The sequence below is a fragment of the Manihot esculenta genome, chromosome 18, assembly GCF_001659605.2.
Source record: "Manihot esculenta cultivar AM560-2 chromosome 18, M.esculenta_v8, whole genome shotgun sequence".
NCBI lineage: Eukaryota > Viridiplantae > Streptophyta > Magnoliopsida > Malpighiales > Euphorbiaceae > Manihot > Manihot esculenta.
In genome coordinates, this window is record NC_035178.2 from 6,903,165 (window position 1) to 6,967,270 (window position 64,106).

The 64,106-nt window shown below is 33.7% G+C and overlaps 9 protein-coding genes across 14 annotated transcripts; 6 read left to right on the forward strand and 3 right to left on the reverse strand.

The window, feature by feature from the left end:
* Positions 1 to 613: 613 nt before the first annotated feature.
* On the forward strand, positions 614 to 3,728 carry LOC110605842 (transmembrane emp24 domain-containing protein p24delta5). Its single transcript, XM_021744503.2, is given in 5 exon segments — positions 614 to 906; positions 908 to 1,027; positions 2,972 to 3,184; positions 3,328 to 3,404; positions 3,489 to 3,728. Coding segments are annotated over 5 exon segments (669 nt in total). The 5' UTR covers positions 614 to 792; the 3' UTR covers positions 3,634 to 3,728.
* A 531-nt stretch (positions 3,729 to 4,259) lies between these two features.
* Positions 4,260 to 8,445, forward strand: LOC110606060. 5 transcript variants are annotated; one of them, XR_006349456.1, is made up of 5 exons: positions 4,260 to 4,604; positions 4,676 to 4,765; positions 7,754 to 7,848; positions 7,952 to 8,045; positions 8,221 to 8,445. XR_006349456.1 is itself a non-coding variant. In XM_043953425.1 (3 exons), exons 1-3 carry the CDS (start codon positions 4,350 to 4,352, stop codon positions 7,781 to 7,783), a joined length of 375 nt encoding a protein of 124 aa, XP_043809360.1. In that variant the 5' UTR covers positions 4,260 to 4,349; the 3' UTR covers positions 7,784 to 7,893. The 5 variants fall into 5 exon arrangements, 3 of the variants coding, with proteins under 3 accessions (XP_043809360.1, XP_021600487.1, XP_021600486.1); XR_006349457.1 differs by lacking the exon at positions 7,754 to 7,848 and having other exon boundaries at positions 4,261 to 4,604; XM_043953425.1 differs by lacking the exons at positions 7,952 to 8,045; positions 8,221 to 8,445 and having other exon boundaries at positions 7,754 to 7,893.
* Positions 8,446 to 14,454: 6,009 nt separating this feature from the next.
* LOC110607065 (WAT1-related protein At4g08290) lies at positions 14,455 to 16,417 on the forward strand. The gene is made up of 7 exons (XM_021746122.2): positions 14,455 to 14,716; positions 14,824 to 14,886; positions 15,018 to 15,134; positions 15,268 to 15,502; positions 15,598 to 15,756; positions 15,832 to 15,983; positions 16,069 to 16,417. Exons 1-7 carry the CDS (start codon positions 14,520 to 14,522, stop codon positions 16,247 to 16,249), a joined length of 1,104 nt encoding a protein of 367 aa, XP_021601814.2. The 5' UTR covers positions 14,455 to 14,519; the 3' UTR covers positions 16,250 to 16,417.
* Positions 16,418 to 30,534: 14,117 nt separating this feature from the next.
* On the forward strand, positions 30,535 to 32,687 carry LOC110606346 (WAT1-related protein At4g08300). The gene is made up of 7 exons (XM_021745106.2): positions 30,535 to 30,812; positions 30,901 to 30,963; positions 31,172 to 31,288; positions 31,511 to 31,751; positions 31,854 to 32,012; positions 32,093 to 32,244; positions 32,332 to 32,687. The coding sequence occupies exons 1-7, from the start codon at positions 30,601 to 30,603 to the stop codon at positions 32,537 to 32,539; spliced, it is 1,152 nt and encodes a 383-aa protein (XP_021600798.2). The 5' UTR covers positions 30,535 to 30,600; the 3' UTR covers positions 32,540 to 32,687.
* Positions 32,688 to 33,680: 993 nt separating this feature from the next.
* LOC110606600 (gamma-glutamylcyclotransferase 2-3) lies at positions 33,681 to 36,226 on the forward strand. The gene is made up of 8 exons (XM_021745477.2): positions 33,681 to 33,879; positions 34,010 to 34,086; positions 34,654 to 34,707; positions 35,002 to 35,058; positions 35,127 to 35,167; positions 35,260 to 35,331; positions 35,819 to 35,898; positions 35,979 to 36,226. Exons 1-8 carry the CDS (start codon positions 33,777 to 33,779, stop codon positions 36,062 to 36,064), a joined length of 570 nt encoding a protein of 189 aa, XP_021601169.1. The 5' UTR covers positions 33,681 to 33,776; the 3' UTR covers positions 36,065 to 36,226.
* Positions 36,224 to 42,489, reverse strand: LOC110606599 (glutamic acid-rich protein). 2 transcript variants are annotated; one of them, XR_006349444.1, is made up of 9 exons: positions 42,153 to 42,489; positions 41,834 to 41,939; positions 39,433 to 39,746; positions 39,147 to 39,252; positions 38,711 to 39,064; positions 38,520 to 38,596; positions 38,312 to 38,436; positions 36,889 to 37,261; positions 36,224 to 36,546 (listed from the first exon to the last, which is right to left on the reverse strand). XR_006349444.1 is itself a non-coding variant. In XM_021745476.2 (9 exons), the coding sequence occupies exons 1-9, from the start codon at positions 42,278 to 42,280 to the stop codon at positions 36,524 to 36,526; spliced, it is 1,497 nt and encodes a 498-aa protein (XP_021601168.2). In that variant the 5' UTR covers positions 42,281 to 42,487; the 3' UTR covers positions 36,224 to 36,523. The 2 variants fall into 2 exon arrangements, 1 of the variants encoding a protein (XP_021601168.2); XM_021745476.2 differs by having other exon boundaries at positions 36,998 to 37,261; positions 42,153 to 42,487.
* A 2,640-nt stretch (positions 42,490 to 45,129) lies between these two features.
* Positions 45,130 to 47,754, reverse strand: LOC110606089 (lysM domain-containing GPI-anchored protein 1). Its single transcript, XM_021744839.2, has 5 exons — positions 46,781 to 47,754; positions 46,240 to 46,357; positions 45,951 to 46,112; positions 45,806 to 45,837; positions 45,130 to 45,663 (listed from the first exon to the last, which is right to left on the reverse strand). The coding sequence occupies exons 1-5, from the start codon at positions 47,430 to 47,432 to the stop codon at positions 45,380 to 45,382; spliced, it is 1,248 nt and encodes a 415-aa protein (XP_021600531.2). The 5' UTR covers positions 47,433 to 47,754; the 3' UTR covers positions 45,130 to 45,379.
* Positions 47,755 to 53,105: 5,351 nt separating this feature from the next.
* Positions 53,106 to 54,807, forward strand: LOC110606395. Its single transcript, XM_021745182.2, has 3 exons — positions 53,106 to 53,812; positions 54,255 to 54,376; positions 54,491 to 54,807. Exons 1-3 carry the CDS (start codon positions 53,420 to 53,422, stop codon positions 54,639 to 54,641), a joined length of 666 nt encoding a protein of 221 aa, XP_021600874.1. The 5' UTR covers positions 53,106 to 53,419; the 3' UTR covers positions 54,642 to 54,807.
* A 582-nt stretch (positions 54,808 to 55,389) lies between these two features.
* On the reverse strand, positions 55,390 to 59,986 carry LOC110605870 (GDP-mannose transporter GONST5). The gene is made up of 5 exons (XM_021744539.2): positions 59,371 to 59,986; positions 57,503 to 57,752; positions 57,192 to 57,399; positions 56,121 to 56,352; positions 55,390 to 55,751 (listed from the first exon to the last, which is right to left on the reverse strand). Exons 1-5 carry the CDS (start codon positions 59,479 to 59,481, stop codon positions 55,533 to 55,535), a joined length of 1,020 nt encoding a protein of 339 aa, XP_021600231.1. The 5' UTR covers positions 59,482 to 59,986; the 3' UTR covers positions 55,390 to 55,532.
* Between the last annotated feature and the right edge of the window lie 4,120 nt (positions 59,987 to 64,106).

The following is a 64,106-nucleotide window of genomic DNA, read 5'->3' on the forward strand; positions in this document are numbered from 1 at the left end:
TTGTAAGAGGTAGCTTTTAATCAAAATTTCAGAATTCTTTTCATGCCTTTGGCGTGTATTGCTTTGAGTGAGGGTGAGGATTTGCTTTCATCAATTGCACTAGGAATCTTAGCTTACTTATCAACTATTCGTTGTGGCGTTTGTCAGATTCTCATCTAAATCCTTCGATCATTGGTGTTTCAGCTTTTCTAAGTTTGGGGTGCCATAGAAGGTGGGTTTATCAAATCTTTAAATTTCATATCTACTTGAGCGTGTGGGTTTGAAGTTTGTGCCATAGAGTTCCACGTGACATTTATGCAAACAAGGGGTCCGCGTGACATCTATGCAAATAAACTGCAATTTGCAAATTCTACTTAAGACATAAATAGATAAACTTATTCCAATGGCCTCAGTCCTAGAATGATGTCAATAAATTTTAATACTTGAACACAATCATCTACTATACCATTACCACACGTCTTGTTGCGTATAGCAGCTGCTGGCACTTTGGGATAATTTTTCAAATCAATGACAATGAAATAGATTTTTTAAACATCAAGCATGGAATGAGTGTAGCTTGGTTTAGTCCTTGCATAAAAGCACAAAACTTATCATTTTATTATATCAGATGTAGTAAAAAATATCAACCGAACGAATTATATATGCCTAACTTTTCAACGACTTGAAATTCTTAGTTAATTTAACCCCTACCGGCCATAACATGACTTCAAAATCCAAATTGTCCAAAGCCCAAAATCTAGCTTGAGACCTAACTCGTTCGACCCATTTCTGCAAATTTTTTTGGGTTCTTTCATGGCGGAAAAATCGCACTCTCCCGATACAGTGGCAGTTTTGTCTCTCTTCCTGTTATGTTCAATCTTTTGTAATATTAATCTAATACCTGTAGCAGAAGCTATATGGTTATCGCTTGCCTAGTTCGGGAACCAAGTGTGTTTCGGAGGAGATCCAAAACAGCGTTGTTGTTCTAGCCGATTACTTCGTTATTAACGAGAATCGGCCGGAACACATCCCAACTGTCTCTGCTCGGGTATGTGTATGATTAATTTTTCTCTTATGAAATACCCATCTGGGTATGGGTCTGCTTGTAATTTATGGTGATTAATTTGGTAATTATGCTGAGATTTAACTCAATGGTTTAAGGGTTTCAAATTAATGATCATTTGATTGAGGGGCTTCTTTCGTCTTCTATTCATGTGCAATTGCTTAAATTAAGTTATTAGAAAGCTTAGGTTTTTACAGTAATGACAGCTCAAGCTTTTTATTTCTGATATCATGTTCCGGATCATTGAATCCAACTCAAGCTTTTAGATAAGGATTCAAGAGTTTATTATTATTATTTGCCTTGTTGATTAAGTGATTTGATTTTCGTATTAGCCAAGATTAGTTGCTAACTGGTCATGCTTTTCTTAATCTCCTCATACGTTTGGAAAATTGCTTCAATTGAAGAAACATGTGATAGGTCTAGTCTGCAATTTAAATTTAGTATCAATTGCCAATGAAATTGGTAAGTGATATTTGTTGTTTCCTTGTTTGACTTAGATGATTATACCAGTTATGAAATAGAATTAACTAGTAGCATTTTATCTTCATTTGGAAAAAATCTTTGCAAGATAAGAATTCAATTGACTTCTCGCACAATTATATGTGATTTCTATTTTTTATGAATTTTTAAGTTAAAAAGAATTGAACTTTTCATTTCAGACTTACGAATTGATTAAAAAAAATTAATTGAATTGAATTCTTATAGAATTCTAGTTTCCAAACATGCTGAAAGGTGTTAGATTTTGCACTTCGAATTTCTTCAAGGGAAGTATAGATTCAGAGCTTAAGGTGTAGAAAGTCAAACGGATATCCTTCTGTGAATGCAGTAGAATATGCTTGTAGCAATGAGAAGGCATTGCTAGTTCTATTACAGGCTTCTCATGAATTGGCCAGGCCAGGACATTACTTGTACATAAAAAGGGGCTCTAGCTCATTGCCTAAATTCCAAATGCAAACCTTGGCATGAGAACATTTCTGGCCTATCTTGACATTACTAGTTTTAGTATATCACAGTTCTTTGGAAAACCATAGGATAGCCCTTTGTAGGCATAACTATGATTAATAGTGGATTACTAATTTTGTAGTGTATCTGTATGAATATTGTATTAGTGAAAGGCTGCATAAGATAGACAATCCTTCCTTGACCCTTTATTTAGGGCTGTAAACTAGTGAAACATCTTTGCTTTCATGATTGGATGCGTGCATGGTTAAGTTCTATCTGCAGATAAAGTAATCATCACTTATGGTTTTATTAGTGCATGTGAAACTTGTTTTATACTCGCACATATTAAGAAAGATAATTTTTTTCTATTAATTTTTTAATTATACTCATCTTAAAAATATTAAATTTTATTTAATACTAAGAGATGTTTTGAGAGGTTCTTTGGAAATAAGGTAAAATTAAATAGGATTATAATAGTCAATTTATATGTTATTATAGTGTAAAAAAGTAAAGTGAACAATAATTTTGAGACATCTAAAATAGAAAAGGTGGACAAAAATTATGGAACAGAGGGAGAAATATTTATGTTCTAATAACTAACTGCAAAAATTGTACTTTCTGTAACAGCTTACATGCGACTATTTTTAGTGTCAAATTATGACTTATGGAATCTTTCAACTGTTATAGCAAGATTTTATTCTTGCCAAATACTGATCCATCAAAGTGGTGTTGGACAGGGCATATTTTGCTACTAAAAAGAAATAAACAGAAATCAATAAGAAATTTGTTTCTGGAATGTAATGTGTCCCATGATGCAAATTTGTCCCCCAAAGCTAGTGGTGTTCCATGGGTGGTGTGAGCCTAACTTTAATCTGTCTTTCTTCTTCACCATTATAGACAAAGCTAGCCTTTGCAACATGAATATGTTGCAACACAGTTGGCATGTACTAGTTTCATTAGTAGCTTATGGACTTTATGCCTTCTTAGGTGACATCTCCGTATGGAAACAATCTTTACCACAATGAAAATGCAAGTCATGGTCAGTTTGCATTTACAACATCAGAAGCAGGTAACTACATGGCATGTTTCTGGCTGGATAGCCATCAGCCACAATCTGGAACCACAACTTTGAGCCTGGACTGGAAAATTGGAATTGCTGCAAAGGATTGGGATTCAGTAGCAAGGAAGGAAAAGATCGAGGCAATTTCCTTCAATTTCTTCGCCTTCCCTGAAGTCTTTTTCTTATAACTAACCTACAACCTTAGATGTGATATATTTTTTTAAGAATTTCCTCTTTTACATTATATAATCTGATTATAGAGATGCCATATAACCATGTGCAGGGTGTTGAACTTGACCTAATGAGACTTGAAGGAGTAGTTCAATCCGTTCACAATAATGTAATCTACCTCAGGGAAAAGTAAAACTCTCACAACCTTTATAGTATATTATCTAGAAATTTTGGGCATGCATCTTACTTCGTCGTACTCATACTGACTTGCAGGGAAGCAGAGATGAGGGAAGTGAGTGAAAGAACTAATGCCAGAGTTGCGTGGTTTAGTATCATGTCTCTGGGTGTCAGCATCGCAGTTTCAGTTCTCCAGCTATGGCATTTGAAGCGTTACTTCCAGAAGAAAAAGCTTATATAGATCTTATTCTGTGCTTGTCATTTGTAGATAACTGTGTATTTTGGTAGTCAGAAAAGAGGAAAAAAGGATAAAAGACTAAAAAGAGAGTTAAAATACTGACTTGATACCATTTCCAGAAAACAATACCCATGACTATGAGATTGGCTTTTTGAAAAAAAAAAAAAAGACTATGAGATTGGCTTGAGAAACTGATTCCCATGAACTAGGTGTTTTCATTTGGTAATATTTCTGTAAGTTCTTATACTGCCATATACTGCCACCAATTGAAAATATTTCTTCTCCACTTGTATGAAAGCTGTGGAGTTACCATTGGATTTTATAAAATATGCAATTTGCAAAACAATGCCAATACTGAATCTTTGATACATCTAAATTGAGCTAATGCAAATTTTAATTCATCTTTTGCGTTTATATATTTATATATCCACTTTCAAATAGCTCCAGAAACATACATGGTTCTTGAAAAAAAATGATTATTTTCTATTTTTTTACTTGAAAGATTGTTTTCTATTTTTTAAGTGTTTCGTAAAAATTTAATTTAATTTAATAAAATTTTAATAATGAGCTGTGGGCCGGATTGGTTTTGATTAGCATGTTTTACAAGAGAGTCCAAAAATTGCATAACGGGCTTGATCACAGAAATATCTAATGGCCTAAGACTCTCCAAACTCAAAAGCGGAACTCTGAAGAATTTATCGAACAAGATTTGAAGGATTATGGCCTTTGCATCGATGGCCGCAGTGGCAGCAACAGCGACTGCAAGGCCATCCTCAATTACGCTATTAACAAGAAGAAGACCCAGATCGATTTTTGTTCCGCTGGCTTTTTCTTCTTTTTCTTCTTCGCTGAAAACGAGGAAGTTGGTTCTGTACTCGAAGCCCGGATGCTGTTTGTGTGATGGTCTCAAAGAGAAGCTTCAGGCTGCCTTCTTGCTTTCTGGTCCACATTCTCTTCACGACGTCGATTTGCAGGTGAGCCAATTAACCATTCTCTTCGTCTTCCTCTTTACGTATTGATATTTGTCCCATTGTGAACTTGTTAGGTGAGGGATATTACAAGCAATCCTGAGTGGGAAAGAGCTTATCAGTACGAGATACCTGTGTTGGCTAAAGTACTCTCTGATGGCACTGAGGTTAGTTTTTCTTTTCCTTAACTTTCATTTTAGCTTTACTCTTACTTCAGTGTTAGTTTTGCAATGATAATGTAGTTACCATCAGTAATGATGCTTAATATTTTCTCCCCCCAAAAAATTGATGCTTAATGAATATGAGGATCCAATAATATCCGATATATACTTTTAGAATAGAATAAAAACGAAAGCTTATATTGTCAACTGTTCAGATGCTTTTGGACATTTGTTTTTATGATTGGTTTTTCAAATGAATTCTTGGTAACTGTTTGTATCAGTAAAATGTGCAAATATCAAGAGTCATGTTGGTTTTTAGGTACCAATTTTTTTAAGGGCCTTGGGGCAGTGGCAGAGCCAGAAACTTAAGTTAGTGAAGTCAATTTCATTTAAACATAAATACATATATAACCATAAAAAGAAATTACAATTGTTCTCAACGAGTTTTCATATTTTAGACTGTTGAACAATTGCTTCATTATCGACACTATCGAATGCATCCTTTTCAATGTAAGTAACTAATCAATCATGTATCAATTGATCACTTATTTGGTTGCATAACCAACTCTTCACAGTCTTCATTGAAGAAAATGTCTTTTCATACAGGTAAATGCAATTGGCAAAGTCAATGCTAATTTTACAAGCAAGTCAACTAAAGGATAAATAAGATTTTTTTTTTGGTCTCGACTACTTAGCAAGATCACCAATTCTTTTAGCATTTATCACATCATCACTGGATCGCATATCAATGATTCAAGTTTCAAGTTGAGTATCAAGAGTCTAAGTTCAGTGATAGAAAATTCCAATAAATAAACGGCTTCTTGAAGACTTCTTTTGTTTTGAAAATTTTATTCTCTTTCACAGTTTTACTTGCAACCACTTTGTGGGGTCAAAATAGGTGAATAGTATGTGTGTCTGTATATATTTATATGATATATATATATATATGCAAAAAGAAAAAAATTTAGTGGGTCATTTGACCTCACTACCTTGCATGTGGCACTGGCACTGCCTTGGGGCATCAAATGTTAGTAGAATTTTAAGGGGCTTATGAAACATTGGTTTCCCTCTTTGCTTCTCTCTTTTCCCACATACCAAAATCAAATGAAACAACAAAACCCTCCTAGTTAAACAGAATATATTGAGGCTGGCTTAGTTGGGAACTTGGGATACCTAGAGTGTAAATGTGTTCAAAGTTAAGGAAAGTACTGATTAGGGACTTGCATTTATTGCTAATATCAAGCTGGACACAATCATTATATTATGTGATCGATTATGTTCATAACATTATTCAAATTTTAAGTAATAGATTTTATGTTTGGTGAAAGAGTGGAAGCTGGAGCAGATGATCCTTAGTTAATCTCATGCAGCTTAATTCATTGTCTTGATTGGTTCTTGATTCATTAAGGCCTGTTTGGAATTGTAACAATTTGTCTATCTGAAAAAGCTGGCCAATCTGCAATAGGAAAAACAAAAATAATACACCCAAATATAGAGTATAAATGAGAAGCTTGAAATAGATGATTGGTACCTTCATCCTTTTCTATTTGTTTTCTAGCCATGTGGTTATTTCTTTTTCACCTCCTAGATATGTTGTTCTTAATAGGAAATGTAACTTTTGAACTCCTTAATGTGTCATGTACCTTGTTGCAGAGTCATGCATCAACTGTAGTATTTTTGGCCATTTTATCTATCACTATAGCAAGGGTGAGAATGTCATGGAGGTGGTCTGACTATTACTGAATAAGAAGTATAATCTTTTAAACCATTAATGTAGTAGTTAATACATTTACAGGCAATATATGGCATTTTAAGTGTTTCTATCAGTAATAGGAGATTGAAAATGCCATGGACATGGTTTGATTGTTACTGAATTCAGTGGAAGAACAATTATTCATGTCCTTCATTTAGGGCTACAATTAGAAAAATTGAGGGGTTGAAATTGAGTTATAGTATATAATTCCTGTTTGCTCATTTGGGTTACTCTTATAGTCCAAGTGTTTCAATGATACTTTAGAGGAAGGCTGTGTTAAAGGAATCAATCTTGGTTGTAGATGAAGAATGGACAGTATTTACCAACTGTGTGAACTTGCCTTTTTTGCATGGGTTTTGTAATCCCCCTGCTTGTGGGACGTTACAATCTCTCACCAAATTTTGTAATGTCCTCATTGCAACTCGCTGTGTTATATTAGGTATAATTGTTAAGCCAGGAGTGAGTCCTCCGGTATAGTGGTTTCCTATTACTTCAGGTTGTTCCACCTCATTTCATGGGTGGCCCTTCCTTGGAAACCCACCAACTTTCCACAAATATTTGACATAGGTTGGATCTAATATTAATCATAATAGCGCAACTCCAACTGGTTCAAATAATGAGACCCTTTTTCTACTAGACCCAAAATGAGTAACCCAAGTTAATTTTGATAATTGGGCTTGGACTAAGAATGCCCTTACTCTTTCTATTTCTCTACTGATGTGGCATTTTGTAATCCTTTTGCTTGTGGGATGTTACAATATATTATGGTATCCCAAATGCAGTATGAATTTAAGATAAGCTATCATGTGTAAAAGGCTCATCATCTTGCTTGAGTTTCAAGGGGCCATTTTTGGTGGTTCTTTAGGATTATGGTTTAGATGTTTCTTAGTTTCTATCAGATTTTGGAGTCTTGTTATTGTGTAGGTAATTTAGAGATCTTAGTTTCTATCCATAATGCTCTCTTCCCCTTTAAAATTTTCCAATGTGCAATTTTTTTTAAAATTTATTTATTTACTTATTGTTATCTTTGCTGATAATGCTTTAGTTGAATTGTTTGCAATAGGCTTTTTAATGGATTGAGCTACGCTGATTGTGCGTTCACTAGAGCTAGAGTTGAGGAAATTGGATTTCATATTATTTAGAGATGTACTAGCATATAAAGCTGCTGTAAATAGTAACTGTATGTTGAGATTATTTTTGGTTTACATCTCCGTTTTTGTTGTTGGTCTCTTGTTTCTTAGGCTTGCTCTATTTCCTCTTCCCATCAATAGGACATGCACATACATATACTCATGTCTGTCTGATCCTGATTCAAGTGCCATTTGACAAAACAAAGGTTCCCTTCACAAATTATATCCCAACCTTGTGATCTTTTTTTTCTTTGAGAGTTCTACTACTTTTCATGAATGTACCTTAGGCTTTTAAACTTGTTTTGGCAGGCTGGGTTCTCGCAAGCCAAATAATTTGCACTTCATTATTGCAATCAAATCAAACCCAATTGTTGGACACCTAACTAGAACATATACGTAGTAGGTAATGTCTATAATACTGAAGCTATAGTACAAGACTAATTCACTATTGTCACGAAGATGCGTGATTAATAAGTAGGAAGACCCTCCATAACACAGTCCTGAACAATTGTGGAGTAGGATATGCATTTAAACATCTCATTTTTTTGTGGTGATACCTTACAGACATTCTCTTACAGGAAACGCTTCCTAGACTATCACCTCGACTTGGAGTGGAGCTCATCCATAAAAAGATAGTTGCTGCTTTGTCACAATAAGGGTCTCTGTTGCTATGATCCTAGCATAAGTTGTGCAACTTGTAATTTGAAGAACTCCATTGAAAAGGATGCTACATATGAATTACAGTTAATCTCGAAGTGAATTCTGGGAATGAAAATATTTATGAATGAACTTAAAAAAACTAATCTGCTTCGTCGTTCTGCAGCATTACATTTTGTTCATGTACAACAAAAGTCTAGCTTAGGATTTGGATCAACAAGTATAACTTTATTATCCTTGACAAACACCTCTCTCTCTCTATATATATATATATATTCTCACTGACTGGGACAAGCCCTCACAAAGGCCGTGCCACATAGAAACAAGACCAAGAACCTTGTCAAGCTTAATGTGAAAATGCTCTCCCTTTTTGGGATAAGCTAGGTTGAAATATGTATAGGATTTTGCTACCCTGACTAGTACTTTTATGGATTCATTGGAAACTCCTGGTTCCTTGTGCTCGTGCAGTTAGGCCCTTTAAAGGCAAATCTTCAATATAAAAAATAACATCAAGTTTTCTTTTGCGCGCACAGAGAGAGAGGAGATAGATAGTATTATCATTGAAAAATTATTTTTCCACTAGAGAATGTGATATCATAAAGGTGTAATAATTGCTGTCTTGACCCTGTTTTGCTTGATTATTTAAATTGCGGGAATAGTTTCTATGATTGACGAGAATAGTTAAAGGAGATACGAATGTGATGTATTTTTTTAGATGGTGTTGGCACTATAAATTGCTGCTGGAGTGCTTGCCATGCATAGTCCAAGTTCATATGTTATCTTTTCCCAAGTGGTCAATGCTTTGTTTGTTGCCTTGTCTTTTGTCTTCTCTGATCCTGTTGCATCAACCTAAGAATTACTGGTCCTGAATTGACTAATATCTTCCCAATTGGAATATCAGCTTTTGAAGAGTGAGACCTTGCAGGGTTTTCTTCTGTCTTTCTTGATTAGGCAAAATCATCTTTTACTAATGAAATTGGACAAGGCAGGTAAATAATTTTCCAGAAACAATAGGTCCCGATGAAAGCAAGCAACAAACACCTTCCAATTGTTTAGCACTTTCCCTTTCCCATGCTACAAAGAGTTGTACTTTATAGGAACATCATCTCTTTATGTGACAGTAATCTAGCCAGAAAGTTAGAAGCCTGCATGAATCTTTGTAACTCATTGAAACACAGATGGGTTAACTTTTGGGGATTCCATTAATCATGCTTAGACTAATTTTTGGTTGCTGTTTAACTTGTCAGATTTCTATGTCAAAAAGCACTTACAAAAGCTACTCGTAGTTTTCTATAAGCTCAAATGAAGTGGATGATGGTAGAATCAATTATTATCCTTCAATTATTATCATCTTTGCTTAGATTGATGACTATATATACACATCCTTTACAGAAATTGAAATGGCAAAAAATCTAATATAGAATTCCTTACAATGTGGTAGTGCTCTCTTTTTCATTTAATTAGGAAGGAAAAGCAAAGATAGCCCTTCAGATTGTGTTTGCTTTGGTATGATCCACCAGAATCCCTCATTTTCAATCATCCTGAAAAGTTTTGTAGTTTTATATTTCATTAGCAATGGAAAGCAAAGAAAGAAGGAAAGAAACAAAGACTTGCTCTTTAGACTGCCTTTGTGTTGTGGTTTTGTAGAAGAAGACAGATATTCTTCATGATAAGAGTAGTGCACATAATAAGATTAGATGTTTCTTTGTTTGTAGTTGGTGAATTATTCATTTTTAGGTGTTTATGCTCCAATTATGTGCTAATATTTAATTAATTGTTTCAATCAATAGAAGTTTAATTAAGATTAGTGCTGCATGAAAAAGATTTTTCTTTTATTATATACATTAATGACTTGATAATTAGCCTACTACAAGCTTTATAGTGCATATTGGTGCTGGCAATAATGGGTTCATTAAGATAAATAGTTTTGCTACGCCAAACATGATAAATTAAATAAAATTGAAACTGATGAAATATTTAAATTGAATAACTGAATTTCATCCAAGTTGGATATATTTGTAATTTAGACATTTGTGAGGTTATTTTATTTCATTTTATCTTATTTAGGTTATTTTATTTCATTTTCTCAAACTTAACCATTATAAATTCTATTTTCTAAATCTTAGAACATCAAAATGAATTGAATTTTTATAATTCTTATTTTCATGATAATTATTGATTAGTTGTTGGAGGTTTATGATTAGAAGATGAGGAGCTACACCCTGAATTTCCACTATTCTTAACTAAAGGAAAGATAATGGTAAGTTGTGTGGACTAATCTACTTTTAAATATCACATCCAAACTTTATCATTCTTTATCTCCAAATTAGAAAGTTTAAGTAATTGAAGACTTTGCTTTATATATACAACTACATCATTGTTTTGGATAATCTTTTGCATTTATTAAAAGGTAAATTATTTAAAATGGTGTTTAAAAATAGATTTTTTTTTTTAAATTTAGATATTTAAAAATAATATTTTTAAAAAATTTAAATATTTATTAAGTTATAATTAAAATTAATATATTTAATAAATAAAATATTAAAATAAAAATAGCTTTTTTCTAAATTCATTAAATTAGTAATTGTACTGTCATTGAAATGTACTGATGCAATGTAATCAACAATCAGCGACAGATTCAAATTTAATTGGGTATTTGTATGATTTTTATTAATTAAAAAATTATTATTCACCCTCTAAATTTTTAAAAAATTTATTAATTTATTTTATTTAAAAATTATTCAATTAAAATATTTTTGTATTTTATAAAATAAATTTTTGATCTTTAAAAATTCATTAATATATCTTAATATTTATATTATTTAGTTTATATAATTTTAACTTTTTTAAAAGCATATATAATTTTAATTATATATATCATTTAATATCTATACATTTAAATATTTATATTATTTTACTTTAAAATATTTATATTATTTATTCTCTTTTATCAAATATAAAATAAGTTGATTATTAATTATTTTAACAAATAAATTAAACAATTTAATTTTATAAAATACATCAACCTTTTAATTGAATAATTTTTATAAAAATTAATAAAATTTTTAAAAATTTAATAATAATTTTCTTATAAATAAAATCCAATACCAATACAATTTTAAAGAAACCATTTTAATCTAATCTCTTTCCTTATTTTTTTCGATTAAAAAATTTACATTTAATTTTTGAGATTTTAACCTCGCTAATTAATTTTTTTTATTTTTAAAATATTTATAAGATAAATTATTCATTAATTATTAAATTTATTGACTTAATATATATGTAATCTCTTTTAAAAGATAATAATTTAGACAACTCATATTAAAAAAATTTTAAAAATTTATATTTAATATTTAATATGTGTAAATTAATTTAATTTTTAAAATTTATACGTAAAATTTTTTTTTCTATTTAAAATTAAATTTTACTTTAATAATTTTATGTATATAAATAAATATTTTTTATAAATTAAATAAAATTAAAATTATTACTGAAAAAATAAAATTAAACCTTAATTTAAATTTCTGCATCTGTCCTTATATGTAATTTTAATTTTTGTTTTAACACTACGAAAGTAAACGTGGCAACTAATACTGATATAAGTAATAATAAATAAAATAATAATAATAATCACAATAATAAATAATATAAAAATTTTAAATAATATTTAAATTAAAATTTTTTATTTTATGCATTTGTCCATTCAAGTATATATTTAAATTGGGTTGGTTTGTAAAGAATTTTACAATTTATTTAAATTAGTCTTCGACTTTTAAAATATAGAAATGAGGTATTCACTAATTTAATCTGATGATAAATATATTTAAATAAATTTGGGAGATTTCAGATTCTAATCTTTTAATTTTCATTTCAAACAAAAAAATATACAAATTAGAGAAGTTTGGAGAGTAAATTTCCATCTATCTATTTTAATATTATTTACTTTCATAAATAAGCAATTTGCTCCTTTAGAATCCAAATCACGAATATATGTCAATGCATTTTTCAACCCTGATTTGATACTATATGTAGTATAAAGTGGTTGAATTTTTTATTCTCTCTTCAACTTTTTATTTATATTTTACAATTATTTTAATCCATCAAGTTTAAGTAAATATTTTTTATTATTAATATTTTTTTTAAGTGTTTTCTTTTTACTCGTATAAAATTTATATAAATTAAACTTAATTAAGATCGTAAATAAGTTAGTATTTAATGCAGTAACAAAAGCTTTACGCTATAATCTAGGAGTATAAGGCCACTGGAACGGCACAAATTTCTAAAATCTTAGTTTTTCTTAGGTTTATTTGATTCAAAATGTCATATTTTCTGAAAAAAAGTGAACTTTTAGAAAATTTATTTATTAAAAATTATAATTATGTTTAGTATATAAATTAATTTTTTAAAAAGTAAAATTATTTTAAATGGTCTATAATATAATTTTAAAAAGTAAAATATTTTAAATGGTCTATAATATAATTTTAAATATAATAAATTAAGATAACAATTAGTAAATTGAATATAAATTAATTAGAAAAGTTCAACTTATTAAATTTCACCGATTACTTCCCTTGCATGAAAGAAATAATTTCAAAAAATTGATTTAAAATGGAAACTAAATAAGAGTTTTGTCTTTTTACGCTTTAAGAAGTTTCACTTATTTAATTTTTTATTTTTTTTTTAAATAAAAATCGAGAGTTAGAGGAATAAAATTTTACTCAGATACACTTACCACTAGGGGTGAGCATTCGGTCGGTTCGGTTCAAAACCGAACTGAACCGAATAAACCGAAAACTGAAATTTGAGTGTTTATGAAAACCGAACCGAACCGATTTTGATCAGAAACCGAATTGAACCGAACCGGTCTGATTCGGTTCGGTTCGGTTTGATCGATTTCGATTTTTAATAATTTTTTTATTTTTTACACTTTATTTTTAATATTTTAAAATTTAATTAAAATATTTTAATTTTAATATGATTTAATTTCTATATATTATTGAAAAAACATGTTATTATTACTAATCGGTTCGGTTTGGTTTTTTCGGTTTTTTTCTGATCAAAATCGAACCGAATCGAAATAACCGAAATTTTTGAAATTAAAAACCGAACCGAACCGAAATATATAAAAAACCGAACTAAATTTTTAAATTGGTTCGGTTCGGTCGGTTTTTTCGGTTTGAACCGAATACTGCTCACCCCTACTTACCACGAAAATTAAGTTTGTGAATACCACTTACTTAATTTATTATCCAATTAATTAAGGCATAAATATAAAAAAAATACATAAAATAAGTTTAATTAATAACTATATAAATAAACTCGAATAATAAAGTAGATTCAAGATTTTTTGTGTATGGAAATTTTGATACATTTATAAATTATAACTATAGTCTTTATTTAGTATGATTTATTTTTGTAAAAAAAGAATTTAAATAAATTTTTATAAAATTATGTAAAAATTTAATTTTTTATAAAATAAAAAAATTTTAAGGTAAAAAAAATTATATTCTGAATAAAAAATTATTAAATAATTTTTATTTCAAAACCGAAGGATAAGCATCCATTAGTTAGATTTAATCAAATGAAACGTAGATTCATGGACTGCGATGCTAATGCCAAGGTATCATATCAGCATGCATGAAGAATAAAATATGTTTAGTTTATTGAATATTTCTGTAATTAAGGTGGATTCCACCATCTCTGCCTGCTTGCTTTCTTGTTGGAATCCTAACACGAATCCACCAACTAAATACCCTTTTCTTAATTATTCTTTACCAAATATATTCCCCTTTTTTCAAAAAAAAAATTCATATTTTACGTTAAAAATTAGTGAATAAGATGCTATATTATTATATGAATTTATATTTATTTATTTTAATTAAAATATGTATAATTAAGCAAAATTAATAATTGTAAATATGGTTTTCTTTAGCAACCAAAAGAAAAGGATTTCATGCAAGATATAGATAATCCCATGCAAGAACATATTAATTAATTAATATTACTTTTCTTCGATTTGTATAAAAATAAAAAGTAATATAAAGATTATCATTAAAAAAAAAAAGCGAGGATTATTCTGTAAAATATTATTCAGTGGAATTTAATCATCTTGCATGCTTTTGCTGGTTATAAGAAGCCAATTCTTTCTCCTCAGTTCCATCATTCATCACTTGCATGTAGTTTTCCTTCATTATTTCTCCAAAAAGATTATTATTAAGAGATGGGAAATAAAGTAAGTGAAGTGTTGTACAAGATAAGACCTTATTTGCTTATGGTGTTTTTGCAATTTGGATCGGCTGGTATGTACATAATCAGTATGGTAACTCTGAATCATGGCATGAATCGCTACGTCCTCATTGTCTATCGCAACGCCATCGCTGCTCTTGTTCTTGCTCCTTTTGCTCTATTTCTTGAAAGGTCTCTCCTTCTTCACACCATGCATTATATAATTTCTCTATTCATACGTAAGGATTGATAGACATGTATATAAATAATAGAACCAATCATTTGTTCACTGCATGCAGGAAAACAAGGCCAAAGATGACATTCCCAGTCTTCTTACAAATAATGGCTTTGGCATGTTTAGAGTAAGGATGACATGGATTATTATATTTAATTTAGAAAATTAAAGATTAATACTTTTAATTTTCATATACAAATTTAATTAATTTGCTCAAGACAGATTAAGCAGAAATACATGTGCATGAAAAATTGACAGGCCAATCCTGGATCAAGGCTTCACTTACTTGGGGATGCAATACACATCAGCATCTTTTACATCTGCGATCATGAATGCTGTTCCTTCTGTCACCTTTGTAATTGCTGTGATTCTTCGGTAATTAGACCACTTAATTAATTCTTTCATGGTTTTTTATTTATACATACATGAATGGAATCAACATTTTTGTAATAGATATGATAACGAATAGAAATTCAGAACATCTCCCTCTGCTGAATATCTTTAACAGTTTAGAGCGTATACGGATCAATGAGATACGCAGCCAAGCAAAGGTTGTCGGAACCCTGGTTACTTTCGGAGGAGCTCTGCTTATGACACTCTACAAAGGCCCTCTTCTTCATTTAATATCCTCAACCAATGCAACCCACCATGGAAATGCTGCTCTTTCCGATAAACATTGGCTCGCCGGGACGTTATTGATACTTGTAGGCTGTGTCTCCTGGTCTGCTTTCTACATTTTGCAGGTCTAATTCATGCATGTATATTTATCTTCTATAATTCTCTGCTCCATCACATCTCAATCACTTGAGTTATACTTTTAACCATATAATATACGCAGTCCATAACCATAAAGAAGTACCCGGCGGAGCTCTCTCTGTCCTCGTTAATATGCTTGGCCGGCGCCATTCAGAGCTTGGCCATAGCACTAGTGGTTGCTCACCACCCCAGTGCGTGGGCCGTTGGCTGGGATACCAGGCTTCTGGCTCCGGTCTATACTGTAAGTTACTTGCTTATTAATGACAAAGTACGCGGCGAATCGTTTTTAAATCCGTAAAGAATCTCTGAACTTCAGGGGATCATTAGCTCGGGGATCACATACTACGTGCAAGGACTCGTAATGAAGACAAGAGGTCCAGTATTTGTAACAGCATTCAACCCTCTGTGCATGATCATTGTTGCAGCTCTTGGGTCTATTATTTTAGCTGAGAAGATTTATCTTGGAAGGTAAGTAAAGTACATCAAATCCAATTGATTCTTGAATCTGTAAACAATCTTGTGATTAATTGCTAGTAATCACTGCAAACCACAGTATCATTGGAGGGATAATAATAGCAATCGGGCTATACTCTGTCGTGTGGGGAAAAAGCAAAGACTATTCAAGCCAAGAGCCAGCTTCAATGGCCCAAAAGGAACTGCCCATTACAGCCATTGATGGGAGTAATAAAATGGTCACCTTCAATGCAAGTACCAAATCCGAATTGTCTGGTTAAGTGTGCCACTGAAACCCAAAATTGCTCCATTAATTTTGGTGGGTATAATATGGAAAACAGACACTCTGCTCATCAATGGGTTGAATTATTGTATATATATAATGGATATGAATATTAATCTAATGGATACACTTGAGAATGAAAAATAAATTAATTTTAAGTTGGAAAGTTGAATTTTAATTTCTAGGTAATAATAAAAAATCACTCAGTTTTTTCTATTAATTTTTTAATTATATTCATTATTAATATAAAATAAAAATATTAAATTATATTAAAACAATAAAATCATTATTAACAACATATTGTTTGAATTAAATACTAAAAAATAATTTTTTTTAATTATAAAAAATACTAAAGAGATGATTTATATTCTTATTTTAAAAAATAAATAATTAATAAAAAATTATGTTGAAAGTATGACAAAATTAAAAAGGGTAATAATAATTTATTTGTTAATTATAATGTAAAAAGGAATGGATAGTATTTTAGAATAATTAAAAATAAAAAAAAAAAACGAAAGGTTTACTAATAAAGTTATTTACTTAAAAAAAAAAAGCATTCCTAATTTTTTATAATGAAAATATCAAATTTAATTTTTTAATATTTTTTAAGAGAAGGTTCTACCAAATAAACTCTAAATATAAATAGAATAAAGGGATACCATCCCAATTACATTATTAAATCGGTAAACTCAATAAAAGAAGCAAGCAGTTCAAAATTACGATAATATATATTTATTAAAAGAATTGAGTCACTGATTTTATATTGAATTTGAATTAAATTTAGAATGGATTTATATTTATATAAATTCAAAAAATATCTAGCCAGTAGCTTCATTAGCTAATGAATCCACACATGTTAACTTGATATAGAAGCCAGTTTGGAGCATAGTGTTTGGCGAGAAAGAAAATAGAGGAGGAATTGTGGTGGAAGCAGAAAGAGAATAATAATATGCTAAATTTGGTCCTTTCGGTGTCAACACCCTTTGATTTGATGCTATTGGGGGCACCTCCACCTCTGCTCTCTCTATTGGAACAATATATTTATTGACATATGCATATCATCTGCCTCAAAAATCAAGCTGTAAGCTGAATCTACTGACAATTTTAGGTTGAGAATGATATTTATTATTTCTTTTCAAATTATTTCTTTTATTAATATTCAAAATATATTTATCTAATTAATCTAAATTTATACCGAATAAATTTACTCAACACTAAAATAAACTTTTAAATTTTTTAAAAAAATTATTTATGATAATTAAATATTATTACTACTGATGTTGCATAATAATCGTTCAACATAAATTATGAATTGTCATCACATAATAAATTTATATGATAAAAATATTATAAGGATATAATAAGTGAGTAACGTGATCCCGTCCGAGAAAAAAAATTCAGACACCTTAGTATTTGATTCATTATCAAGACTCGTCATCTTTTAGATAAAACGAGTCTTAGCATAAAGTAATCGTTATTAGGGACGTTTAGCGTATTCTCATTATATCTGTAATTACGGGATTATTAATCTGACGATATCTCTTATCAAGTAGCCGATCACATGATTGTCGAATTATTAAAAAATACTAGAAAATAACTTAAAAAGAGAAAGATCATAAATATAAAATTATACTATTATCTCATACTAAAGTTCTAAAATAATTCATTATAATTATTTTATTCTTCAGTACATTAACTTGAGCGTTGGAGTAGCATTTCACATTCTCTTTTTTATAGGTCTAACTAATTATAATACAATTTTATTTTTGAACTACATCACCTATCACCTAACATATGGTTAAAAATTTAATGATAATAACTTTCTAAATTTGTTGAGAAGACTTATTATAATATTTAATAATAATTCAAGCAACAAAAGCACATCTATCTATTAACTAACAAAATACACAAATAATTTTTAAAATTCAGAAAAGAATCAAATTAATTAGTTTAAAAAAATATTTTTAGTTATAAAAATATCATAAATATAAATAACACACTTCTTTTACTTTACCTCCAACCTGATTAAAATGTTTAATTAAACAAAAATATTATTTTTTTATATTAAATTTTAGTATTTGTAAACTAACTAAAAATTTTATGTGCAGTTTGGAATTATAAATTTAAGAAATATAATGAACGCACAAATTTTAAATTAATTTTCTTTTAGGCTTTTCAAGTGTGAAGACAAATTAATATGTAACAAATTTAATAACCATAGTAGATATAGACAGAAATAATATTTTATTCAGAGGTTCCAATTTAAGTATTAAATTAAATATAATTAGCAGAAATTTAAAAAGAATTAACACTGAAGATAATTAAGGAAGGAAAAGATGAAGGAGAGGCAGCCACATATTTTCCATTAATCCATGCGAGGGAAATGAAAATAGTTGCATGGCATCAATCCCATTTGTGAATGTGGGATTCCACCAACCTGTTTTCCTCTCGTTGGAATCCAAACAAGACAGCACCAACTTTATTTCTCTGGACATTATTTTCCCATGTATTCCTTTTATTTCTCAAAGTATTATCCATTTGCTTTCATTCATAATTAATAAATAATCCTACTTACATCACATTTCACTTACTATATATTAATTAAGTCCTAATATATAAGTAATTATTTATATATAGTTAATAAAAAAAAGGAAAGAATAGAAATTTATGAAGAGACAACTGATTATCCATGGGAATTGATAAGCATTGGAATAAGAATATATATTTGTTTGGAAATTAACATATTCGAGATAATCATTTGAAATTTTAACTGCATATACATAGAAAAGGAATTAATAGTAATCTTTTTTATAAAAGAATTATTTAGAAAGAAAAGAATAGAAATTATGAAGAGACAAGCAAATGGAATAAGAATATTATTTTGGAAATAAATATCAAATCATTAAGGAATTAATAGTACACTAGCAAAGTCAATTAAGAAGATGAAATATATCTGCCCAAATTAGGTATTATCAGTTGATAAAGAAGATATATAAGCATGCTAATTAAGGGAAAAGGAATTTGAAATTTCAACTTTTTTTTAATTAGAGATAATCACTGTCCTCTCTGTAATTTATCTTAATTAATTAAAATATTCATATAATTTTAAAATTACATTAAACATTTTATATTTTTATTTCATTAACACAAAAAGATATCCATTAATTTTTATTTATTTTTATCGTTAAGTTTAATTTAAATAATTAAAATGTTCATGAAATTTTAGGATTATATTAAAATATCTATTATATTTTTATTATATTAACTAAGAATAATACTTATTAATTTTTATCAATTTTGTCTTTAGTTTATTAGTCAAAAATGAAAATTTTTTAATATAAATTTAATTAAATCTTTATATTTTTACTCAAAGACTCTATAAGTCTGATTTATTACTTTTTTTTCTAATTAAGCCCATATACTTTTATTTCTAGATAAAATAAATCCAGCCATAAAATAATAATATTTTGATATTAAAATATTATTTTTAATAATAGAATTTTATTTTTATATTTTTTATTTCTATGTATTTTTTAAACATTTTCATGTTAATTAAAATAATAAGTTCAAATTAAAAAAATGTTATTAAAAGAATATTATATAACTCAGGACTTATTTGGTTTTAAATAAAAGTATATGGGCTGAATTGATAAAAAAATTAAATTAGACTTGGGTGACTCTTGAACAAAAATACAAAGACTTAATTGGACTTATTTTCAAAAAATTTTTACCTCAATTACTCTACTTATCAAATAAAATTCACTACCTGCCTTTTAGATTTGTCTCTATATTTTTTCGCATCTCTATTCTCATTTTTATCAAAAAATAAAAATTTATAATTAATAACAGAGTATTGATAGTGTAGATAATCACGACTCGATTTGTGAGTAGGGGATGAATTATTTAATTGGAGCTCAATTTAGAGAATAATAAAAATAAATAAAAATTTATGAAATATATTTTTAATTAATAAATTAAAAATATAATAATTGATGACCGCTGAGTTTCTCTACCCCATCATAAGGCCGGACCGACAGTAGCAGCCCACAACCCGAAGGCTCCTAAGCCCTCAAACAAGCCGGGCCCAACCCGTTCCTCCTCCAGACTGGATCTCTATTTAAGTTATTTGATCAGACCGGCCCAGCCCAATTCAGCCTTAAAACCAGACCTTCTTGGGTTCCGGTCCTTTTCCTCAAACCCGGGCACAGGAAGAAATGATTGCGGGACCAGTCATTTCGCAGCCCTGTCCACTCATGCACCGAAGGGAATTAAATGCTAGCCTGACACATGGATGGTCCTGAGGTCACCTATATGTACGAACCTGCAACAAGAGGTAGGTGGTCCTATAGCGGGATGGCCATCTCGCGTGGGAAGAGGAAAGAGTATAAAAGGGAGGAAATACCCTCCTCTAGGGCCAAGTTTTTTCTAAGTTCACAAACCCATTGTAAAACCCTATTTTCTGGATCTCAGATCATCAATTGGCGCCGTCTGTGGGAAACGAAGGAGATCTTTTCATCACCGGAGTTCCACTCTAAACAAACCCACTGAGATCCACGATAGCTAATCACAATGAAAACAGCACCATTAACACTCCCAATGACCTGAGCTCTCCCCAAGAGGGGCAACAGTTCTCTTTCTCTAGTCCTACAACTCCAAACAACCAAACACCAATCCCCTTCAACCCCTCGCCAAGCTTGGCGAGAAACATGCCCGGAGCCGCTCTGTCCAACCAGGACCTTCAAACCATGGCCCTCCAACTACAAAATACCACTCACTGGTTGGGGCAGATGATGCAACAAAGGGGCCTTAACACCCTGGTGAATGTGTCGCCAGTGATAGAAGAACCTAGAACCAATGAACCTCGCCAACCTACCCTCAATCCCCCTCAAACAACCAGTCGAGAAACAGGAGAGAGAAGCAGGAGAGCTGGCGGAGAAGTAGAGCCAGAAGCAAGGGTTCACGGAAGGAGGGCGAGGGAGTTGATCGAGAATGATGAAGTCGATAGTTATTCCGCCGAAACAACTGGAAGGATGGGGAGTGAGACACGGGAGGAGGAGTGCCGTCAGAAGAAGAAACCCAGGCAGGAAGCTGAGAGTGTAGACCAAAAGCTGCAAAAGATGAGAGAGCAGCTTTTGGCCGAGTTAGGGGCGAAGGACCCCAGCCAAACTCTTCTACCTACCTCTTCACCCTTCTCAAAGTGGGTGCAGCAGGAGACCGTCCCAAAGAAATTTATGATACCGCCCATGGCCGCATATGATGGAGCTGGGAACCCCCGGGAGCACGTCTTGAACTACAAGACCTTCATGGAGCTACAGACTTTGTCAGATGCCTTGATGTTCAAGGTATTCCCAACAACGCTCTCGGGGCCAGCACGGGCGTGGTTTAACAGCCTTGAGACCGGAAGCATTACAAGCTTTGGAGATCTGGCCACTCGCTTCATCAGCCGGTTCATAGCCGGGGTGCCAGCAGAGAGAAAAACCAGTTACTTGGAGACGGTCAAGCAGAGGAAGGATGAATCGCTGAGAGAGTACGTGGCCCATTTCAACAAAGAGGCCCTACAGATCCCCAAGCTGGATGAGAGCCGGGCGGTAGAGGCCATGCAGAAAGGGACGACCTCTCCCGAGTTCTTTGGCTCGTTGAGCAGGAAACCCCCGACCTCACTGGCAGAGCTCATGAAAAGGGAGGAGAAATACATAAGGCAGGATGATGCCTTAATGACAAGCAGGTTTGCCAAAGGGGCAGAAGACCGAGGAAAAGCTCCCGAAGAAAAGAGGTCGGAGAGGCAGGAGAAGAAGCAAGGCAGAAGGCCTGAGCATTACAGACAACTCTGGGAACGAAGAGACCAAAGATCCCACCCTCCAAGGGTCCCAGAACAAAAATCGCTCCCTCCGTGGATTCCGGAGAGTCTGACCCCGCTCAACGCCTCTAGAGCCGAGGTGCTCATGGCAGTACAGGACAAGGAGTTCCTTCAATGGCCTAGACCTATGAAAGCTGAAGCAAGCCAGCGAGATCCTGACAAATATTGTCAATATCATCGTACACACGACCATGACACCAACAACTGCTACCGGCTGATTGTCGAAATTGAGAGGCTAATAAAAAGGGGACACCTCATAAACTTCATGAAAAAGCCGGAGGGACAGAGGCCCCAGCCTAACCCAGCAGCCTAGGCACCAAGAAGAGTAGGAGCCGGACCAGTGAATGACGGGTCCAGTGGGACCATCAACATGATTGTCGGGGGCACGGGAGGTCGGATGGGCCGAAGGGGTAAGAAGAGAAGTCGGGAGGGGGAGAGCAGCAATACCGAGGTCATGCAGGTCGTCGAGCACTCTTCCGTGGTCATCACATTCTCTCCGGAGGACGCTCAGGCCCTCGTCATTGAAGCCATCATTCACAACTACCGAGTTAAGAAGATCTTAGTGGATGACAGGAGCAAGGTGAACCTATTGCCCTACCGGGTTTTCCAACAAATGGGAATCCCCGAGGAGCAGTTAGTCCGGGATCAGGCACCAGTCAAGGGGATTGGAGGGGTACCAGTGCCCGTGGAAGGGAAGGTCAAGCTGGCTCTCACTTTAGGCGAAGCGCCAAGAACTTGCACTCATTATGCGATGTTCTTAGTGGTAAAACTCCCACTGAGCTACAACGCGATATTGGGAAGACCTGCACTGTTTGATTTCGAAGCCGTAACCAGTATCAGATATCTGGCGATGAAATTCCCAACAGAGGCAGGAGTGGGAGTAGTACGGGGTAGCCAGGAAGAAGCGAGAGCAATGTACTTAGCCACAGTGGCAGAGCTGAGCTCGGTAGCAGAGAGGCTCGACTCAGAGGTGCTAGAGGTCAGGGATGAGAAGAAAGAGGCCAGAACAGAGCCAGTCGGAGAGCTGCAGACTTTTCCTTTATCTGAGGCAGAGGCAGATAAGGTCTTCAGTCTCAATGCCGGCCTTACTGAAGAATAAAAAACTGAAGTCATGGCCCTGATCCGAGGTCACGCATCGAGCTTCGCCTGAAAGCCCTAATAAATGGGATGCTGATGGCAATGGAGGTAGGGGCAACCGATCTCGAAGTGAATAGTGACTCCCAGCTGGTGATCAATCAGATAACTGGGGCGTATCAGGCCAGAGACCCAACCATGCAGAATTACCTAGCAAAGGTAAAAGCCATAGAAGCTGAACTCAATGGTCAGGGAGTCATTGTAACAGCCCGGCCCCGTACGACCGGCCCTGTTACCGCTCACAGCCCGTGACCTTCCTCTGGGCCCAGCCACTGTGAGCAGCTCTTAACATCCCTTCACCCTCACGGGTTCCAGGCAGGATTTGTCCCTCGGGGGAGCCATTACGGCCCGCCCTAGCCCGAGTGGATTTGGCCCAAATTTCCCTTTGGAAATTAGGTCGCCTCCCCCACTGCTCGAACCCTTGACCTCCCACTTTAAGGGAATAGTCTGGTGAGAGTGAGTACCAATTGTGCCATTGGCACAATTGGTACTCACTCTCACCAGACTATTCCCTTAAAGTGGGAGGTCAAGGGTTCGAGCAGTGGGGGAGGCGACCTAATTCCCAGAGGAAGGAATTGGGCCAAATCCACTCGGGCTAGGGCGGGCCGTAATGGCTCCCCCGAGGGACAAATCCTGCCTGGAACCCGTGAGGGTGAAGGGATGTTAAGAGCTGCTCACAGTGGCTGGGCCCAGAGGAAGGTCACGGGCCGTGAGCGGTAACAGGGCCGGTCGAAAGGGGCCGGGCTGTTACAGTCATCATCAAATACCAAAGAATACCTCGAGAAGAAAACGAAGAAGCAGACCTGCTTAGTCGGTTGTCCAAGGAAGAACTAGAACAACTTCCTGATGAGGTATACATACAATATGTTAGCACGCCTGCTTTTAATAAAACAATCACTGTATTTCAGGTAGAGCAAAACCAGAACTGGATGACCCCGTACTTGGAATACCTGGAAAAAGGAAAGCTCCCTGAAGATAAGGGCGAAGCAAAAAAGATAGCGGTCCGAGCTGCCAACTATCAAGCAATAAGGGGAACTTTGTACAGAATGAGGGAATCCAGCCCATGGCTCCGCTGTGTGAGCCCGGAGGAGGCAATAAAGGTGATGGAAGAAATACATAGAGAAACGTGCGGAGCTCACGAAGGGGCAGGAACACTGGCTAATAAGATATTCAGGCAAGGGTACTACTGGCCCACCGTTAAGAAGGAAGCAGAAGAGTTTGTCCAAAGATGTGATGTCTGTCAGAGATTTGCCAACGCCATCAATGTCCCAGCCACTCCTCAATCCAGCATCTCCAGCCCGTGGTCGTTCTCGCAATGGAGAATAGACATCCTGGGACCCTTTCCCAAGATCACGGGGCAGAAAAAGTTTGTAGTAGTGGCTGTGGAGTACTTCTCGAAATGGCCGGAGGCGGAAGCAATCCCCACAATAACAGCCCGCAAGATGATAGATTTTGTATGGGGGAATATCATCTGCAGGTTTGGAGTACCGAGGGTGCTCATCTCAGACAACGGCAGACAATTCAACTGCAGTACCTTCAGAGCGTTCACAACAAACATGGGTATATGGCACAAATTCTCCTCAGTAGCTCACCCTCAGACCAACGGCCAGACGGAGGTCACTAACAGAGCTATCCTCCAGGGGTTAAAGAAGAGGCTGGATCGGGCAAAGGCAAACTGGGTAGAAGAGCTCAACAGCATCCTGTGGGCACTCCGAACTACCCCCAGAACGTCCACTAAAGAAACGCCCTTTGCACTTGCTTTTGGCACAGAGGCTGTAGTCCCAGTCGAGCTACAAATCCCCACTCATCGAGTCCAATTTGCTAACGAGAGTACTAACGATGACAAGTTAAGGTGCAACCTAGATGCTCTCGAAGAGGTTAGGGAGGAAGCTCAAGTCCGAACTGCCGCTTATCAACAACGGGCAGCCTGTTATTACAACCAAAGGGTCAGGGAAAGAAGCCTAAAGGTGGGAGACCTGGCCCTAAGAAACCTGGAGGCAACGGGAAAAAGAGCGGCAGTAGGCAAGTTGGCACCGACCTGGGAGGGCCCCTTCAGAATAGCAAAAGTGGTCAAGCCAGGAGTATACCGAATTGAAGATATGCAGGGAAACCCTGAGCCCCATGCCTGGAATATCCAGCACTTGAAAAGGTACTTCCCCTGAGCTATTGTCAAATGTAAAAGACCTATTGTATCTTAAAGCATGATAATAAAATAGACGTTGATTATTGTCCCTATTCATTATTTATCTCTACTCACATTGCTTTCATGAAAGAAACAAAAAAGAAAAATGAAACAGGCATAAATGCCCAAGACCTCAGTGAGGTAGGTGGCCGAGCTCCCAAAAGGCCCCCGGCACCACAAAACCAGCTGAGATGACGAAGCGACAGTAAGGCCAATGAGCCCGAATCTTGTGCAAGACCTCAAAAAGGTTCAAGACCAGGATCCCGTAAGATCTCCTGGAGCAAAAACGGCCAGGATCCCGTAAGATCTCCTAGAGCAAAAACGGCCGGTGAGATCCTTAAAGGACTCCCGGAGCAAAAACGACCGATGAGATCCTTAAAGGACTCCCGGAGCAAAAACGGTCGGTGAGATCCTTAAAGGACTCCCGGAGCAAAAACGGCCAGGACTTCCGGAGCAAAAACGGCCGGTGAGATCCTTAAAGGACTCTCGGAGCAAAAAGGCCGGTGAGATCCTCAAAGGACTGCCGGAGCAAAAACGGCCGGTGAGATCCTTAAAGGACTGCCGGAGCAAAAACGGCCGGTGAGATCCTCAAAGGACTCCCGGAGCAAAAACGGCCGGTGAGATCCTCAAAGGACTCTCGGAGCAAAAACGGCCGGTGAGATCCTTAAAGGACTCCCGGAGCAAAAACGGCCGGCGAAGATCTCAAAGATCTCTAGGAGCAAAAACGGCCAGCGAAGATCTCAAAGATCTCCCGAAGCTACAAAACCGAGATCCCCAAGATCTCCCAGCACGGACAGCTGGACTAAGAAGACAAAGACAACAAAAGGCCAAAAGTGCCGACCTGGAAGCACGAACTCGAAAAACCAAGCAAAAAAGAGCCGAGCTCAGAAAGCTCAAAGGCAAACCGAAGGCAACAAGCCTCCTATGATCCGAGAGGAAATTCAGTGGCATGAGCTGAAGGCCTCAGCCTCAGTTCCTATCAGAACAGAATTAAAAACAAAAGGAAGCCAGCCCTGCTCATCCCCTTAAAAGGTACATGATTCATTTTACTCTGATTATACAAAGGTTGTACTCCTGAAATCGTATGCATTAAGTAATGAAATGAAAATTGAGGACGACTGGTCAACTGTAAAAAACTGAGCTCAGGCTGAGGACCTAATAAGGTCAGAACCCGTAAAGGAGCAATAGCTCAGAGTCTTATCCCTACGGAAAACCCAGCTCGGAAAAAGCCTGTAGACAAGAAGACTCCAGTGAAATTAAAGAAATTTGCAAGCCAGGAGCCAAGTCTTGGGCTAAGTCTTCAACCCTAGTTAGCTTAAAAGCAAGCGATAGCTTAGTAGAGTATTAAAAAACAGACAAAGGCAAAAAACAATTCAAGCGCAAACACAAGACAGGAAATAACTCAGGTATGAACATGAAGTAATAGACAGTAATAAATTTTCATTAAAGGAAAAGTATATTACAGCTTATCACCTACGCGGGATAAAAGGAAGACCGTCCCTAAAGGACCTACATGCCTAGGGGCGCTATCATCTACATAATCTGCATTTATACTATCTAGATTGCTGATTGTGGGAGACCCAGCACTCTATGGCTCAGGCCTCTCAGTACCCTCAAAAGGAGATTCAAGCCGGATAAAAGATAACCTTCAATGACAACAGATGGGATATGACACTTGGCAAATTCAGTAGCATTGTCGTCCTTTTGCTTACTTAAAGCAGCGCAAGAAAGCCGATAAAGCATTCTGAAGGGCAATGGAACAAGAAAGCATCGTTGGAAGCTTGACTGAGCGCAGCAGATCTCTGTTTCTCATAGCACAAGGGCTCTACATCAAAATCGACAGCAAGCTGATCATCTTCACCATTCCTAGCAAGGAAATCCTGACACAAATCTACCATGATCTGCTTTATATTACATGTGTGAGCCGCATCTTGTATTCCACAATAAACTTCAGAAATCATGTTATTCCCTGAATCTGAGTCAGGAGCAGGCATCAGAGACACCACGGGAGCATCCTTTTTCTTCTCAATAGGAAGGAGGACAGAAGCCGATCTCCCAGAAGCCCGGAACTCCTTCGGAATGGGAATCAGGGCAGGCATTTCGGTAAGGGCAGGACGCTTGCTCCCGACCTCCTCCGCTACACTCCCGCCATATGCAGAACCGAACTCCCTCTCCTCTGTAACCTGAACACCCTTAACTGGGGTCCCCTGAACATCCCCCCCCCAGGCGCGATCTTAGTCTCGCGTGCAAGGACCTTCACCTTAGCCTGAGTGACCGAGCCTGACGAGCTGCAGCTTGGCGACCTTGAAGATTTATCATTTCGAGGGCCCGGCTTCGGAGCTCAGGAAGGAGGCCGGAAAGACGACTTGGACGATCTTACTTCGGCTATGTGTTGGGAGGTCTCCCCCCTCGATTGCACCACTGAGGAGGCTCCCGAGGCGATATTCATGTCTTACCAAGAGAGCACGAAATTCTTAGAGGGCTTAATCTGATCCGTTTTCATTTCAGAAGCTGCAAAAAAAAAAAAAAACAAATAAAAATTCCAAAATCGGGGCAAGCCAGATAACTTCTCAGCAAAAATCACAAAGGCAAGGTTAATACGGGACTCCAAGAGGGATAAAATAATGAGATCTTTAGTCCATCTTGACCCCCCTGAAGAAGACGATAAACAGACACGCCATTGGTGTGAACCCCCATCTCCGATAAACAGATTCGAAGGAAGGCAAAATAAGCTCGCATCATTCTAAAAGTCGATTAAACCAGAAGGATGATGATCAAGGAGAATGATACTCCACTGTTTGGCAAGGGGCACTAACGTAAAGGAGGAATCATACCGTGAAAATAAAGACGGAGGAACGCAGATAGCAGCGTGCACGAATAACCAAGGAAAGCAGAAACTGGGAGAAGACGGAGAAAATTTGGAAACTCATATGACGATAAGGTGAAAGGGTGTTCTGAGGCAAACTATATTTAAATGGAGCAGTCATTATGATTCTCGGTATTTACCCCCTCGTCAGTCGAGCAATAACTGATGAGAAGGTAAAGAGGCATTTGATGACCGCTAGGCTTCTCCACCCCATCATAAAGTCGGGCCGACAGTAGCAACCCACGACCTGGAGGCTCCTAAGCCCTCAAACAAGCCGGGCCCAACCTGTTCCTCCTCCAGACTGGTTCTCTATTTAAGTTATTTGATCAGACCGGCCCAGCCCAATTCAGCCTTAAAACCAGACCTTCTTGGGTTCCAGTCATTTTCCTCAAACCCGGACACAGGAAGAAATGATTGCAGGACCAGTCATTTCGCAGCCCTGTCCACTCACGCGCCGAAGGGAATTAAATGCTAGCCTGACACAGGGATGGTCCTGAGGTCACCTATACATACGAACCTGCAACAAGAGGTAGGTGGTCCTATAGTTTGATGGCCATCTCGCGTGGGAAGAGGAAAGAGTATAAAAGGAGGAAATACCCTCTCTAGGGCCAAGTTTTTCCTAAGTTCATAAACCCATTGTAAAACCTTATTTTCTGAATCTCATATCATCAATAATATTTTAATATAATTCTAAAATTAAAAAATATTCTAATTAGTTAGGACAAAATACATAATACAATATTAAAAACTGTTTTTAATTTTAAGTAATAGATTAGCGAAAAATTAATGGATATCTTTTTAGTTGACAAAATAAAAATTATAAAGGTATTTTAATATAATTTTAAAACTATAAGACTATTTTAATTAGTTAGTATATATTATAGGAGTACAATAATAAATATCTCTTTTAATTAATTAGTGTCCAGAACAATAATTTTTCCTTTGAAATAAAAGTTTTTATAAAAATTTAATTCAATTAAATTAATTTTCATTATATTTTAAAACATAATTTATCGCATTTTAATTTATAATTTTCATGCCTAAATTTAAAATTTCATTCACCTTCAGTCTTTAAATTGTTATTTCATAAAATATTTTGGTCCTTCAAAATCTTGTACTTTTCACATATTATAGTGAAATTAAAGAACCGCAATTTACATACTGATTAGGACTTAACACTTTATTTCTTATTTTAAAATTATTTTATTACTAAGTTTTAGCTCCTGCATTATGTTCTAAATTAAATTATATTTTTATCCTCAAATTTAAAGTTTATATTTTTCATAGGTGATAATGGACAAATCATAAATATTAATTTTAAAATTATTAATTATGTTGCTTAGATTATATATATATATATATATATATATATATATATATATTATAATCAAATTATAATTCGATCTAAAAATTTCTCACTCTAATCTAAACCGAAATATAAAATTCAAACGTATTAAATTTTTTATTGACGAGTTTTTTTATGTAATTAAAATTATGTATTTGTTTTAAAAAAATAATTTAAAAAACTTTTTTTAGATATTCACTCACATACACCTTTATATATATACACATATATAATTAAATTTAACTTAATAACAAATATCAGTATCAGATTTAGCCAGATAATAAATGAGTCCGAATGAATAAATATAAGAGATATATCCGATTTCATTTCAAAAAATACATAACTTGTTTCCACTATGTTTTACTAAGGATTAAAGTCAAAACCAAAACCTTAATCACACCTCAGTAATCAGTAATCACCCAATAAATAAGAGATGAATCTAGGTTGGGTCAATCATCTTTTAGAAAATGGTGTCCACTCTTCAAAGCACCAATTGCATCATCACCACTAAACCTAAATTGCATTTGTGTTGCCAAAATAAAATATTAATAATGAAAGAGAGAAGCATCACTGTCAAAGATATCCACACAAACTCTTGCTCTTCTCTCACTCTTCTTCTTCTTTCTTTTCTTTTTTTTAAAAAAAAGAAGAAATTATTTAAAGGGATTCTATATATGCATACACATGAAAGTGAGGATTCTCTAATTGGTTTGAGAATATGAGTGTTTTTTGTTATTGGATCAAGGAATCTAAAAAATTAATGGAAAAAGGAGTAAGTGCCTCGTAGGAGATCATATCCTTGAGGTATACAGCAGAGAAATTTTATTATAACTCTATTTTTTTTAATATTATTTATTTATGTATTGGCTTTTTCTGGTCTATAAGAAGGGCAGTTGCCGTAGTAATCTTTGCATGCATCAGACCTACAGCTTCAAGAGAGGCGAGAAACTAAAGAGATTAAGGAGATGGCAGATAGAAACACATGTAGGACTCTTTGCCAATGGCTCAATCAAGCTAAGCCTTTCATTGCAATGGTGTCTCTGCAATTTGGGTACTCAGGAATGTATATTATCAGCATGGTTTCTTTGAAACATGGCATGAGTCATTACATTCTTGCTTTGTATCGTCATGTAGTTGCAACTCTTGTCATCGCTCCTTTTGCTCTTGTTCTTGAAAGGTTAATTTCTCTCTTTTGTCATTCATTCTCTTTTCTTGTATTTTCTTAGATTTTATTTTCCTTGATTTTCTTTTTCAATACTTTGCAGGAAAATAAGGCCGAAGTTGACACTCCCTATCTTCCTAAGAATAATGGTGCTTGGTTTTCTAGAGTAATGCACTAAAACCTCCAGCTTTTTTTCTGTGTTTATTATAACTAGTAATGATAAAGAAATAAGTAAATATATCAAGTTCAGCTTTATCAATTCTTATGGGACCAACAATGGAGTTTCATTTTCGATTGCCGTTAACATAGAACTGGAATAGTAAATTATAACATTTTTTTTTAATTTTAAAAGAATATATATGGAAAACTTGCAGGCCAGTGCTTGATCAGAACTTGTACTATGTGGGAATGAAGTACACATCAGCAACATTTGCCTCTGCTTCAGTCAATGTTCTTCCTGCCATAACCTTTATATTAGCAATTATTTTCAGGTAATTAAAAAATTATAATCATGACAAAGATGTGTGCCTGAGTAAGAGCCAACAAACTTTTTGAGCACATTAGCCCACTAATCCCACAACAGTGCCTCTCTCTCACGTCACCTTTTTCTATTTCTTCTCGCACTTTCCCTCTCTTATTTCTGAGAAGAAAATCAGACATCAATAATAATAATAAGTTGAAGAAAATTGATGAAGAGAAAACAAATATTACAGGTTGGAGAAGATTAACGTGAAGAAGCTACATCATGTGGCCAAGATTGTTGGAACAGGAATTACAGTTGCAGGAGCAATGGTTATGACTTTGTACAAAGGTCCAATCATCGATTTCTTAACTTCACATGGAGGAAACCACCATGGAAGCAGCACTAGTGAACCCAATAATCAGCATTGGGTTACAGGGACACTAATGCTCCTGGCCAGTTGCTGTGGCTGGGCAAGTTTCTTTATATTGCAAGTAAGTAGAGAGAGAGAGAGAGAGAGAGAGAGAGAGAGAGAGAGATCATGTGATGTTTAATATGAACTCGGATGACTTAAAAACTTTGAATTTGGTTTTCAGTCATTCACGTTGAAGCTATACCCAGCAGAGCTCTCTCTTACATCCTTGATATGCTTCATGGGTATGGTGCAAGGAGCAGTTGTGTCTCTTGTAATGGAACGTGACATGACTGCCTGGAAAATAGGCTTCGATTCCAGGCTTCTTGCCGCTGCTTACTCTGTAAGTGAACCATTAATCTTAACGTTACGTTAATGAAATTGCAAATGATACATTAATTAATTAACTAATTGCGTAATTAGGGAGTGGTTTGCTCTGGAATTGCATATTATGTGCAAGGAAAAATAATCAAGCAAAGAGGCCCTGTTTTTGTAACATCTTTCAGCCCACTGTGCATGATCATCACTGCAGCCCTGGGAACTATTATTCTAGCTGAGCAACTTCGCCTTGGAAGGTATGCTATTATTCATGGGTTTCTAAAAACTTATATTAATGTTTTATTCTTGCATTAAAATGTCTGTTTTTCGTTCTTTTTCATCAGTGTGATTGGAGCAGTTCTCATAGTTGCTGGCCTTTACACCGTTGTATGGGGTAAAAGCAAGGATCAGACAACCTCAACAACAATACCACCACCACCTTTGTCAAATGAGAAAAATGACAACCTTGAATTTGCAACCAATTTTGATAGTAGCAGCCAGCAGAGCAAAACTTCCAAGGTTTCGGCCAACAGCACTCTGCCTCCCGTATGAGATTATAGTTGAGAAATTTTATAATAATAATAATAATTAACGTACTGTAACAAGTGGGGGACTATATTTTAGATATAGACACCCCTCTGCCTGATGTATTACGAGATTTTGATCACTATATGCCTATATAACCTTTTCCTTTTTCTTATTATTGTTGTTTTAAGTTTATTAAGCCTATATATTCGTGGCACCTATACATAAAAGAACAGGGAATTAAAGAAGAACAAATAATGGATCTTAGTGTTGTTGTCTTGTAATGATCAGCATCACAGAGTATGCAAATGCAAAATTTGTTTATGAGAATTTTATCTCACATCACAGGACAAGATTGTCTGAAATGGACAACATAGAAGAGGTTGCCAAAGAAGAACCAAATTCGCTCAGTAACTTGGACATATGGGCAGATGAAATAGGCCATTAGCCAGGATTACCATGAGAGATTCGGCAGATGATTGGAGTTGAATTATAAAAGAAAATGAAAAACATTCACCTTAGAGAATTACAAGTCCTTTCATCAGGCTGTTTCTCAGAAGAATTTGAATCTTATGCCATATCTTACATTATGGGTATCAGCTAGCCATGTGTTTAGTGACAAAGTGCATGTTTCACATGTATCAACATTACACACATGCATCAGAATCACAGAATATAGGTCCAGCCACTTTTTAAAAAACTGGAAAACATCACATTGATTCATATTACTGTTGGTTCCTATAAAATTTTGACACTCAACGATAAAAAAAATTATTATTTAATTTTTATAATATAAAAAAAATTTTAATTAATTTTTTAATTTTAAAAGATATATTAAAATATTTCTGATATATTAAACGTGTATTTCATGCATCAGTTTGGTGTATTCAAAATTTTATAAGATAAATTTGGGATGCTTCTTGATAGACACAAGCCCTGATTAATAAAAATTCAAACTTTCATCTTTTTAATCATGTCTGACTATTCAGTCAATAAAGTATTTATTTAATCTGTACATCGAAATTAATTTCTTTTTTGTATATTTTTATTTCTTTTTTTGGGCCAATTGAAATCCAATCCAATTGGGTGGAGTGACCCAACCAGGCCCAAAAGAAAGGACGAGCCAGATAGGCATAGGCCTGAGCTGTTTGTTGGTCGTTAATTCATCGCAGTACTGAAGAACTGCTGATTTGTGTAGGTCTCCAATTGGGTCATTTGCGTGCCACTCCTGTCTCTACTCTGAAGCTTCATCCTGTGGAGGGAGATGTGGGTATTTGGGTACGGGTCTCTAATATGGAAAGCGGGTTTTAACTACGATGCTCGCCTTGTTGGTTTCATCAAAGGCTATCGCCGTGTCTTCTACCAAGGTACCTATCTATCTTTCTTTTTTTTATTTCTCTATTCATGCGGATATGAAATATTTATGCCTGATGATTTTATTATATTTATATTTTTTGTATTTAACATTGAAATGCTCTTTTGGGTATTGGTGAACAGGCAGCACTGACCATAGGGGGACTCCAGAGAATCCTGGAAGAACTGTCACTCTAGAACCTGCTGATGGGGAAGTCTGTGTGAGTTAATTTTGCTCAATCAGTAGAGATGCGTTGCTTAATTTGATCCTCAAGTTATATGTTTCTGTTTGGCTAATTGTTAAAACTTGGGGATTCTAACATGGAGATCTCATATTTGAATATTGGAAAGGTTTTTATTTTCTGGCATCAAGCAAATATATCAAATCATGGCTGGAATTGAAGGGCCCAAATAAGTGAAAAATAATAATAATAAGATTGAGATCACATGTTTCAAATAACCCAAAATTACCTAGTTTAGATTTAAGTGTACATTCATAGGAATAATTTATGTTATCATTCAACATAATGTAATTTCTTTGGTAAACCAGCAACAAACACCAAACTTCTAACAAATGCTTGTAATCCTCTTTTGAGAATTTGCATTTGTGTGTTCATACATTGTTTTTAGGAATCACTCATTCTCATTTGTTACCCTCTATAATGCCTGGCTTACTGAAGTATATGTTAATATTTAATGCAAATTATTCTATTATCAGTAAGAAATTAACTGACTGACATCAAAATGAAGTAGATTCTAATTTTTCTTTTAATTTTGTGACCTCAAAGTGGGGAGTTGCATACAAGATCTCCAAGAAGGAAGATGAAGAAACTGCAATAACAGTATGTCTCTAGTCAGCTTGTTTAATTGTTAGCTGGATTTTCTATTAGTAGCAAAGCATTTCTTCTCTTTTTTTCAATATTACTGTGGACCATAGTCTCACTCTATATAAATGCTCAACATTATTGTTACTGCTTTGTATTTGTGTATAGAGATATGTGTTGGTGTATATATTTTATGTGTGTGTGAGAGAGTTGTCTCAGCATGCTGTGTTGCAGCTTGCTCTGTTACTTTTGCCCTTTTTTCCAACCGGGCTAGAACTAATATGCCTTAACTTTCATTGTCATGGCCCACAGTATTTGGAAGTGAGGGAGAAGCAGTATGATCAGAAAGCTTATCTTGATTTCTTCACTGTAAGTTCTAAACATACATAACTGTACATCTGTAAATCATATAAATATCTTCTGAAATTTGTTTGCAGGATCCCACAGCTACAACTCCAGCGGTTTCAGGAGTAATGGTGTAAGTAGCAGAAATCACCATCATGTGTTATCATATTTTGTTATTTAAACACCAAATTTGATCTGTTCTGCATTGACACATTCTTGTTTCAGATATATAGGATCATCAGACAAGAAGCATAACCAAAATTACTTGGGGCCTGCACCTCTTGAAGAGATAGCCAAGTATGTACCTTAACTCCCTGCTTTTCAGATCTAAAAGGTCTCCATCTTGCAGTCAATTAGGAAATTAACTCAATTAGGAGATCCTTGAATCTGGCAATTCTCGACATGTTTATACACAAGGAACCTCGCTTATTCGCTTAGGATCCATTTTTATTGGTAGCACGTTGTCATATGAAATATCATATGAAAACTTGCTTTCCGGCCATTGTTTATGTATGAGAATTTGTGAAATTATCCTTTTTTTTTTAAAGTGCACTCATCACATGCATAATCAATTGCAGAAAATGATTTCCTTGGCCTCGCCTATAAAAAAAATTTTATGTAAGGCAGTGATCAGGCATTCAACCAACAGCCATTTGGGTTACCTAGTTATTGATGCAACTACAGTTGTAAATTAGAACTGCAGAGAATGTCGTTCCACCTCTATTAGTATTGCTAGACCATGGCAAGGCTTTAATATGCAAGTCATTCCCAATCCTCTGTGCAGACAAATTGTTCATGCTGAAGGCCCTTCAGGACCCAATAGAGACTACCTTTTCCAACTTGAGAAGGCTCTTCTTCAAATTGGTAAGTTTCTTCTGACATTTATCCATATGTTTCATTGTTCCTGCAATAACCTTTCGTTTTTTCACCATCTTTCTGGCTAGGATGCAAGGACAAACACATAATGGATCTTGCAAATGAAGTGAGGCGCATTCTTTCAGAGAGGGAACCTGACCTCATAATGCCATGAATAACAGGCTGATAGATTCTTAGATTCAGGCATTTACAAGATGATTATGATTGCGATAAATTATTGTTTGGGAGACTGATACATCTCTTGAACTTGATTATTCAGCTCTGAGTTGGACTGGAGCCATTTTTCCATGAATAAAGGAGGAATATTGCTATGTGATCTCATAAAGACCTGAGCGGTTTACTTAAACCAAATCATCAACATACACAAACTATGGGTTTATATTTGAAACTAATGGGAAAAGGGAGAAAAGAGAAAAAAGAAAGAAAAAAAAAATTAAAAAAACACCCTTCTACGAGTCACCAAATCAGCTACATGATATATCCTAAGTAGCAAATAGATTCTCCCTGAAAGAGACATGGTCCTACAACCACGAATCTAATACAGTAGACAATAAATAGAACATATAATGAACAAGTTATCATCAATTAACTTGTGAGTCGGCTCATCCAGGATTCAATCGCTGTCGTCCCCATTCTCTGCACGCAAAAGAGAACTTAGCATGAAGGTCAAAATAATGATGTACTGGAAGTAAATGATTATAGCAAGTAAATACGCAGCTTCTACTACCACATACTCTAGGAAATTCTATATGCTTTCAGGTCTGAGGTAAACCTCATCTTATGATGCCTATTACTTTACGTCAAATGCAGCCAAAAACCTTTATTTTTTTCTTAAGCAAAATGATGTGAAGCAAGATCAAATTTAGGAAATAAAACAAGAGAGAAAATTCCAGGTGCATGGACTATAAAACGTCACAATTCATGATGCTTGGGTCCCACACAAAGCAACATAAAAGGCTCAGATCACACCACAAGCACCTGTTAGCCGGAGATCCCTGTTTCCCTGAACCTTAAGACCATTTTAATTGGAGCTCATGTTATTAACCATTTTGAGCCAAAGGAGCCAAACTCATCCATGCTCACTTACCCTCATCGCTCTGGCTATCACCATCCCCATCATTATCTCCATCATCCTCTTCATCATTTTCTTCTTCCTCATTGTCATCGTCGTCATCCTCATCAGTATCTTCAGCATCACCACTATCACTTTCACTTTCAACTGAAATTTTGGGTTTTGGGGGAGCTACATAACTCGTTGTAGACCTTCTACGTGAACTTGACACAATATTACTCGTGTCAATGCCCTCAAGTTCTTTTGCTCTTTCCTTTCTCTTTCTAACTTCCTTGATTTCTGAGAACACAAAATCAATAAGTAGATTGATGACCATATATTTGCAACCTTTATACAACCTACACCCAGATTTCCTACATAAATTCCAAATCAGACCCCAATCTAGGAGCATATCAATTGGAAAAACAAAGTTTCTTCAACATTCAAAATATACCAACACAACCAAAAAAAAATACTACAAAATATGCAAATGCTAATGAAATTATTCAAACAAGCAAAATTGCATTTATTAATATACTTTCTATTTCTCTAATCAAGCTGTAAGTTCCTTGCAGACACATTCATTTCTGCATACAAACAGGTTTGATTCTTCCGCATTCAGTGAAATTGTCACAAGAAAAAAGAAATGCACCAAGAAATGATTTCCAGTGGAATATCTCATTGCCTTACCTATAGATACCAGAAGAAAAAAAAATTCAACTTTTTCATGAAGAGTGGGGCTTTGTGAGGAGGGGCGTTTCATCCCCGCACCATAAAACATGTAGGTAACCCTCCCCCTCTCTAACCCCCCAAATTCCTAATTAACTGGATATAGGAGTTCTCCTTATCCTATGGGAGTTACTGGCTTGGGGAATTAATATTATTAAAAGAGTAGGAAAATACATCTCCTTACTCAATTCAGCTCAATTTACCCTTTTTGTTTATGACAGAACAGAACACAGAGAAAGCATAGGAAAAGGATTGATGCTGCATGAAGACTATTGTTTGGCTTCAGCAAAGTGTGATTCTTAAAAGGAAAAAAGGAAACCTGTTGCCAGCAGGAGAATAAAGTAACAATCAACATTAAAATAATTTCACAAGGAAACAATATCAACCCCATAAAGTAGCACGGTACTTATTCACCAAACATATCAGAGCTAGAAGTCGATAGTGTTAGGGTCCTAGAATCTCAGGGACTAAAACTGTAATTTTCTAACAGTAGAGTTTTCGGGAAATAATATTGGGATAAATTAGTAGTGTTATGGTCCTAGAATCTCAGGGACCAAAACTCTACTGTTGGAAAATTACAGTTTTGGTCCCTGAGATTCTAGGACCCTAACAGATAGGCACCTTTTTCAGAAGGGTTTGATGACAATTCTTCCCTAGAAAGTATCTCCTCCAGCTCCTTTATTAGCTGGGCCTCACGTTTGCTCTCAGGAACCTGTTTAATCTTCTTGTAAATTACAGGAGGCACACTGGAAGGAAATAAGGAATGTTAAAGACATCAAAGCTCAAAATAGATGCAACTTATCTTGCAGATAGTGAGTCAAAGAAAAACCTCATCCCACAGGATTTTATAACAGATTTTAGATGCTCAACACGTTTCCCATATGCTGGAGTTGGAGCTTCCTTTTTCTGCAAGAAGATTGAAACAAAATATTTTATTCAACCAAGTTTAGGATTATGCAGCTTAATATTTCCCTTTTTTGTGCACGTATGGATGAGCATTGGAGGGAAGGGGCCTAGGACCTTGACTGGTTTTTCAGCCGATGATTGAGAATGGCTATCTTCAGAGGCATTTAAACCGTCTTCTGCATCACTATTCTCCTCTGGTACTGTTTCCACAGGCTTAATGCGCTTCTTGCCAGATACTTTGGATTCTTTTTCAAGCCTCTTCCGTTTTTTAGCCACTTCAGAATTTAGTGTCTTTTGCTTTGCACCAATTTTCTTCTTTGGTTTTACTTCTTCTTCATCCTCCTCCTCACTTTCACTATCTGGAGAATCTGAACTATCTTCACGACTCGTCTTTTTAGATGCTTTTCCTTGAGATTCAGCTTTTATATTTTTCTTCTTAGGTTCAGGAACTTCAGAAGATTGTAATAACTAAGAAAAAAATAGAAAGTTATAACAATTAAAGACTCTATGGATACTTCATCTAATTGAAGACCAAATGACAAATATTCACCTCATCCAACTGTTTGCTTATAAATGTCTTGTAGGGATCAAGTGCATGTTTTTCAAGTCTGAGATCTTCCTCTAAAAGTCGACGAAGTCCAGCCATTGTTATTTTTCTGAAATTAAACAAGAGATATAAACATGCTCATATGAACAACAGGAACTAAAAAGTGAGATAGACTGAGCCAAAAAAGAAAAACATGAGTGCATATAAAAGAACATCAAGCACATGAAGATAAATAGTTGCAAATTAATGAATAAGGACTAAAGACCATAGAAAAATGATAACAGCATACTCGGAATTAGCTTTAATATAGGAAGCTCTTTTCAACAAGGCTTTCTTTATGCTGCTCTCACTTGGAACTTCTTTATTACCATCATCTACAGTTTCCTTAGTTTCTGATTTAGGTGGTTTTTTCCCTGTCAAAAGGCCCATTACCGGAGAGTCTTCCATTTTCTGTTCATCTTCAGAATAAGATTCCTTTATGTCATTTCTAGATTCATGTCCTTCTGGTGATTCTGTTGCTTCTTTTTTTGTTAAATGGGCATGTTTCTCCCCATTTTCCCCAGAATCCTTGGAAACATTGTCATCAACAGCACCTTCTAAGCACTACAATTAGGATGAACAAATATGTGGATCAAACAAGCGAATGTAACAAAAATAGATGAACGTTTGGACACCAACAAGTACAACTACAATTGAGAATTGGAAAGCATTAAAAAATCCAACATAATGAGGCCACAATTATCAGTTACGGAAACAGTAGCAGTACAAAAAGACCAGAGAATTACAAATCCCAGAAGCCTCAGCAGCAAGTAGCAAGCAAAATTAACACACGTATAATTCCTAAATGCAATCTCTCTCTTATTCTTCTTGTTCTTCTTTAAACAATTTAGGAATGGTTATCAAATTGAGATTCGAATCGAAAATCGAAATCTTTATTTCATGAATCGAGAATCGAATCATAAGATTCATTAAAAATTCCAAAAATCACTTAAAATAATATATGTTCTAAAAATAAGTAAAAAAAAAAAATATCATGATGACATATTTTGATAAATATAGAATTATCATTTATCTAATTAGAAATATTCTTCATAATAGAATAATATGTATGTATTATTATATTATGTAGTTTTATGTTATAAATTATAAATTTTGGAATTGTATACAATAGTTATCATTATACATATACTGAAACTCTCATTTAAATTTAATCAAATAGTTAAATAGTAAAAAAAGCTAGCAGATTAGATTGTTATTAATATAAATTGTCAATTTGTCGTAACTTGACAACTAATAATGAGTTAAGTAAATTAACTATAAAAATAAAAAAATAAAAAAAAAAAAGAGGGAGAGGGAAAACAATGGTTGGTGAAAGAAAAATACTTAAAGGAAAAAATTTATGTAGACTTTTTTATAACAAAAACCAATAAGATCTTAAAATTTGAAAATATAAGATCTAACAAACTCTTTATAAATAATTAATTGAATCGGGCAAAAATTCGGTCCATTCACCTGATTCACTATCTATTTTTTATTTAGTCACAATTCATGTACCCTATCGCTTTGAATCGCTAGGATATAAAATCGAATCGAGAATCGTAAAATTCAAATAAAAAATAGCAAGATTCAAATACATTTAAGATTCACTCCATAGATTCGAATTGATTTGTTGAAAAAAATAAATTCGAATCATAAGATACAAATCGAGAATCACAAGATTCTAACAACAGTGGATTTGGGTATAAAGGTATAGCAACAAGCATTAAGACTCCTCACCCAATGATCCAAACCTGAAAATTCCAAGTTGGAATCTCAGGTTTTAAGAAATGTTCTATCACTTTCAAGACCAATATAGATCCATATCATAATTCTGAATCCACACTCAAAAGCTTTAATGTCCTAAGTAAAATAAAATTTAAATATGCTCCAGGATCAAGTTCTATAATGTTACTGCAATTAAGTCCATAGTAGTATAGATAAGCAAAAGAGAGCAACAACAAATTCATATAATATTAAATGGTATACCAGATACTATGCTGGAATCGTACCACAAAAAATTAGTCAGAATATGATTCGAACTAATGACAATATGAATTGTTTTCTGAATTCTAAATAAACCAACAACAAATAGTTGAAGTATATTTTATTCAGTTTGCATCAGTATGCTTAGCGATTGTACTTCCTTATATATATTTTATTCAGTTTGCATCAGTATGCTTAGCGATTGTACTTCCTTATCCCATCCATCATCCAGATCTAGTAACTGGTTTATATGTATGACAAATTTGAACCCAATTTTCGAGGAAATTTCAACCCATAAAACAATAGCTGAACTGCAGCTATATGAAAGAGTTCTCAATTGGCACAAAAGGAAAGTCATATACCAGCCATTATAAGATGAGAATGACCATTATAGAGTAGGCTAACAGCATTTTACTATCTAACAAAGATCTGTACAAGTTAATTGGTATTGCCCAACAATTATTTGTTTATCACATCTCCAATAAGGACTTAGTTTTGGCAGAGCTCATGAGCAAATGGAGAGCTTAAACAGCACAAACATGGTCATAAAATACTGCATACTGACAATGCATAAATCAAATGCCGCAAGCATACTATACTATAGGTATAGAAAATGGTTATTCTATTAAAAAAGAAAAAGAAAAAGAAAACGAGAGAAAAAAGGGCACCTCCACCAAACATTGCTTGACAAATCTCTTGTGCACATCCAGTGCATACTTCTGCAATCCCAAGTCCTTCTCTAATAGTCTCCTTACCCCTTCAAAGGTCAAAGAACTGCAATTTCGACAAAGAGAATTACTATAATCATCAAACAATGTTCCTATGCTTCCCTACCGGTTATCGCGAGTACGAAAGTGAGAAATCAAAAGGGACAAACAAACTCGCCACAAATTGCAGGAGCACACTGATTGTTAACTGAAAATTGAAAACGCAGGAAATCGAAAATAAATCAAATAAGGGGGAGAGAGAGAGAGAGAGAGAGAGAACTCGGCTTGTTCTTTGAAGTGGTTGACGCGGGAGCGCATAGCATCCTTAATCTGAGACTCGATATCAGGCGAGTCCTCCGACGGCGTTTCAGTTTTCACTATCTTGGTATCTTGAGGCTCCTCTGCCATTCTCGGCGCTACTGACAGTGGTAAACGGAGACGGAGTTTTCCTTTTTATTTGGCGAAGTAAAAAAAGTCTAAAATATACACCGGAAGTGGAAAACCCAGAAAAAACGGGGTCGATGAATTATGGCAAACTCTTTTGAAAGCGGTCCTGCAGTTTACACGCGCCGCTCCAACGACACTTCCAATTTCCACCGTTTAGGAGGATCGATGAACTATGAACCATCCATCATTTAGTGAATGCCAAGACGACATGTCGTCCCTGGCTTAACGCGCCATCGTTTCGGTTATTGGAGAAAATTATTATTAGTTCAAATTATCTCTTGATGTTTTTATTTTAAAAAAAATTATTAGTCACTAATTTTCAAATAATCATAAATGGTTGAAAAGTAAAAATTTTAATTTAAAATTATATGAAATTATTATTTATAATTTTAAAATTATAAAAATTAATGTGTTGTAGAATTATTTTAATTATTTTACATGGATTAAATAATAGAAGAATAATTAACAATTTAGGATTAAAGACTAATTAGTTTATTTTTAAAAAAATAATTAAAATTAATTTTACTAAAATATAAAAACTAATTAATAACTTTTAAAAAAAAACTTACTATTTAATCTCCAAATTTATTATTTATAACAATTTAATATCAGTATTCTAAAAAAATTAGATTATTCGATCTCTTGACCTTATTTATGTTAATAGACTTTGGTCATTCTATTCATCTGGTTTTTAAAATTAAATTACTATTTAATTCTTAAATATTATAATTATTTATAATTCATCCCTCAATTTTATAATTAGTTGCATTCCATCCCTCATAATTAGTTATATTTTTCCACCTTTTTAAGTTTTATGAGAGAGGAGAGATTAAAAATTAGTAAATGTAATTATAAATAGCTGCAAGGGAAATTGTTAATAATCACGACATATAGAGATTATATATTAATGTAGCTTAAAAATATTAATTATAAAATAGATGACAGAATATAAATGTTCACAAATTTAATTAATAAATGCATCTGAATAAATATGAGAGATTTAAATTTTATTTTTTGATATTCAATTCTTGTTTAAAACAAAAAAACGAATACAAGTGCTTTAATGAATTAATATTAAATCTATTTTTATATTTTTTATGTTTAGAATATTTAAAAAATTAATCAATTAAAAATAAATTTTTTTATCAAAATAAAAATTAAATTATTATAAAAAATAACTGTTTTTGAAAAAATAAAATTATTTTCCTTCGCACTTAAAAAATTTTATTAAGACTTTGCATATAAATTTATTAATATATTTTATTTTTTACTAAAAATATTTTCTGTTTTTTAATCCTTATTTCCCCATCTGAAAAAATTTCCAAACAGAGATAGTAAGAATATATCAGATAATTTATTTATCATTAAATTAATTAATTTATAATATAAAATCATTTATTTTATCATTAAAATAAATAAATAGAAATTCAATAACGTAGGGACAATGGAATCTTTTTTTTCTTTTTCTTTTTATTCTAGAATCTCAACTCCGTCATGAATCACCATTAAACCTTTAGAGGCTGTTTTTGTTTTAATATTCATTCTGCTGAAATTATGATTAATGCCTCTGATGATGAACCCAGTTGATGGGTGTGGCTCACAGAAGTGGCTCCCAAGAATTTTGAAGAACAGAATGGAGTTGATGATGAAAACTATGTAATGGCGGAGTCATGAACTTCCCGTTGGTAGGGCACTGTAACTGCATTGCTGCGGTACCACCGGCTGCGCCGCTGCGGCATCTCCATCCCCTTCGAAGCATTCAGCGGCGCATGCATCCCTTCAAAGCATTTTTCGATCGCCGATACAGTACGTGTCCCTTGACGTACCCTCCCTCTGCTCCTGTAGTGGATGGGGTCGCCAACGTCATAGCTAAATGCACTTTGTCAAGTCCAGAGTCTTAAGGCATGTGCCTAGTACAGTGGTCTCAGAGTTGAGCTGCACTGTAACTTGCGGCAAAGCGGATTCACCCGACTAGCACTGTCTTTTGAAGGGCACTCTTAAGAGTGGTAATTTAGTCGAGCTGTATTATAACTTTACTTAATTTAACTGAGTCAAAATACAAAAATTAAATTGTTAAATTGTATAAACATAGTGTTAATTTAAATATAATTCAATTTAGTCTATAAATTTTTTATTTTTATAAAAATAAATTAGGGTATATATTTTTTAGGGTATGAGCATATTAATAAATTAGGGTATATATATATAAATAAATTAGGGTATGAGCATATTAATAAATTAATAAATAATATATATATATATTTTTTAAATAACTTATAATAAACGAAAAATTGAAAATTAGGGTAAATTTATAATTATAAAAAAAAAGAAATATTAAAATTTATCCCCTTAAATTAAAATTCTAGCTTGGCCACCGGCGGTAATAACCCCTTTTTCTTACTTCCTCTCCCTCACTCACATAGAGAGATGAATTCAGCTGCGTGGAACTCGCTTGATTTGTGAACAAGAGTAGACATACATGCTTCCATCTCACTCGGTAATTTTCTCAAACAATCTATCTCATATGTTCAAAACTCTTGGTTCTAAACCATCGCTTATAGACTGTCCACATAAAATGTTCAGTATTTCAGATACAAGGCCATAGCACGCATTTTAGTTGAGACTACAGGGGCAATAATACAGGTAAAGCTATTACCTGGTTAGAAAAAGCATCGACAGTCCACTAACAACCAGCCTCAACAACAGACAAATTGTCAATTGAATCAAAAACTTCTGCACCTGAAAATGAATCAGGCCCTTCCCCGTCAAAGCATTCCATGACCCAAGCAATTTCCATGAACTTTGGATAATGAAAACAAGAATGAATCACCAAATGTAGAATTGGCCGTGCCTCAAATTACATACTACAACAAGCAAGGAATCACAATAAAGATATAATCTAGGCATAATGACAGCCTCTAATTTCTGCATCCACAAATCTGTTCACACTTCAAAATAATTTAAGAAGGTTTACATACAACTGCTAAGTGGGACCTGTCAAAAATCAAGAGATCAAGCCAACCAAAATCCCACAATCGATCTGGCAAATTCGCGGCAAAATTACAATGAGAGGGAGCTCATGAAGTTGGTAAACTGGTATAGCACCAGTGTAATCAGGTAAGTGGCCAATGGATTCACCAAGGAGCAAGCACCAGATGCACCTCCAATAGGACCGCCTAAAGGGGGGAGTCCAAGAATTGTCCCAGTTGTGGGAACTACTGTACTCTTCGGCGTTGTTGTTCCAGAACCAGCTGACTGAGGCGCAGGTGCTGGAGCTGGACCCAACACTGAATCCCTAGTCACTGAAGTAGGTGGGGCTATCAGGGAAGGCAATTGCTGTGGCCCTGCATCATTTTTTTTTTTTTTTTTTGGGGGGGGGGGAAGAAAAATGCAAACACTGATCAACAGTTGCACATGGAATCCAGTTTATGATACTTCCTAGTTAAGTATTATGTACTCGAATAAATAGCATTCGTCGACTTTTACCTGGACATCGAGGTTGAAGAGATGTGGACAACCTGCATAGCAATTAAACAAAAATAGAAGGATTCAGCCACAAGGATATAACTAGATAACTTTAAATATTAAATCAACTACTAAAGAAACAGCTCGACAGAGAAACGTAGCATACGTGGTCATGATGCTGCCATTGACATATCCACCATAACTACAAGAGGTAACATTACACCCAGCACTACTCTGCTTCCACGTGACATTCCCGAGCATGAGATTACTGTTTTTACACTGCATGCTTGAACAAGAAACCGCCAAAGAAGCAGGCATGCAGTACAACCTACACCGATACACACCGCAGAGCAGATGAACAACTTACTTTATATGTGTGAAAGACCCTTTCTGTCTTCAATAATATTAAAAAATAAATGGCAAAATCATAAAGGTGAGCAGAGGAATTCAATTACTCAAGATTTTCTGGCCCACAGCTGCATTGCACACAGTGACTGGCAGAAATAGCATAGCTCCCATTTGCCACAATCAGGCCATAATCAAAGGCGTATATCGTAAACTTAGAAGCACAGGCTGCAATGCAAGTTGCAAAGAAAACTAAGTCTTAATGCTGTCCATATGCTTATCACCTTGTTATCTATTTGACAACATTAACCAAATGAAACGGGGAACAAGAAATGAAATTACTTACTACCATTCAGCACAGGCTGAAATGACTTCAATTTTACAAAAGGAAATTAATAAATAAAATTGAACTGGATTAAAAGGGAACGTTATACATGTACTATTTCCTCCAGAAAAGACATAAATCCTGCAAACAACTGGAATCTACCTTATCCTAAAACGAACTTAAACCAGTAACCCAATTTGTTCAATACTAACAGGAGAAACATACAATATTACTAAATATATGCTGACATTAACTAATAAAACCGATTCAAGTAACCAACAGAGAAAGTGGCATTGAGATAATTCTTCAAAATAAACACAAGTTACCTGGCAAAGGCACAGCAATTATATCACCAGCCTTGATGGCTGGATTCCCCATGGCATTAACATTCATCAAATCAGTGATAGTAATGGAATATCTTGAAGCAATCCCCACTAAAGTATCAATCTCCTTCACCACATAAGACAAATAAATTGCCGGCAAGGAATTATCAGTCCCATTAAAACAAGTACATGGCAGTGGCACTACAAGGCTCTGCCCCACATCCAGCACTGAAGGATCCTGGATCGAATTAGCCTCCTGTAGCTGGTCCGCCGACACCAAGCCGGAATATATTGAATCCGCAATGGAAGACAAAGTATCTGAAGGCCGCGTCTTGTAGTGGGTAGAAACAGATTTGCGGATTCCATCTGCGCAAGAGCATACTATTGGGACCTTTACGAAAAGCTGCGAAGGAAGAATGTAGTTCTCAATATCTGGGTAAGAGATGTCAATGGAGTTAGCTGTGAGGAAAGCTATGGGATCAATTTGGAATAGGGAGGCTACTTCTGAGACTTTGAGGTCCGTGTAGAGAGTGTAGCCAAGAAGAGCATTGCACGAGTCGTTGTTAGAGCATGGTTCTATTGTGGATTTGGAGGTGACAACAGCTACTACATTGATGAAAATCAAAAGGAGGATGATGGGTTTTGAGCTTTGCATCTTCAAGAGAACTTAGGTGAAGGGTTTTACCACCAAATGAAAAGCTTTCAAGCAGGGGATGTGATTGGTTTTAGGGTTTGATTTGCCGCTACTCGAGAAACCCAGAACGGCAGAACGAATATACAGACAAAACAGCAAAGTGAGTGACAGCAAAGTTAGGAGCTTTATGATTTGATTTTCACAAGTTCCACAGTTTGTGATTTCTCTTCTTCTCCTTCTAATGGCTTCCAGCAATAGTGAAAGATAAGAACAAGAAGAGTGGAGCTAACAAGCTTAAGGGAGGAGAAGACATAGATCACAAATGTTGTATTGCTTGGAGTATGCAGTCACATGTCAGATTCTCGATGCTAGAGTTTCAGACAAAATTTTCCTTGGACTAATTTGTCCTCATCGTGCAAAGTGATTTCGCGAGTATAAAACGATGACGTTTTGAAATGGACTCAATGCGACTTGCCCTTGACTTTCAAATTGAAAGGATTGTTGTCCATCGGGATGAAGGGTGATTTTGTAATTGAGGATTTTACTTTATCAGATTGAGAGGCATCCAGATGAGGCCCACTTACAACTAAGCTTCGCAATTCTTTTCAGCCTTGGAGGCAAAGAATTTATGGTATTCAAAATTTTCATCCAAGGTATGAAACACTCTTAATAGAATGTATTAATGTGATTAATTATATGATTTATTATAATTTTGATTAATTTTATTATTTATTTATTAACTAAATAAATATATATAAGAATTTATTAATATTTAAAATATTTCATTAAACCATTTTAATAAATCTGCAAATTAGTATGTTCATATTCTAACATGAATAGTTGTTTTTATAGTTGTCTCTATGTTAAATCTGAATGTGTGGGATGCTCATCTTCCTTTCTTCATTCTTAAATGATGTATTGGCTTCTGATTTAATTAATATATGATTCATGATGTTTTATTTAAAAAAATAATGAATTTACTTTTTTTTTTTTTCAAAAGTAGAATTGCATTGCAATGGATATATATAAAAAAAAAAAATATCAAGGCCTAAGAGCTATTGCAACCCAACTGCTAGCTCAACCAGAAGGCTAATTACTTTACAAAGTAGCCCAAAATGGGAACCAAGACCCTTACAAAGCAGCCCAACAAGAAAACATCCAGGCCCAAGACCCTGGAACAGAAAGTTTTACACAAAAGTTTTTTATTCTATTAATTATTATACAATGTCATTTGCTAAGATGATATAATCAGTGGAGAAAATGAGAATTGGAAGCATTGCATGCTTGCTTAACAACCTCAATTCACAGTTGAACCGCAAGAATGGAGGCAATGGACTGTGAATATGTAGCCTTTAGAGGAGGCTGGCTTGCATAGCCAAAATTGCCCACTGTTACAAATGCAACCTAGATGAGGGACTCTTAAAGATTTGAGTGAAATTTCTTTTTTTTTTTTTAAAAAAAAAATCTCAAATATAAAATATTTTTCGAGGTCTTGCAAATATTTTAATTTTGGAAAAATGAAAATGAGAAGAAACAGAAAAAGGTTTATTGTTTTATCCATAGAGATTGGTCCCCTAGCATTCAAGTCCCTTCGATTGGATTAGAGATTCATTAAGTTGAGCGAAGATCGAGCAATATAAATGGATACGGTATTTACAAAAATCATCATATTCCTTTTAGTTATATATTTTTTTCATTCATAATTTTAATTTATTTTTAAATAATATTATTGAAAAAATTAAGTTAAGTTTTTAAATGAAAACATATAAAAAAATTAATATAAATATAATTTTTTATCAAACTAATTTATTGATATAAACGAAATTCGAATAAGAAGCACTTAATATATAAAAGTTGAATTTCTTGATTTTTAAATTTAAATCTATTTTAAAACTAGTTACATGCCATCTAAATTTATTTTAATAAAATTGAATTATATCAAATTTTTAAAACATTTGTCTTTTTATAACCGCTGAATTTTTGATATCTAGACCAAAATCAAGCTCTTGCAAAAAAGTCCAACCTAAAATTTATTAGAATTTGCCGTGCAAGCTGGTCCATTATCGCATAACCCAAATCACATTTGAGCAGGTCGGGCAGATCAGGGTCCGGACTCATCAAAAAAGAATCTAACCCCCTGATGTAATAGGTTAAAGGAAAACGTGATGGGTCAGAGAGAAACAGACCCAGCTATATCATGACCCTATCAACATAAGCGCCGGAGGGAAATTAAATGGCCGTCTCACGATGGTGAGAAGATAAGAACGTCCATACCTACGGTTCTATATGATAGCAACAAGTGGCACTGTAGCATAGTGGCGGATATGCGTCACTAGAGGATAAGAGAAAAATGAATAAAAGAGGAATGCGTGAACTATTCAGGCTAAACTCACTCACATAGAGAAAAACTCTACCCTCTTCTGGATCTCATGACATCAATTGTTGTCGTCTGTGAGAACGAAAGGAAATATTTTCATCACCGAAATTCTCATCTTCATCACACCCACTAAGATCCACATAACAAACCACGGTGAAAATTACACCGAAAACACTCCAAATGACCTAAGCTCCACCCATGAAGATCATCAGTTTTCATTCTCTAACCCTATAACTCCATCTAATTAACCACCCGTATTGTTCAATCCCTCGCTGAACTCGGCAGGAACATGTCCAAAACCACCCTTTTTCGATCAAGAACTACAAAATATGGCTATCCAACTACAAAACACTGTCCACTGGCCGGGACAAATGTTGTAGCAAAGGGGACTTAGCACCCTATTGAGTGTACCACCTATGGCTGAAGGCTTCAACGTTAATGAGCCTTAACCTACCTTGAACCACTAAGCCCCTCAGCAAAGCAGCAGGAGAACCAACGAAAGAGGTAAGGAGGCCTGTAGAAGAAATGAGCCAACGGCCAGAATAAGGGGCAGAATGGTCAGAGAGCTCATCGAAAACGACAAAGTCAAGAGCTATTCCTCTGAGCCAATGCGAGAATCGGGGGGCGAGGAGCTGGAAGGAGGATACTGCCCAGAAAAGAGGTCGAGGCAGAAAGAGGCAGATGTGGACCAAAAGCTGAAGAGATTGAAGGAATAGCTCTTAACAGAACCGAGGGCACGAGATAACAACAACTCCCTACTGCCTATGTCATCCCCGTTCACGAGAGGGATGCAATAAAAAACCATTCCCAAAAAGTTTATGATGCCGTCGATACGGCATGGGAAATTTCGGAGAGCACGTCCTAAATTACAAAATGTTTATGGAACTCCATACTCATTTAGACGCTCTAATGTGCAAAGTCTTTCCCACTGCCCTCACAGGGTCAGCTCGAGCATTGTTTAACAGCCTGACAACATGAAGTATCAAAAGTTTAGTGGACTCGGCCAACATCTTTAACAGTAGATTCATTACGGGAGTCCCGTTGGAGAGGAAAATTAGTCTCTAAGAGAATATGTGGTCAGATTCAACTCTAAGACCCTGCAAATCTCTGAGCTTGACGAGGCAAGAACAGTGGAAGCAATGCAAAAAGGGATCACGTCCCCTGAATTTTTCGACTCATTATGCAGAAAACCGCCCACTAACCTGACTGAATTGATGAAACGGACTCATCAAATAAAGATCTAGCCATTCGACGTGATGGGTCAGGGGAAACAGACTTAATTATACCACAACTTTATCAGCACGAACGTCAAAGGTAATTAAATGACTGTATAGTGAAAAGACAAGTGGCAGGTACATCTGTATGTATGACTCTATATAATAATAACAAGTGTCATTATAGAGAAAAATATGAACCATTTAAACTAAATTCACTCACATAAATGAAAAATTCTATCTTTTTCCAATCTCAAAACAACCATTTTTTATTATGTGAGAGGTATTTTAGATTAACGAAGGGCTATCCACTATCACTGGAAATGAACCTAGTGAAAACGTTTAAATAAGAATTTTCATAATATAAAGATGAAATATGCCATTAAAATATGTACTTGAGAAAGATTTGATCCATATAATAAGATTATTACGTTAAAAAACAAAAAAGAATTCAATCATTCACGAGATGAAAAGAAAGAATTTGCTGAAGTCTGAATGCTAATTCGTCTTCATTGTAGCATTCACCAGTGTCTATCTCACCATCTTCTCCTTTAACTTCCCAATTAAACGTTAAAAAATTTCAAATATAATATTAATCAGTAATTATTATAGAAAGACAAAAATGCACGCATAGCCCTCTTTTTATTAATGTACCAAATAATTGTTGTAAATATTTTATTTCTTATTATATAAATAATTTATTTTATGATTTTTAATAATTTTTAATTAAGTTTAAGATTAATTTAGATGTTGATAATATTAATTGAATTTAGATGGATTTTTGCCGTTACTTCACCATTTACATTACTATACATTAGTGAAAAGGGAGGGGCATGTTGGTAATTTAAGAAGAGGTGGGAATCAGCGAATTAAGCGGGTGCAATAATTTTGAAGTACCACCTTCTGACACAGTAAACCAGAAAGCTCAATTCACGATGGACCCAATCTCTGACATTTCCTTTCATTTTGGTCATTCCAATTAATTAATTAATTTTTTTTTATAAAAAAATTTCCATTTACTATTCCCTGATAATTTTTTTAATAAAATAAATAAATCACAAAAGGCCAATGGGACTGTGGTGACCACCACCTCTGCTCTGCACTGCCACTGCTCTGTGCCTTGTGATTTGTAAATAAGCAAAGCAACCAGTAACATATACTTTTTGGCCACTATACTAAAATGGCTTTGCTTTTTTTTAAATTTTTCTCTTAAATATTATAATAAACCCCCTGATTTGCACAATGCTTTAAATGGGTGTTTTGAATTTTTCAGAAAAGTTAAATTAATTCTATAAATTTTAAAAATTACAGATCTTAAATAAAAATAAATGGTTGCTTGATATGTCCATCACCTGATGCAATAATCATTACCATTGATCTTGATGGGATTTTTTTGCTAAAAAAACTTGCATATGTTCTTCTGATTTGGCAACTCAAACGGTTACTGTGCCAATTGTTAGAAACTTTAAAAAGAAAACCATTAATGGCTGAGGCTCTCACCTGAAAATTTCTATTCAAACCCCAATTTTATCAAAATATCATTTGTTCTCTACGAAACGTAACACCAGAATCTATGATTAAAAGAAAAAAGAAAAAAATTTTAAGTAGAAGCCTGGTATTGATTTCCAACTTAAATAATAATAAATTATTTAAAAATATTTTTAATATAATAAAAAGGTTAAATAATAAATTTTTTATTATAATTAGTTGCAATTTAAATTTAAACATAAATTTTTATGCACTCATAAATTTAGACCGATAATATTTAATAAATCTTATATTTTACTTTTCTAATTTTTTATCTCCATTCCAAAAAAAACACATAAACCTTTATAAACCTAATAAACTAAATACCATTCTCCAATTTTCCCATTCAGTAGTATTGAGAATTGAATCAAGTTCAATTTTGTTTCACATAGAACTCTATACAAGTCCAGTCCCACATGCATGCTTTTAACATTATAACTGTAGATGATGAATAATAATATTGAAGAAGGGTTTTAACAACTGTGGAAAAGTCTGACATTAATGAAGTACAAAGAATCCTTTCTTTCATCATAACAATTCATAAACTGATTAGAAATTGCTTTCCTCTCTCTCTCTCTCTCATTTCTCTGCAATATAAAGCCATACTTAGCCAGTGATTCCCGTGACTTTAACCTGCACAAGAGATAAAAATCATGGCTTTACATCATCACAAAGTAGCCCTCAACCCCCCTGTGCCCATCACCTCTTCACTTGTCCCTCTCACATTTTTATTATTTCTTTAAATCTGTTTTCTACAGATCACAGCTCCCTCTACCCCTCAGTTCACAGCCATCTCTCTCTAGAGTAATAGCTTTCTATACTTGTTCATTTCTGCTACTGTACTATTACTGGCCGTTTTCTCTATATAAGAAACGGATAAGTGAAAGAAAATGCCAAGCTCAGGCTCATTTTTGAGGCAGCTGAGTGGCAGAGAAACTTGGAGATCAACATCCAGGAGGTGGGGTTGTAGTAACAAGCATAGCTCTGCTGAAGAGAGGAATTTGAAGCAAATGGAGGGACTTAACATGTATGGTGGTGAAAATGGTGGGTTGGGTTTGAGAAAGAGAGTGATGGTGGTGGTGGATAACACTTCTCATTCCAAGCATGCAATGATGTGGGCACTCACTCATGCAGCTAACAAGGGCGATTTGCTTACTCTGCTTCACATTATCCCTCCTGCCAGCAAGGGTGGTGGTGATAGGGCTCCTGGGTCTGATTCTTCTTCTTCTTCTCCTTATCTTGTGAATTCTCTTGGCTCCCTTTGCAAAGCTTGTAAACCTCAGGTATTTGTGATAAGACTTCTTTATGTTCTACTAAAGTTTGGGGCTTTCTTTAATTTTCTGTTTCCCCTTCTATTTTGAGTCTTGGGTTCTATAGATCAAGGAACAGAGAGGTAGCACAGATAGATCTTAAACCCTCTTCTGCATCAGCAATGATTTTTCTTTTTGGGTATATGTCGGATCCCATATTTCCGACAATGTTTTTTCTTACAATAATGTTTGCTAGATCCTGCTTGAGCTTCCTCAGCTTCACTCTTTCGGATTTTACGTTTCCTTGAGCTTGTTTTTTTTCTGAGGTTTTGTTTCAGTCAATTCATGCCCACCTTTCCTTTTCTTAAACTTTTTTTTTCTGGGAGGAAATTTTCAGTTACATACTAATATGGTAGAAAAATATGTCAAAGATTTGTCACTTCAATTGATGAATACAATGGTTTACCTATTTCAGGTGGAAGTGGAAGCACTAGTAATCCAGGGGCCAAGGCTAGCCACAGTGATAAACCAAGTGAAGAAGCTAGATGTGTCTGTCCTAGTAGTGGGTCAGAAAAAACCCTCACCCCTTACCAATTGGTGGGTCCAAATCTAGTCATCATATTAATAATATTGTTCATTTTTAATCTTTCACTGCTCTGATGTTGACATTTTAAAACTGATGGTAGAGTTTTTTGTTTTGTTTTTCTGCAGTCTGTGTGGGAGCAGCAGCAGTGAGGAGTTTGTGGACCAGTGTATCAATAATGTAGAGTGCCTGACTATTGGGGTGAGCAAGCAAAGCAAAAGCGTTGGTGGATACCTTATCAGCACCAGATGGAAGAAGAACTTCTGGCTCTTGGCTTAGTTCAAAGTTATTAACTTCAGTTAGATAAACTTGGTTAGATAAATGGGTTATTGTTAGATCCTAATCTCACCCTCTGTAAAATGTAAACAACTAAGTGCTAACTTCCTTCGTAATGTACCAATGAAATGTCTAATGAGAATCTCTCTCTTCTAAGCTTCATAACCAACAGTAACCGAGTATTATATGCAAGGCCATGCATTCTTGTATTAGTTTATCTGAAGGCCAATTCTTTGGCTAATGATGCAACCTGGCACCATAATTGGTATAAAATAGCAAACTTTTACAGGGGCAATCATTATTATCTCGTAGAAGAAATGGTCAATCAAGCATGTATCTTTTGGTTAGAAGCTGCAATAATGTTTTTAACTTTTGCAGAGCTGCTGTCACAAGCGTGCAACCTTAGATTAGCTAAAGCCTTGCAGGCTATGCGGAGTGCTAGGGACTAGTTAAATCATAGAAGTTAAAGCTAAAATTAATGGATTAATATCCAAGGGAAGTTTAATTTCACTAATTTTCAGATTTTTGTCTAAATTAATTTAGATATTTCAATTTAAATTCAACTTATCCAAACATCAAGGGAAAAAAAATAAACCCCAAATGTTTTTTTTTTTTACATTTATGAAAATCAAGAAGTTAGCTTCCCAAAATTTTTATTTTTAGACTAAACTTCTGGGTTAATTTTTTAAAAGAATAAATTAAACATGAATTTATTAAAAATTCCAATAAATACAAAGATCAAAAAGTAATATTGAAAACTTTCTTTCTAAACAAGAAAAGAAATATATATATTAAAATTTTATGCTGAATTCGCACACAGCAAACTGAAGTTTTTCCAGTTTGCCCCTTATATTTGTATTAATCCTATGCCAAGTGCTAGAGCCAAATTCTTTTTTAGACTTTGTCATCTAATTTATCATTTACAAGGGGAAGCAATTCCATCCGATTCCTCGGAGTCCGGGGTGTTCCAGGCGGTGGTGGCTGTTGAGAAAGCAGGTGCCTCACAAACCCGTAGAATGTACATCCCACAAGTGTAATACTACATCCTACAGCATTCAAAGCTGAAATTGGATTCTGGAAAATCAACCATGAAACGAACACAGCAACTGCAACCTGCATAGAATCAACAAAGAACTCTGAAATGCATAGACAATAACAGAATCGGTTTGTGTTATAACATACAACTCTAGTTAAGTTTACACGTTTTAGCAGAAGGGACAGCAGTATGAAAGAGGCAAAAAAAAATGTTAGCGCATAGAAAGCAAAAGAAATTTGCATATAACTCGGGGATGTGCAACATCTTAGGAGCTGATGTTGAAAAACTTGCAAATGAAATGCTTCAAATGACAAGTATGTAATCATTCTTAGGGAATGTTAAAGATTGAAAAGTTGTTTAATTCAAGTGAGTGGGTTTAAACCTTGAAAATTCTAATAAAAGTACAGAATTTGCTCAGACATACAATTTTTCTTCTTTGGTCTCACCTTAAGGTTTCCAGCAACATTGAATGTAACTGCAGTCGTGGAATGAATCACGTAGAAGATGGAGAAGTTAAGACAAAACGCCAGCACCCCAGAGGTGAAAATGATGACAAGGGAAGACCAGGCTGATTGTTGAGTGTAAAACCAATCTACAATCCCATTACCTTCAAGAAGTATTGCCGGTACTCCAAGTATCATAGTTGCAAAGGGCGCCATGTAGTAAACTGTGTTTATGCTAAAAAGTGCAACCAGAAAATCAATGAAAAGAAAAAGAAATCAGATTGGTCATGTGGTGAGAATCTAGCCAACTTCAGCAAATGCATCCTATCATTCCCCAAACTGACAAAAATGTACAATTAGAATCTTCAGAAGAATTAATCTTTACTTCACTGACTATATGTTAGCTTTAACAAAGACAACAAAGAGGGCTTTGAAAGTTATCTCCCAGAATGTTTTCCTAAGCTTGCTCGAGAAGCTCCCAAATCTAATCCATTAGGTTCCATCTTCCAATTGAATGACTTCTCTGCAAATTCAAATATCAATTCCTTGTTCATGCATAAAATTGTTTTGATACCAGATTGCAGCTCCAAAGCAACTTCATAAAAAGAAAAGGTTCTATCATGAGTTGATTAGCTTAACGATAAGTGAATACAGAATATACAATTTCTGGTCAATGGCATTGCGTCTAGGAATGGTTATTTTGTGGTTATATTTCACATATTCACAGGCAGAATCATGCAGCATTATCTTGATGCTACAAATCAAATGCAAATGCAGATACTGACATTTACCTTCTAATAATATAGATCCATGAGGAATTGAGGATTACATTCTAATAAGACTTTGAAACATCACACATTGCTTAAGATACACATCAAATATTCAAAAGACTAGTTAACTTTATGAAGAAGCAAGATTTTTTTTTTTTGTAAAAATCTGAACAAAGACAGATGAAAGAGTTCCAATGAAAGCATTGCCAAGGAAATAGGTAAATAGCAAATGGTACAATTGACACAAAAACAAAGCACTAATAGGAGAAGATAATTGATATCCTAATGACAACGATGAAACTACCTGTCAAATTTGTATCCATGCAGAAGAGATTCTGCAAGGATTGTCTTCGTTGAAGTGGCCAAGCATCCAAGTAAGGCAGCACAAAATCCAAATATGTTAAAGCTAAGCTCAGTAACAGAGGTGAGTAATATTCCTCCAACAATAGGTACTAAAGAAGCCCAAATTCTCCAATCGAAGTATTTTCTCCAGACTAACCACTGCAAAACAACTGATACAATCCATAGAGGTCAAGATAACAAGTGGAAAACAATAATACAGTAGAAAGCAGGAAACTTATATAATAGCTTATGTTGATGATTTCTGAGGCTGACCAGTGGTTGCTGGAGTAAATGACTTGATTGTTTGCATAAATGAAACTGGAATGTAGCGTAAGCTTATATTTCCCAAAACTATGTTGATACAGAATACAAATGACATAGGAAAAATCCTTCGCCAGCGATCTTCAGGGTCAACCACAATTAGTGGTTTCAGCTTCAGCACCTTGATTACGAGATATGCTCCAATTGATGAGCATATGAAGTGAATACAAGATACTGAGAGTGGAAACTTGAAGTCCAATCTCTGCACATAAACCATATCAAATTTATAGAGCTTCGATAATGAACATAAAGATCAAGCAAGCCAATTCTCAAGAATATAGAACTTCAAACAAACTAACCAAAAAGTTAACAAAAGCTCTTTACTTCAACAAAAGTAGGCCACAGTATTAGTGGCCCAAATCCTAGTAAACAGAAAACAGCCATTTCCTAACTTGAACAAATAACTGATAGATCAAAGGTTAACCGGATATTCCCTTCGCAGAAAAAAAGGAATTAGCCAGTGACAAATAAGAGAACCAACATAATCTAAACCAGTAAAAGAAGGAAACAAAATAAAAAAAAATCAAGTACGACTTGACCAGCAAGGCAGAAACACTAAACTAAGATTGATGTCATTTTACAACTCAATGTTTAACATTTTAAAGCCCAATTACATGCGGACACAATGATTAACGTTTTAATACCAGTTATCATGCCAACACAAACACATATAATTTCATAATTAATTTGGTAGGGCAGAATCTCAAATAAATATAAAGACAACAAGATCTTGAAACCATTCAAGCTACCAACATGCATCTTCCCTATCTGTTAAACAAATAAAAGCAACAGAACCAAAAAAGGAATTATATGCTACCCCAATCGGCAAAACAAAGCCAACGCGAAAAATAAAAATTCCAGATTCCACTACTTCTCCCTATTGTCAATATACACCACCAAATGAATTCAGTTTACATAAATAGGCAGCCACCGTTATAATATTCCATGAAACAGCAGTAACCAAATTTTTAGCACTGTACACATTCCTATGAAACACATACCACCTAGATCTATCCTTAGTTGGCTAAACAGACTGAGCATTGCTTTCCAGCCAATCATGAAAATTAGCAAAATAGAAAATGACAGCCTTTTTGTTTCTCATTTTCTCCATATAATGATGCAAAATTCTGCTGCAAGAAGCATCAGCTTGACAAAGATGCAAAATGCTTTCCAGCACCAAAATAGTTGAAAATAAAAAGACAGCAAACTGATGACCAGCTTAACTATAAACACGACATCAGGCAGTTTGCGTATTTATAATATTCCAATATGTCAAGCCAGTAAACCAAATATTTACATCCATCTGCAACAAAGTCCTCATTAAATTATCTAGCTCAGTGGATACGTAATGGCAATTTGCATCCTTAATTAAATTTTATAAATTGCTAAATGTATGGAAAATTAAATATAATCCTTGAAAATGAACTTTTTTGAACATAAGGAGAACCAAACGAATAAGCGAATGAAATAGATTTCTCCAGAAATCAACATAATTGGATTAATTAAAAACTCAAATTCAGAATAACCAAGGAACAGAAAACAAATTGCAGATTCAAGCAACAATAACCACCAGAAAAATGAACATAAAAAGGTCACCCACCAAACCAGGGCCTTACGAAGACTGAATTACTGCATAATTCAGCATACCCGTCAAACGAAATGAGTAAATATTCATCACTATAACACAATTAAGCTGACCCCTTAACAAAATCTAAATAAACAACAAAAAGCAGCAGAAAACAAACCCAACCAATCTTGCCAAGACTATATAAATAAAACAAAAATGAGATTTTTCAACAATCAAAGAAGCATATAAAAACCTGGAAGATCCACTTGTTCATGATAATCACTGTAACATTGAATCCCCACCACTGAATAATAGCAAGCAGAGATCTGAACACCGTCCATTGAAACAATACACTCTCCTCCATCTCTATACACCCCTCTGTTTCTCTCTTAAAATCACCAAAAAAAGAACAGATAAAAAACTGGTAATTCGCCTAAAATTCACTCTCCTTCCTTTTAAGCACCCAATTCAAAACAGGCAAAGTAGATGCAGAGGCTTTAAAGCAAAATGGGTCTGTATAGAGAGAGACAGAGAAAGAGGGAAACCCAAATAAAAGAAAGGGAGAAAAAAAATATATATTGAAATTAGGAAACACCCAAATGGCCTATTAAGAATAACAAAGCGAGGGAGGGCGTAACGGAGCAGGCAGCTCTTCTTCAATGTGATTTGCCTCTCTTCCCGTTTGTGCTGTTTTTGTATTCAACTGGAAACGTCTCTCTCTATTTTTTCATATCTTGCTTATGGCCATGGTCGCTGTGGTGGTGGTGGTGGAGGAAACGGTAGCAAAAGACAATAGAGCCATGGGAAATTCCCACTGCTTCTTCCACATGGCAAATGCCTCCAAATTTTATTAATTTTTTTGTTTTCCTGAGCTCTTTGTCTTTTCGAAGACAAAAAAAAGCCCCACCTTGTGGGATTCTGCGGGAGTCACGAGTGGGTCCCCAACAATTTCTCTGTGGTGTACAATCTAAATTTACTCCTTGTATTTGCTGAGATATTCAAGTAAGTCCTTTTCTATTTTTGCATAATATCCCCTTTTCTATTAATTTCAAATATACATAATTTTTAGGTTAATAAAATAAAATGTTATTTTATTTATTTAATTAGAAAATTGAATTTCATTTTTTAAATTACATAAATAAAAAATATAAATTAAATTTATTATCTTAATCCATTTTCTTTGACCAAGTCAACAATCAATATATGTAGAAGTAATTAATTATAGATAATAATAATAAGAACTAATTTTAAAATAATAAAATAGGAAGTAGAAATCCAATTAGTTATTGTGATTTACAAGCATCCTTTTGAATATTAGTAAAAATCCATAATTATCATAATTATAAATGAGAATTTTGAATATTATATACAAATTATTGAAAACGATAATTATATTATTAAAAAAAGAGATTGAATCTCAAATTAGTTGAGTATAGAATACTAGTTTACATGTATCTATTAATAATATCAGTTTATGTATTTAATTTTAAGTTTATATATAAATAGAAAATAATATTTTAAATTAAGTGTTAATAGATTTTGTGTTTTATTTTTATTACTTTTTTATGTGGTCTAAGTTATCTGTCATAGTTTTTTAGCGAAATTTTCACAATATTGTAAAATAAAATACAGATTGGATGTACAACTAAATTATATTTAATATTATCGACCCGGTTCGCCCGATCTGGTCTCCTCCGCCACACGGTTGGATCAAGGCGAACATTGACACCTCTTTAAGCTTGCAACGAGATTCGGTAGGTTTCGGTTGTTTAATCCGAAAGGATGATGGGAGTTTTGTGGCTGCTAGAACAGGCTCTTTTTATAGCTGAAGCTATAGCATTCCGGAAAGTATTGAGCTGGATTAAAGAGTGTGGATGGGATCGAGTTCTTTTCGAATTGGATGCTCAGGTACTTGTGATGTCAGTTAATTGTGTTTTGTTAGATGATTTATCGTTTTTTGACCTTTTGGTTCAAAATTGTAAACTGCTTCTATCTAATTATGAGGAAGCAAAGTGTATTTTTGTTCATAGATCGATGTCGCTCATGTTCTAGCAATATCGGCTCATTCTGAGTCAGGTCAAGGAGTTTGGATTGATATCCCTCCTCCTCATATTATTTATTTGTTCTCTTTGAATTAATGAAGTTTTCTTGTTATTTCAAAAAAAAAAATTATATTTAATGGGTGAAAAATGAACTAAAAATTAATTGATTAATCTAATTTCAGGTGATTGGTATTAATGAACGATGTATTAAAATTAATAATTTAATAAGTTAATAATTTATTATTAAAGTTAAATATAAATAAATAATTTTAAATTTAAAAATAGGTGTGTAAAAATATGTATATTAAATTCTGTATATATTTTACTTTTATACGGATAGAGTTAATTGATAAATTTATTAAAAATTTAATTAATTTTTAAATAAGAGATTTCACGATTATAAATATAATAAAAATCTAATAAATTTTATTCTCTGATGATAACTACTTGTATAATAAGATATTCGATCGGTCAGAAAATGGCGAGTTTTCTATCGTTTTTAAGTATTGATGTTATAATATTCGAATTTTTTTTTAAATGAAATTTTTATGATTAAGTGTCGTCGGCTCATTCATTCATAGAGTGATTCAGTATATTTTAAATAAATATTATGTCATATAAATATTGTATTCTTATAATTAAAAATATCATTTTTATATATTTAATATATTAAGAATTTAAATATTATATTTTATTAATAAAAATAGTATTATTATTATTCTAAAAAATTACTAATAATTTAAAGAACATAATAATAGTGAAGGGAAAAATAAAATGATTTATGTGTTATTAGTATTAATGCTAATTAGCTATCTGTATAATTATTTTTATCATAATAACTAAGATTTAACAATTGATAAAATACTTAGAAAACTCATAAGAAATATTAATAATAAATACGTACATAGTATAAGATGTATTAGTATTAAAGAAAATACTATTATTTATAAATTTTTAAAAATTATATATGATATTTTAAACTTTATTTATTTACGAAAAATATTTTCTATATCTTTTGATATTTAAAATATTAAAAAAATTTAATTTAGTGAAATATATTTTTTTATTAAAAAAATTAAATAATTTTAAAGAAAATAAATTTCTCTTTTAAAAAAAATAAAATTATTTTTTACATCTTAGAGATATTATTAAGATTTCTATATATAAATATTTTTTAATATATTTAATTTTTAAATTAAAATCAAATAATAAAAAATAAATTATTTTGATTGAAAAATATTTTTTATTAAAAATGTTTTTCATAAAAATATATTCAATAAAATAATTTATTTTTTATTATTTAATTTTAATTTAAAAAATAAAATATATTAAAAAATATTTATATATAGATATTTTAATAATAAACTTAAATTTGAAAATATGATGTCATTTTTTAAAAAATAACTTATTATTTCTTTTATTTATAAAAATATTTTATTTTAATTAAATGTTTTGAATGTCCAATACAGAAAATATTCTCTTAGAAAAATATTTTATGTAAAATAAATGGAGACTTAAATAATAAATTTAATTTTAGATGTTTTAAAATTTAGATAAGTTATTTTTCAAAAAAAAAATTCATATATAAAAAAAATTGAGTGACATCTAGAATCGTTTACAATGAAATTTAAATAAATAAAATTGTATAAAATCTTATATAATTTTTATTTATTTTTAAAATTATTTTTTCAAGTTAAAAATATTTAAATTTCTTGTTTTCAAAAAAAAAATTTAAATTTATTTATTACAAACGATAAAATTAGCCAAAAAATAATTAAATTTATCCTTTTTTATTTAGAAAAGTCTTACTGATTTCTTTATAGCCATTATAAACCGAAAATATTAGTTTTTGGGGAAAAATGTTTACGAGAAGTAATGCATTTTATATTCATAATTAATAAATTTGTGAAGTTTTAGTTGTTTTTCTTACTAAAATAGTTTTGTAAGCTTTATTTTTCTTTGAAGTTACTAAATAATTAAATTTAAATTATTATAATACTAGTAGTTGTTGCTGAAATAATAATAATAAGAAAAGAAGAAGTTTTTTTTTAATCAATTAACTGATGCTCTATGAAAAATGAAAAACGAAAAAAAAAAGTTGTGTAAGCCTTATTATATTCACATTTACAATTCTCACAATCTATCGTATAAACGTATGTAATTAGAGCGTTATACTTCATTTAGTAAGTTTATCAATTACAAGTCTGGATTAATTGAATTAATAAATTTTAAATATTAATTTTGAAAACCCATATTACACATAAAAATCAAACTCCGATGATATGCATGTTAAATCAATAAATGTTTTAAGTCGATTAAATTACTATTTCATCCATACCACTTTTTATTGTTAATTATCCATACATTGAATTTTATATTTTAAAATAAATTATTTAGTACTTCAAACTTTAATTTTATCACAAAATTAAATCATCTTATTCTTTAGTATTTAATTTAAGATAAATCCTAGGGCTATTAGATTAAAAAATTAAAATATTTACAGTAATTTATATTTATATTTAAAATTTTAAATATTAAATAATAAAATTAAAATTATCCCACTTACCAGCTAAAAAAAATTAATTTTAGAAAAGTTAATCATAAATTAAAATATACTGATAAAATAATTTTTAAATATATATTTTATTACAACAATATCATTTTTTCACAATTTAATCCTTAAAATATTTTATTAAATATTTATGCTCAATAAATTATATATATATTTTTATAGTCGGTAACTTTTACTTATATCAATGATATTCTAAATAAAATAAAATATTATATATTTTAAATTATACTTTTTTTTCATATTTAAAATTTTTGTTAATAATTTATAATATTATATAAAAATGTCAATAAAGAGTAAATAATGAAATTAATAAAAAATAACATTATTGCAATAAAATACATATTTAAAGATTATTTTATTAGTTAAATAAAATTT

Excerpts from the sequence above, each read along its gene's own strand:
- LOC110606060 (XM_021744794.2), top strand. The coding sequence starts at position 4,350 with ATGGCCTTTGCATCGATGGCCGCAGTGGCAGCAACAGCGACTGCAAGG. Across the intron at positions 4,605-4,675 it reads TTCACGACGTCGATTTGCAG|GTGAGGGATATTACAAGCAA; the intron begins GTGAGCCAATTA and ends TGAACTTGTTAG. Across the intron at positions 4,766-8,220 it reads TACTCTCTGATGGCACTGAG|GAAACGCTTCCTAGACTATC; the intron begins GTTAGTTTTTCT and ends ATTCTCTTACAG.
- LOC110607065 (XM_021746122.2), top strand. The coding sequence starts at position 14,520 with ATGGGAAATAAAGTAAGTGAAGTGTTGTACAAGATAAGACCTTATTTG. Across the intron at positions 15,503-15,597 it reads CTGCTTTCTACATTTTGCAG|TCCATAACCATAAAGAAGTA; the intron begins GTCTAATTCATG and ends TAATATACGCAG. Across the intron at positions 15,984-16,068 it reads GAGAAGATTTATCTTGGAAG|TATCATTGGAGGGATAATAA; the intron begins GTAAGTAAAGTA and ends TGCAAACCACAG.
- LOC110606346 (XM_021745106.2), top strand. The coding sequence starts at position 30,601 with ATGGCAGATAGAAACACATGTAGGACTCTTTGCCAATGGCTCAATCAA. Across the intron at positions 30,813-30,900 it reads TTTGCTCTTGTTCTTGAAAG|GAAAATAAGGCCGAAGTTGA; the intron begins GTTAATTTCTCT and ends AATACTTTGCAG. Across the intron at positions 31,289-31,510 it reads ATATTAGCAATTATTTTCAG|GTTGGAGAAGATTAACGTGA; the intron begins GTAATTAAAAAA and ends CAAATATTACAG.
- LOC110606600 (XM_021745477.2), top strand. The coding sequence starts at position 33,777 with ATGTGGGTATTTGGGTACGGGTCTCTAATATGGAAAGCGGGTTTTAAC. Across the intron at positions 35,059-35,126 it reads CTTATCTTGATTTCTTCACT|GATCCCACAGCTACAACTCC; the intron begins GTAAGTTCTAAA and ends ATTTGTTTGCAG. Across the intron at positions 35,332-35,818 it reads CCTCTTGAAGAGATAGCCAA|ACAAATTGTTCATGCTGAAG; the intron begins GTATGTACCTTA and ends TCCTCTGTGCAG.
- LOC110606599 (XM_021745476.2), bottom strand. The coding sequence starts at position 42,280 with ATGGCAGAGGAGCCTCAAGATACCAAGATAGTGAAAACTGAAACGCCG. Across the intron at positions 39,747-41,833 it reads TCAAGCAATGTTTGGTGGAG|TGCTTAGAAGGTGCTGTTGA; the intron begins GTGCCCTTTTTT and ends TCCTAATTGTAG. Across the intron at positions 37,262-38,311 it reads ATCAAACCCTTCTGAAAAAG|AAATCAAGGAAGTTAGAAAG; the intron begins GTGCCTATCTGT and ends TTGTGTTCTCAG.
- LOC110606089 (XM_021744839.2), bottom strand. The coding sequence starts at position 47,432 with ATGCAAAGCTCAAAACCCATCATCCTCCTTTTGATTTTCATCAATGTA. Across the intron at positions 46,113-46,239 it reads TGTGGGCCAGAAAATCTTGA|GTTGTACTGCATGCCTGCTT; the intron begins GTAATTGAATTC and ends GTATCGGTGTAG. Across the intron at positions 45,838-45,950 it reads AATGGCAGCATCATGACCAC|GTTGTCCACATCTCTTCAAC; the intron begins GTATGCTACGTT and ends ATTGCTATGCAG.
- LOC110606395 (XM_021745182.2), top strand. The coding sequence starts at position 53,420 with ATGCCAAGCTCAGGCTCATTTTTGAGGCAGCTGAGTGGCAGAGAAACT. Across the intron at positions 53,813-54,254 it reads GCAAAGCTTGTAAACCTCAG|GTGGAAGTGGAAGCACTAGT; the intron begins GTATTTGTGATA and ends TACCTATTTCAG. Across the intron at positions 54,377-54,490 it reads CCCTCACCCCTTACCAATTG|TCTGTGTGGGAGCAGCAGCA; the intron begins GTGGGTCCAAAT and ends GTTTTTCTGCAG.
- LOC110605870 (XM_021744539.2), bottom strand. The coding sequence starts at position 59,481 with ATGGAGGAGAGTGTATTGTTTCAATGGACGGTGTTCAGATCTCTGCTT. Across the intron at positions 57,753-59,370 it reads TGAACAAGTGGATCTTCCAG|AGATTGGACTTCAAGTTTCC; the intron begins GTTTTTATATGC and ends GTTTATGTGCAG. Across the intron at positions 55,752-56,120 it reads ATGTTGCTGGAAACCTTAAG|GTTGCAGTTGCTGTGTTCGT; the intron begins GTGAGACCAAAG and ends GATTCTATGCAG.